Genomic DNA, 72,089 nt, shown 5'->3' with positions numbered 1-72,089 from the left:
TTATACTATAGGTAGCTTTAAAATATTAATTACTAGGAATATGTAGAAACTAGAAAGTATTTATGCTATGTTGCTTAGAAAGAAGAAAAAACTTATTTGAACATGGACAAACACCAAAAGGTGATTTATAGAAGTTAAATTAGGATTGTCGCTGTTCTTTTTCAATTTTGTATTTAGTGTTTGATACTAACATTTTTGCAATTTTAAATGAGGAAGCAGTGATGTCTTGTCCATTGTTCAGTTCTCTTGCTGATTTCTGACTGCCAAAGGCATCAGCTCTGTCTTAAACATTAGTAAATAATTTGTGTCATTCTCTGCAGACTCTGACACATAGCACAGTGACTGGACTCTACTGACAGCTGAAAGACTGCCTTTCAAATTGAACAGTGATGGACGTGACAAATAGGCTGAGAAAATTGAGATCCTCCCATCTACTCCTCACCTCTAACTGTGTTAAATTGCAATCAAGTTGACTAAAAAGAAATCATATTGAACCTGACAGCATGTGAGGAAATGCAAGAATAAAGAATTTCTGAGGCTTTGACCAGTGAAATAGTTGCTAATTTTCTAATGATGTTTGCCTCAAGAAGTGTTAATTTAATTTGGTTCTTTATCATAGTTCAGAAAGTGATGGTTCCCCTTTCTGACGCTATGTCTAAATTCTAGTTTGGATAATTAAAGTAATGATGAAAAGGGGGAGATAAATTGGAACATATTTGAACAATGTAAAAAAAAAATGGATGAGCATTTTATTGAAGAAAGACTGAGATAACCAAATGTATTTTATCCTGATGATACATGAAAGGGAAGCGATCTTGAGACACAGGTGATGCTCCTGCAAGTCAGTGAGATGTTGAAGAACAAGGCATTTGGGGACCCTTCCTGGGAGGGCAACAGAGAGGGATTCAAGAGGTAGTGAAGACAGCTAGAGAAGGGCTTCCTTGGCTGTGCTAAGAAACAAAATTTTTATCCTAAAAGCATAAGGAGACTTTGAAAGACTTCTAAAAAGAAAATACTATTATTTTTTGTTTGTTTGTTTTTCCCAAAAGAGAAAGAAAAAAATACTATGGGCTACATCCATAAAGCTTCTTCTACAGATATATGGGAGGTATCGGAGTTGTAAAATATGGCATAAAACTTCAAGAACTACATGAAGCAGAAAGGGCAATAAAATTTTTAAGTAAAATATTGGCTTTGGTGTCTTGTGATGTTATTATAGCCTTCTTATTTCATGGTTCCCTAAAGCTACACTGTGTAGTGAATATTTGCACCCTCAAATTCATAGGTGGTTTTCATGCTACTTATGTAAAGAAATTTATTGAATGATTTTTTCCTTCGAATAGCATCATTTGTTTCACAAGAATTATAGCAATTGAAACTTGTTTTGAGACACATCTTACACTAATGTTGGAGATGTCCTCCAAGTTCCTTGAGTATATTCTAAGTTCCCTTAAGTGCAGTTCAAAATAGGACTGATAAAAGAGAACAGACAGGGAGACAAGAGTCCACCTTGAGAATCTGCCTCTAACTAACTGTTCAACCTAAATGTTTGTCAGACCAAAATCAGGACAAGTCATCTAACAGTGGGCCATGGTTTTCTAATTACGTTGTCAGACAATTGGGGTCATGTGGCCACTGTCTATTATATTTGCAGATGCTGAGGAGGTAGACCAGATGTCTTCTGAGTAGGATGCCAGTTAGCAAATAAAAATACAGATCATTTAGTTAAATAGATTTTCTGATACATCTCAAATATTATGTGGGAAATACTTGTATGAAAACAAAATTTGTTGTCTGTCTGAACCTCAAATTTAACTGGACACCCTTCCTTTGATCTATTAGCTTTGCAAGCTCTGAAGACTCTAAGAAAACCATGATACGATAAGCCAATGGACAAAGCACTCCCAGGGCTGATTAGTGACCCAACCTCAAGTGAAGTCAAATTTCAAGGCAAAGGGAAGCTACTGCCTCCTTGATGATAAGTTATTACTTAGACATTATTCCCTGACCCCACTCCACCAGAATATAATTAGAGGCCAAGCCCTAATCTGAGTTCTTGGTGCTGGGTTCCTCACAGTCTTCAGGTGAGAAGACCTGGACTGTCTGCAGGAATCCCAAACCTCTGGACACCTGTCCTGCTCAGAACATAAGCACAGTCACCATGACACTTTTAATCCTGACCACTGAGGCCATCTAGACAATCTTTAAATCATCGAGCTTCATCTACAGCTTCATGGTTTTGTGACTTGGCTTCCAGGTTCTAATCTAACATCTCTCCTTCCTTTCTCTCTATTCTCTCTCTCCTTCTTTTTCTCTCTGCCCTTTTCTCAGTCTTGACCCAGGACTATCCATCTCTGACCTGTCCTGACATGTAATCTAATTCATCAGATTTTCCAATCTTGTCTAGAATCCAGGGAGGCATCACTGGCTGAAATGCGGAGCGGTGTGGGGGTGGAGGGGGGTGGCTTGCTTTCTAACCCCTCTGCCAGGCCAATGGCCCTGCCTGTGCTCTGGAGCTATTACCCTCTGGGCAATCTTCTTATTTCCCTTCCTGAACCCCAGAGATGAGCATAATTCCTGTATGTGCTAACAATCAATGAGAAAGACAAGAGGGTCAAATATCCAAAACATGGAATCAGGAAAGATGCAGAGAAGTGAGAGTGGGAATCTAATTCCGAATGCAACTTTGAATGAAATTTTAAACCATTAAAAAGAAATCAGCAAGCCAACCTTAGGCATTCTGATAGCTGCAAATTGCATTTACCTTCAGAGCTTTAGGTGAAAATTTGAAAGCCTAAGTCTTTACTCTGTATTCATGCATATAAAACCTTCACAATCCCACTAGAAAACAAAACAATTTCACAAAGTAATTTGGACACTTAAAGAAAGAATTGTAAACATCAGGGTTTAAAAAGTTGAAAACTGTATGTCCACTGAAACAAAAAGAATTTCTAATTTGTGTAAGGGACCCTAGGGGCTGAACATAAGCCACTGGCAAGGACTCAGGGAAGTTGAATTTTCAGTCCTTTAAACTGTAAGTTACTGTCTAGAACAATGTGAAGGGGATTTTAGTTTATAGGACATCATGCATGTCATGGCCATGGCTCTCTGTTTCTGACACAGTTGGTATCCTGTTTCAATTCTATAATTTATAAGGTTTTATTTGGGGGCAGCCAGATACCATTTTCAAATACAAGACTATCTTCTATTTATAGGATATCAGGTAGCTCTGGTTAGGAGATAAAACTTTTAAAATTAAAATGTGATTTTTGGGGAAAGTAAGAGTTAAATGATACACAGATTCTCAGGTATGGGTTTTATGCCAGATATGGTCTCTTGGCCCCTCTTTCAGCCTTTGGCTTTTTCCCCATATTGCAATATTCCTCTTCATCTTTTTAACTCACCTCATTCCTATTCAACCTTTAGAGTAACCATGAGTCCCTATTCACAGTGACTGTGGCTTAGTCCATTGAAAAAGTCCTCTCTAAACTTTTATTATATCTGAATTCCTGGAAAAGGGATTTTTTAATAACAATGAACACTGTTCTACTGTTCTTTCTGCATGTACTGAATTTTTCCAATAGTCATGTATGGATGTGAGAGTTGGTCCATAAAAGAAGGCTGAGTGCCAAAGAACTGATGCTTTTGAATTGTGGTACTGGTCAAGACTCTTGAGAGTACCTTGGACTGCAAGGAGATTAAACCAATCAATCCTCAAGGAAATCAACCCTGAATATTCATTGGAAAGACTTGATGCTGAAGCTGCAACACTTTGGCCATCTGATGTGAAGAGGTGACTCACTGGAAAAGACTCTGATGCTGAGAAAGATTGAAGGCCAAAGAAGAAGTGGGTCACAGTAGATGAGATGGTTAGATAGTATCTCTAACTAAATGAACATGAGTTTGAACAAACTCTGGGAGATAGTAGAGGACAGAGGGCTCCAGTCCGTGGGGTCACAACAAATTGAACACAACTTAACAACTGAAAAACAGCAACAAAAATGTTATTAGTGTGTGTGCCTTAATGTCCCACCCACCATAGAGAGGCCTTTGTAAGCCCTCAGAGCTTTAGTTATCAGAGAACCATCCATACAAGAGTGAGTTCAACGGTCCTCTGCTTGTCATTCATTACATGGCACTTCACCAGTTCTCATAAGTAATACAAAGATAAATAAACCCAGTTTCTAAACTAGTAGGCATTTTTATTCAAAAATACTTAAAGAAATGAAATAAATATAAATTTTAAAAACATAACAGTAAGGATAAAAGGGATACAAGAACAATCATTGTTTCCTAGCTGAAGAGACAATGGCATTCCAAGCATGAGGTCTGGGAAGAGCAAAGACAAGATATTAAATGGGGCTGGAAGGCCAACCACAGGGGACTGTCAAAAGAGAAGAGCAACTTCTGTTAGCTTAACAGCCAAACACTTCTACAAGAGCATCTTTTCTGTTCTGCTTCTAGGACTGGAGACAGCTCCTGTCCACAGCTCACGCCTATCAAGGATGACTTGAATTAAATGCTCTGTAATAAAGAAAGTTTTAATCAGGCAGCCGAGAGGAGCTACCCCACGTCCAAGGAGCAGTTGCTGCATGGGCACAGGAGGGCCAGGAGGAGCTACTCCACATTCAAGGTCAGGAGGGGCGGTCGAGAGGAAATACCCTTTGTCCAAGGTAAGGAGCAGTGGCTGTGCTTTGCTGGAGCAGCTCTGAAGAGATACCACATGTCCAAGGTAAGAGAAACCCAAGTAAGACGGTAGGTGTTGCGAGAGGGCATTAGAGGGCAGACACACTGAAACTATAATCACAGAAAACTAGCCAATCTGATCACATGGCCCACAGCCTTATCTAACTCAATGAAGCTAAGCCATGACATGTGGGGTCACCCAAGACGGATGGTTACGGTGGAGAGGTCTGACAAAATGTGGTCCACTGGAGAAGGGAATGGAAAACCACTTCAGTATTCTTGCCTTGAGAATCCCATGAGCAGTATGAAAAGGCAAAAAGATAGAACACTGAAAGATGAACTCCTCAGGTCAGTAGGTGCCCAATATGCTACTGGAGATCAGTGGAGAAATAACTCCAGAAAGAATGATGGGATGGAGCCAAAGCAAAAACAATACCCAGCTGTGGATGTGACTGATGCTAGAAGCAAGGCCTGAAGCTGTAAAGAGCAATATTGCATAGGAACCTGAAATGTTAGGTCCATGAATCAAGGCAAATTGGAAGTGGCCAAACAGGAGATGGCAAGAGTGAATGAGGACATTCTAGGAATCAGCGAACTAAGATGGACTGGAATGGGTGAATTTAACTCAGATGACCATTATATCTATTACTGTGGGCAGGAATCCCTTAGATGAAATGGAGTAGTCATCATGGTCAACAAAAGAGTCCGAAATGCAGTACTTGGATGCAATCTCAAAAATGACAGAATGATCTCTGTTCGTTTCCAAGGGAAACCACTCAGCATCACGGTAATCCAAGTCTATGCCCCGACCAGTAACGCTGAAGAAGCTGAACTTGAACAGTTCTATGAAGACCTACAAGACCTTTTAGAACTAACACCCAAAAAAGATGTCCTTTTCATTATAGGGGACTGGAATGTAAAAGTAGGAAGTCAGGAAACACCTGGCGTAACAGGCAAGTTTGGCCTTGGAGTACAGAATGAAGCAGGCCAAAGGCTAATACAGTTTTGCCAAGAGAACGCACTGGTCATAGCAAACACCCTCTTCCAACAACACAAGAGAAGACTCTACACATGGACATCACCAGATGGTCAACACCGAAATCAGATTGATAATATTCTTTGCAGCCAAAGATGGAGAAGCTCTATACAGTCAGCAAAAACAAGACTGGAAGCAGACTGTGGCTCAGATCATGAACTCCTTATTGCCAAATTCAGACTTAAATTGTAGAAAGTAGGGAAAACCACTAGACCATTCAGGTATGACCTAAATCAAATCCCTTATGATTATACAGTAGAAGTGACAAATAGATTTAAGGGACTAGATCTGATAGACACAGTGCCTGATGAACTATGGACAGAGGTTCGTGACATTGTATAGGAGACAGGGATCAAGACCATCCCCATGGAAAATAAATGCAAAAAAGAAAAATGGCTGTCTGAGGAGGCCTTAAAAATAGCTGGGAAAAGAAGAGAAGTGAAAAGCAAAGGAGAAAAGGAAAGATATTCCCATCTGAATGCAGAGTTCCAAAGAATAGCAAGGAGAGATAAGAAAGCCTTCCTCAGCAATCAATGCAAAGAAATAGAGGAAAACAACAGAATGGGAAAGACTAGAGATCTCTTCAAGAAAATTAGAGATACCAAGGGAACATTTCATGCAAAGATGGGCTCGATAAAGGACAGAAATGGTATGGACCTAACAGAAGCAGAAGATATTAAGAACAGGTGGCAAGAATATGCAAAAGAGCTGTACAAAAAAGATCTTCATGACCCAGATAATCACAATGGTGTGATCACTCACCTAGAGCCAGACATCCTGGAATGTGAAGCCAAGTGGGCCTTAGAAAGCATCACTATGAACAAAGGTAGTGGAAGTGACGGAATTCCAGTTGAGCTATTTCAAATCCTGAAAGATGATGCTGTGAAAGTGCTGCACTCAATATGCCAGCAAATCTGAAAAACTCAGCAGTGGCCACAGGACTGGAAAAGGTAAGTTTTCATTCCAATCCCAAAGAAAGGCAATGCCAAAGAATGCTCAAACTACCGCACGATTGCACTCATCTCACATGCTTATAAAATAATACTCAAAATTCTCCAAACCAGGCTTCAGCAATACGTGAACTGTGAACTTCCAGATGTTCAAGCTGGTTTTAGAAAAGGCAGAGGAGCCAGAGATCAAATTGCCAACATCCGCTGGATCATCAAAAAAGCAAGAGAGTTCCAGAAAGACATCTATTTCTGCTTTCTTGACTATGCCAAAGCCTTTGACTGTGTGGATCACAATAAACTGTGGAAAATTCTGAAAGAGATGGGAATACCAGACCATCTGACCTGTCTCTTGAGAAACCTGTATGCAGGTCAGGAAGCAACAGTTAGAACTGGACATGGAACAACTGCTGCTGCTAAGTCGCTTCAGTCGTGTCCGACTCAGTGCTACCCCATAGACGGCAGCCCACCAGGCTCCCCCGTCCCAGGCAAGAACACTGGAGTGGGTTGCCATTTTCTTCTCCAATCCAAATAGGAAAAGGAGTACATCAAGGCTGTATATTGTCACCTGCTTATTTAACTTCTATGCAGAGTACATCATGAGAAACGCTGGGCTGGAGGAAGCACAGCTGGAATCAAGATTGCCAGAAGAAATATCAATAACCTCAGATATGCAGATAACACCACCCTTATGGCAGAAAGTGAAGAAGAACTAAAGAGCCTCTTGATGAAAGTGAAAGAGGAGAGTGAAAAAGTTGGCTTAAAGCTCAACATTCAGAAAACTAAGATCATGGCATCCAGTCCCATTACTTCATGGCAGATAGATGGGGAAACAGTGGCAACAGTGGCTGACTTTATTTTTCTGGGCTCCAAAGTCACTCCAGATGGTGATTGCAGCCATGAAATTAAAAAATGCTTACTCCTTGGAAGGAAGGTTATGACCAACCTAGATAGCATATTTGAAAGCAGAGACATTACTTTGCCAACACAGGTCCATCTAGTCAAGGCTATGGTTTTTCCAGTGGTCACGTATGGATGTGAGGGTTGGATGGTGAAGAAAGCTGAGCGCCGAAGAATTGATGCTTTTGAACTGTGATGTTGGAGAAGACTCTTGAGAGTCCCTTGGACTGCAAGATCCAACCAGTCCATTCTAAAGGAGATCAGTCCTGGGTATTCATTGGAAGGACTGATGTTGAAGCTGAAACTCCAATACTTTGGCCACCTCATGCGAAGTGTTGACTCATTGGAAAAGACCTTGATGCTGGGAAGGATTGGGGGCAGGAGGAGAAGGGGACGACAGAGGATGAGATGACTGGATGGCCTCACCGACTCGATGAGCATGGGCTTGGGTAGACTCCAGGGGTTGGTGATGGACAGGGAGGCCTGGCATTCTGTGATTTATTGGATTGCAAAGAGTCAGATATGACTGAGCGACTGAACTGAACTGAACTGAATAAAGAAAGTGGTTTCACACAGATTACATCACTGAAAGGAGCCAGTGCAGGTATAATTGTGCCCATTCAATATTTGAAGGAGCTGAAAGTTAGAAGAGGCTCAGCAGTGTAGCTTGGAAATAGTGGAGGCAAGGCTAGAGCCCAGGACTCATGTCCTCTGATGAATGGACAGCAGAAAGTGTCCCAGACTTCAGTTATCCACAGAATTATGTGCAATTTTTCCTTACAGAAAATAAAAGCCAGCATCTATGATCTTACCCAGGACTCACTGAGACAGTATCTCTGAGTGGAAGCCCTGAGATCTAATATCTTACGCTCCACAGATAATTCAGATGTGCAACAAGGCTGAAGACCATGAACCAGTTGGAAAGACAGCCAGATGGCAGAGGCCTCAATCTCTGATGGTGCCTCTTCTTCTTTTTTTTTAAATTTTGACTGTACTGGGTCTTCATTGCAGTAAGCAGTTTTTCTAGTTGTACTGTCTAGCTTTAGTTACCCCATGGAATGTGGGATCTTAGGTTCCCCACCTAGGACTGAACCTGTGTCCCCTGCATTAGAAGGTGGATCTTCACCACTGACACCCTGAAAGTCCCTCTGATGGTACTTCTGGTCAGTACATGAGAATCCCCTGAATTCAGTGATTTTGAGAAGTCTATTGTTTTAAATCTTTGTCATTTTTCATTTAGTTATCCTGCCAAATACACTTTGATCAGCATAGCTCTACGCTCTGATGAGTTTTCTTCTTTCTACATTAAGAAATATGGAAAAAATTGAGAAGGCAAAAATACTTCATGTACAATATCCTCATTATGTACATTCTTAAATGTTGTCCAAACACCTCACAATACCAAACTGCATTTTATTCCTTAGTTCTCAATCTCTAAGGGATTGTACCATAAACCAAGTGTGGACAGTTTCCATTTCAAGCTCACTCTGATAAAAATGTGAAAAGGAAACTCTTCCAACACTCTCCAAAAATAATGTTTACTTCCTTCTGGTAAATACCAAACATTTTATGATGTATTTCAATATTTTGTTTTAACTGCATGCTTTAATAATCTTAGTAAAGCGGAGTGGCAGAAAACAACTTAGATGGGAACATGCACATTTTTAATTTTTCCCTTTTTATAAGAATCTGTCATTTTCTATAAAGTAATGTATTTGCATTATTTTTTTTTCTTTAAGAGCACATACACACACACAAGCATGTAACATAACAGAAACTTTTTGTGTGCCATTTTCAGGATTTAAGACCCCTGGGGTAATCAATGGAAAAACTTCAGAGCAGCCTTTGCATGCCCAAGTGTGAACAGACCCCACCCCTTACCCCCAACTCCTCCAGCAAAGCCCACTCCCTCTTTTTGGTGAATTGCTGGGAGTACCGTGCACATTCAGGTGACATAAAGTATATTCACTGAGTGTGTGATTAGTCTGATGCAAGTCTGCAGGCTTGCCAAACCACAGACAGAACAGGAATGACAACATTCAAAATGAAAGCTATCAGACTAACGAGGCTGTCCTCAAGTAGCTCTGGCTCTACACTGGACTATGAGGAGTTGTTTTGCTATTTTCATTTCATGCATTATGAGGAAGTGATGGAGGGTGTTCATCACCAAACAACTATTTTCGGCACCAATTAAAGTTCCTGCCAGTAAATCCAAGCCAGCCTCTCCTCTGTCACTGCTGCCCTTGGAATCCTTGGTAAATGGGGTGGAGTGGGAAGAACTTTCACAGTGGCAGTAACTGGAAATCTATTCTCTACCCCATTTTTAAGGAGATGGATCATTGAAGAGACAAGAAAAAACACAAAATTATTTTGAAAAGAATGTTGCTTTTCCAGCTGAATTAAAGTTGCCATGATACTCAGTTCTCTGGCACCTCCCCAAAGGATGCCCCTTACCACTGATTTGTTTTCTCAAGTAGGATTTTACTCTAGATTAGAAATCCCAGATTTATTCACTTATGGTTTAAAATACATCTTCTCAATGTGAGAACAAGCTTCCCAAAGAGAGAACAGTTGATTGATCGAACCCTTTCCAGAAAGTCTAATTTCAGAATGACTTTAAATCTCTGAATATGGCTAAGCCCCATTCCTGAGAATCAAGCTTAACTTAATTCCTTTTTTAAATTTTATGTGAACCATTTTTGAAGTCTATTGAATTTGTTACAATATTGCTTCTGTTTTATGTTTAGGTTTTTTGGCCATGAGGCCTATGGGATCTTAGCTCCCCAACCAGGGATTGAACCCACACCACCTGCATTGGAGTCTTAACCACTGGATCACCAGTGGTTCAAACAAAGCTGAAAGAAAATATTTTTTAGAAGGGCACATAATATATGGTCCACATGAGGATTCTGAAGCTTCTTAGTGAGAGTAATTGTTAGAAAAGGAACTAAGAGGCGGGTTTGGAAGGATGGAAGGACAGCCACTTACTTTCTAAGATGTGGTTTAGCACAGACTGTGGATTATCACAGTTGATAACAGAATTGCATGTGGGAGGAAGAGGATATAACAAATTGAAACCCTACCTCCCCAACTCAGACTGGGGGTTTCTCGATTCAGATTCTGTAACTTTCTGGCTTCTTCCTTGATGAAACCCCAAATTCTTCCTCTGGCCCCAGAAGTACAAAGCCTATTTTATCCCACTGTTCATACATTACAAGGAGAAAAGCAAGGAGACCTTGTTCTGCAAATCATTTCTGGCACCTTATTTTGTTCTATTCTAAAGTAATAAGTTCACAACAGCCATGGAACAAGACCTCATCTTAGCTGGGCAGGAAATAAAAAAGAATGGAGATGAGATTCACACAAGTTAATGAAAGTCACTCCAAGTGACTGTGCTGAAAGAGCACAGGCTATAGAATCAGATGAACCAGAATATTAATCTGACCGGACTCCTTACTTGTTGTATAATATGACTAAATGTATTCTCTGAGTCTCCACTTCTTCAGCTGTAAAATAATAATACCATCTGCTGCATGATGTCATCACTATAATTACTGTGCATGCAGCCCCCAGCGGATACTGGGTTTTGCAAGGTGTTCTGTAAGCATGTTTGTCCTCTTCCCCTAGTTCAGATGACTGTATTTCTATGAAGAAGAAAATATGTGTGTAACTTCAACATATAACACATGCATGTGAAACACAATGCTGTGTCAGGCAAATGTTTTCTAGGATTCTACATGTACTTATACCGTCAATGGCATTTGGTAGCTACCTCACATATCTGCAAAAACAGGCTTAGGATGTAATTTATTTGCTTCATACTATCAACATGTTTCTTTCTCTTTTTAAACAGATTTTATTTTTTAGAGTAGTTTTAGGTTCACAGCAAATTGAGAAAGTATAATGGTTTCCCACACATAGGTACAGACTCCCCCATTATGAATATCCCCCACTAGAGTGGTACGTTTATTTTTTTTCTTTATTTTTTTTAAATTAGTTTATTTCTATTTTTTAACTTTACAATATTGTATTTGATTTGCCATGCATTGCCATGAATCCACCATGTGAAACGAATCACCAGTCCAGGTTCAATGCATGATACAGGGCGCTCGGGGCTGGTGCGCCAGGATGACCTGGAAGGATGGGAGTGATACGTTTATTACAGTTGATAGACTTACATTGGAATGTAATAACCACCCACAGTCTACAGTTTACATTAAGGTTCACTCTTGTACATTCTGTGAGTTTGGACAGATGTATAATGACACATACCTAGCATTATGGTATCGTACAGAGTAGTTTCACTCCCCTAAAAATCCTCTGAGATCCTCCTATTCATTCTTCCCTCCTCCATACCCCTGAAAATCACTGATCTTGCTATTGTCTCCAAAGTTTTGCCTTTTCCAGAATGTCATAGAGTTCAAATCATATAGTATGTAGCCTTTTCAGATGGGTTTCTTCAAGTAGTAATGGGCATTTAAGTTTCCTTTCTTTTCACAGCTTGACAAGTCATTTATTTTTAGTGAATAATATTCCATTATTGGGATATACCACAGTTTACTCATTAACCTACTGAAAAACACCTCGGTTGCTTTCAAGTTTGGGTAGATGTGAACAAATCTGCTGTAGACATCTGTGTGCAGATTTTAGTGTGGATGTGCTGTCAGTTCCTTTTGGTAAGTAACAAGAAGTGTAATTGTTGGATTGTATGGTAAGAGCATTCTTAGTTTGGTGAAAAGCAAACTGTCTTTCAATGTGGCTGTAACATTTTGCATTTCCATCAACAAATTACGAGAGTTCCTGTCACTCCACATTCTTTTCAGCCTTTGGTGTTGTCAGTATTCTGGACTTGGGCCATCCTAAAGGGTAAGATATGCAGTAGTATCTCATTATTTTAATTTGTATTTCCTTGATGATGTATGATGTGGAAGAGCTTTTCATATGCTTGTTTTCCATCCTTAGTAAGGTATCTGTTAAGGTCTTGGTACATTTTTAATCAAGTTGTTTGTTTTCTTTTTAGTGACTTTTTGGACTCCTTTGTATATTTTGGATAGCAGTCCTTTATCAGATGTGTCTTATGCAAATATTTTCTATTCTGTGGTTTGTATTTTTATTTCCTTGACTTTTATTTCTTTTTATATAATATCATCACAGTTTTATTATGTAGATGTAACATAATTTCAAGATATGCTGTAAGTAATCAAGATAACAAAGTTAACTTGTACTGCTAACTAATGTGACACAACATTTGGTCTGTATGTCTAGTATGCATGCATCTGCATGTATATGTCTATGTGCTCAGGCAACTTGTTGACACTGGAAAAATAGTTTTAAAGCAGATGAGCCCCTAACCCTGGAGACACTGACAGTTACTTCTAGAGAAGTAGGGAGGCTGCCTCAGTTTTGAGCTATGTGATTAGCTTTGTTATGTTTCCTGTACGCCTCACTGATGCAAACATGTTAAATACTAGTGGCATTTTAATGATGTAGGGGCATTAAATTAAGTTCTGATTTCAAGGTTTGTGTGAGGGGGAGAAGCTTACCATACCTACAACAAACAATGCTCTGACACTAGCTGGGTGTCCGACAATTCAACTCAGTTCTGACTTTATCGACTTACAGCATCAAATTCCACAAGGACTCATTCCTACAAAACCGCCTTCCATTGCAAGCCCAAGATATTATGCTTTTTTTTTTTTTTTTAAAGTCCTCTTACTGGATCACAAGTAGGTTCCTCAGGGACAAAAAAAGGCCCATCAAGGAGACCTCCACTCCCTCCAATGCCAGCTGGGCCCCAAGAATTCACACTGGGAGGGACATTTCTGCTGACTCAGCCACCTGGCTCCTCGACCCTTGCTCCTGCAGGGGAAAAGGACAAGGGAGAATGTGTTCCAACTCACCCCTCTTCACCTGAGCCCTTAGGGGCCAAAGCCACCCCAAAACCCCACTACTGAGAAGCAGCAACCCCGGGTTGTTATCTCTGCTTTTAACCTACTGGTGCCAGACTGATGATTCCAAGGACTCCTTCCTTGGACCTGACACTCCAGTCACAAGTCCAGATGGTTATTGACTGGCTATAAATCTCTTCTTTGGGTTCAATTAACTTTAGCTAGAGTAGCCCACAGAACTCAGAGAAACATTGTATTTACTTGATTACCAGTTTATTTTTATTTGGAGAAGACTCTTGAGAGTCTCTTGGACAGCAAGGAGATCCAACCAGTCGATCCTAAAGGAAATCAGTCCTGAATATTGATTGGAAGCACTGATACTGAAGCTTAAACTCCAAAATTTTGGCCACCTGTTGCAAAGAACTGACTCACTAGAAAAGACTTTGATGCTGGGAAAGATTGAAGGTGGGAGGAGAAGGGGACGACAGAGGATGAGATGGTTGGATGGCATCACCGACCCAATGGACACAGGTTTTAGTAAGCTCTGGGAGTTGGTGATGGACCGGAAAGCCTAGTGTGCTGCTGTCCATGAGGTCTCAAAGAGTCAGACACAACTGAGAGACTGAAGTGAACTGATAACTCAGGAACAGCTACTTCAAAGCCACGTATAGGGCAAAGTATGAGGAAACAGGGCCCAGAGCTTTCATACTCTCTATAAGCAAACTGCTCTCCCCAATTCTTCATATGTTTAGCAGACTGGAAGCCCTCAGAACCCTGTGTTTTTGATGTTTTATGGAGGCTTCATTATACAGGCAGGGTTGGTTAAACCACTGGCCTTTGGCAACTGATCCAAACCCTAGCTCCTCTCCTCCCTCTAGAGGTCAGCAGAGAAGACGGGTGTAATGAAAGCTCCAACCTTTTAATCACATAGTTGGCTTCTCTGGTAATCAACCCCCATCCTTAGGTATTTTCCAAAAATCAACTCATAATATAAGACACCTTTATGTTGTCATCACCTATGAAATTCTGAGTTTTAGGAGTTCCGTGACCAAATATTCAGAGACCAGATTTTTTAATATATTTTTTATTATGAATCATAAGATCATAGGCATCTAACTAAGATGTAAGGGATCCAATCAGCTGCTGAATGTTTGGTCCAGGAAATTACATGCAGTTGTTGGAGGTTTAAAAATGCACTATTGTTTAGCATACTATTGACAATAATAACCTGAGGGGTCTCTTTATTTCTACAAACTATCAAAAGTTGTGTTTTACTTCTTTTCTGTAAAAGTACTTTATAATATAAAGTACATCTATCCTTTAATAAAGACAATGAGAATTTTTTTAAAATAAAGATTTTAAGAATGAAACAGGAATAAACAGCTGACTTACTTTGCTTTGAAAATAAAAATCAAAAACTATTGAGGACATGAACTTTGCTCTATAAATGGACATAATGCTGGTAGAAATTTACATCTCCTGCTAGGGTTATGTCAAATCATTTAAGTTATTTTGTATAGTGACTCAGTCTGCATTACTTTTCATCATAATTTCAGAAACACATGAATATTTCCATTTTTAGTAATTAACAAAATTCATTCTTCAAATCCTTATGTTCACTTCACATAGCATGGAATGTATTCACAATTATTCAGACCATGCAACTGTTAAATTTTAGCCAAAGAAAATAGACATTCATGATATTTCCATACTCACTTTAAAATAAGCAATCTCTTTAGGACTTCATACAGGATAGCACAGTGTGGACATTTAGTAGAAAATGTTGCTTGGAGAGAGGAATTAGTCAGACCATGTTATAACAACTAACACTTAACAAACAGGCCACTCTTCTAATCAAAAACCCCATAACCAGGTATCTTCATTCAGTAATGAACAGATTCTGCTCCACTTTGAATTCTAAGTTGCTAATTTATTCAGAAAGTCTTTAAAATTTGTTTTTGCTCCTGAAGACAACACTTTTTCTGCATAGATATTACAAAGAAGGCAGTGCTGATAGGGACTCTCTAAATTTTCTTACCAAAGGCCATAGGATGATTTCAGGTATATGCTGTATAAGTTCTCTATTGCTATTACCACAAACTCGTGACTTTAAAGAACACAAATGTATTCTCTCATACTTCTGAAGGTCAGAAATCTAAAATGATTCTCAATGAGTTAAAATCAAAGTGCCTTCATGGTTGCAGTTTTTTCTGAAGGATCTGGGGAGAAAAATCTATTTTCTTGCTTTTTTCTGCTTCTGTAGGCTGCTTGCACTCCTGAAACTGAGTAGAATTCTGCCATTTCCCGTGAAGTACAAAGGCCCCTCCATGTTCTCAGCCTCTTGTTTGTAGAAAAGCTGAAGTCTCTCAGGCCTCCCTGAGTCACAAAGAGGAAGCTCACGCAGCTAATGATTAGGACAAGAGATTCACAGAATCTTTCAGTGTTTGATGCACATTCTTGAGTTGTTTGGCAGATACTGTAACTACCTCCTGAGGGAAAAAGCTAACTGATGACGACCAGACTGCAGCCATGATGTTAGTTGCTCCATCTTGAGCATTACTGCATCCATGCCTAGCACAATTCTAAGAACTGGCCTTAAGACAAGAGAATTAACACTACTGCTTTTAGTAATCTGTATTTTTGTGGGCATCGAAATAACTGTGGTTTGCTCTGGCCAGATACATAATCAGGCAACTAAAATTGTCCACAAAGAGAAGCTATGGATCCATGTCAGCATCTTCCACTCTGAGAATATAGTGCCCTGAGTCAACATGAAGAAGTTACAGAGGACAAATATTCACCCATAATCCCATAGAAATAGAATGATGTCTGACAGTGGGAACTTTTAAGCAGCTTTTTGCAAGAAAGAACTCTCTGCCGGAATCCCCTTTTGTCTTGCCACTTAAGCAAAGCCATATTTTAACTAATCTTTGGCCCAAGCACACTTTTCAAATCTTTTGATCACACAATATTTTAACTAACCTGTTGCCAAAGAACCTGTTTGTTCTTTCCATAGATCAAGGAAATAGAAATGAAGAATAAATAATTAACAGAAAACTAGGGCTTTTTTCTTGCTTGCCCTTCAGTAACCTTGTGCACAAACTATATGAACAAGAGAACATCTAAAGACAGGTTACAAGGAGTCAAGAGGCCTGTGTGCAGTGTAATATAGCTACAAATCTGACTCCCTACAAATCTGACTCCCTGTTTAACTGATATTGCTTCTTCTTTGTCCCTTTAAAGACTTTCATGGCTGAACAGAACATTTGGAGTTGCTTCTGGGACATGAGTTTGCCTTCTCCCCAGGTTGCTGGCCTCAGATTAAGGCAATCTTTCTGTTTCTACCAGCACTTGTCTCACTTTTGAGCAGCAAGCACCTGAACATGAATCCAGTAGCATTCCTAGGCCCAAAGCCTTCCTCCCTCCTCAAAGTCAGCAGATATCTTTAAATATCTCTCTGACTCTGTTCTTCCTGCCTCCCTCTTATATGGACTCTGCTATTACACTGAGCCATTCAGAGGATAATCTCCCAATGTCAAGATCTTTAGTTTAATCACATCTGCAAATTCCCCTTTGCCATGTAGGAAACAGTTACAGGTTCTGGGGACTGGGTTATGGACATCTTTATAGAACCATTATTCTGCCTACAATACATGCTATGAGGAAAATAACAGTATATTGCTGTCCAAACGTTATCAATTTAAAAAGCTTTGCTAAACAGACACAAAGAAAGACTAATTTATTGTACTTTGTGTGTGTGTGTTTGTGTGTGTTAATTGCTCAGTTGTGTCTGACTGTTTGCAACCCCACGGACTGTAGCCTGCCAGGCTTCTATGTCCATGGAATTCTCCAGGCAAGAATACTGGAGTGGGTAGCCATTCTCCTCCAGGGGATCTTCAAACCCAGGGATCAGACCCAGGTCTCCTGCTTTGCAGGCAGATTCTTTACAGTCTGAGCCACCAGGGAAGCCCTTATTGTACTTTAGTCGGTTATCAATAAGTATTCTCCTTTTCACTCAAGGAAAGCTTTCTGTTCTTTACCAACTTATTGTTTTAGGTTTCTAAATATCTCCTCTCCTAGGAACTACTTCACTTAATCTGGTTAACATTTGAAAAGTTGAAAATAAGATTCAAAAAATGGTATTGATTAACCTATTTGCAGGACAGGGACAGAGATGCAGAAGTAGAGAATGGACTTGAGAACACAGTGGGGGAAGAAGGCAGGGTGAATTCAGAGAGTAACATCAACATATATATACTACCATGTGTAAAATAGATAGCTAGTGGGAAACTGCTGTATAGAAGGAACAGGGAGCTCAGCTCTGTGATGACCTAGAAGGGTGGGACAGGGTGTGGGAGGGAGGTTCAGAAGGTTGGGATAATAGCTGATTCACATTGTAGTATACCAGAAACTAACACAACATTGTAAAACAATTATCCTCCAATTAAAAAATCCTATGATAAACCACAATGGAAAGGAATATATATATATATATAAAACACTGAATCACCTTGCTGTTTAACAGGAATTAACAACATTGTAAATCAACTATGCTTCAAGAAAAACAAAACTAAAACAACAACAAAAAAAGAAATGAGATTCAAATATTTTTGAAACTCAAGAACCCAAAAGGAATCCCTTCAAGAAATTACATTAAAAAAAGACAGCTCTTTGTATAGTTTCACCTAGTTATTAAGCTTCTTTTTTCTTAAAGAGTTGAGTTGGGGTTCATATAAAATCTTCTTGCATTTAATCATTCAGATAGCCAGAAAAAAGCAGTCCAATTTATGTTTCTGATTAGAATAAATTTCATGTCATAGTTTTTATTTTTGGTAAATTTGCCATCATGAAAGGATCGAAGGAGTCATTTTGATAAAAGAACAACCCCCACCCCAGGGGGACAAAGGATTTTATATGTTTCTTCCTTCTTTAAGACAAGTAATTCCAGATGAGATTTGATTGATGAGATGAAGTTTATGCATCTGGGCCTCATTCTTGATAGCATTTAAAATTAAAACTCTCATTAGTGCTGTCAAGCTTGAGATTCTTTGGTTTTTCAAATGAAACAATATTTGCATGATTTTGTAAAACACCCCGATTACCATACACAATTGAATTCAACTCAATTCTAAACCATACAAAAAGAAGATCAAATAACCTGTATTTAAATATTTGTATTCTGTTTTGTCACAAAAAAGGAACTCATCTTAACACCAGAGGTCCTGCCCACAACTAGAAACTCCGTGTGTGAAGGCCTGGATGTTTGCAAGCAGTTTATGTGTGGTCATCATTTTCTTGGGAGAATTTGAAAGAACAGACCTGGTTGTGAAATAAGTGAGTTACCCCCTGCACATCCTCAAGCTACTTCTTGGGTTCCTGGTGTTTTTTTTTTTTATAAATTTATTTATTTTAGTTGGGGGCTAATTACTTTACAATATTGTAAGTTTTTGCCATACATTGACATGAATCAGCCATGGGTTTACATGTGTTCCCCTTCCTGGACCCCCCACCCACCTCCCTCCCCATCCCATCCCTCTGGGTCATCCCATTGCCCCGGCCCTGAGCCCTTGTCTCATGCATCGAACATGGAATGGTGTTCTGTTTCACATATGATAATATACATGTTTCAATGCTGTTCTCCCAGAACGTCCCACCCTCACCTTCTCCTGGTTTTTATGGCCAGTTCCAGAATAGGCACTGATCAGCAGCAGGTCTAGTTTCACAGCAGATGAGCACTCACTGTCTTAAGTTAAAACACAATATTTCATTTGGGAAAAAGCTGCAAATACTGGGGCATGTGAGCACTGGACCTTGTGGCTCCTGATGAAAGGAAAGGGTCCCAGGACATGAGCAGGTAGAGCTGACCATCTCCCCCTGGAGCTTGAGGGTGGGAACCTGGATCGGTGGGCATGGGGATTAAAGCAATAGGGTGCTGATGAGAAATGGGGCAGCATGTGGCTGAAGGGCTTTGGGGTTCTGAAATACTTCATCCAGCCTTCATCCTTGGCTTGGAGTGAGAAAAGTCTGGTACAGTACCCCTACTGAGAAAAGATGCATATTTTCAACTTTCAGAGAACAGATTAGACAAATTCAACAATAATGGAGCACCCTGTCATTGGTACTTCCAAAGTGGGCTGCAATTTTCAGAAGTGAACGAATGAATTACTGCTCCATCAGACAGAGTTTACAAATCCAAGAAACCATATGCAGCATCCTGACCATACATTCCTCTTAGGCAAATCACAGAACTGGACCTTGTGGCTTCTGATGAGAGAAGGGTCCCAGGATATGGGCAGCTGGAGCTGGCATGCTGTCCCATTTCTCATTAGCACCCTATTGCTGTAGTCCCCATGCCCACCCATCCAGGTTCCCACCCTTAAGCTCACGGATGCTCCAGGGGGAGATGGCCAGTTCCAGCTGCCCATGTCCTGGGTCCCTTCTCTTTCATCAGGAGCCACAAGGTTCAGTGCTACATGCCCCAGTATTTTTCCAGCTCTTCAGCATATTAATAAAACAAAACCATTTTACTACAGACTGTCCATTCTAGATTGATAAAACAGAAGACTGAATGTATAAGCACCATTCTTTTTACACGAGGTTTTTAAAAATCATGGAGATACCACTATGTGTCAATTATTATATGAATACATTCAAATATGTTACCTCATTTCCAAAGAAGTGTGATTTAGACACCATGAAACTTAAGGTTATAAACTCAGGAAAAAGCAATCTGCATTATCATGTCTCCAACAAAAATCACAATCCAATTAGGAGGTTATTATGAAAACACTGTGCTAAAGACTTTTCTATCCAGCATCTCTGTCCTATTGCTATTTCCTGAAGTCTCCATAGACTCACAGGCAGAGTTGGCCCCTCTTCCATGGCTTGTCCCTGGTTCTCACAGTTTCTGCCTCCTCATGGTGTAGCACCCTAGGTACTCTCACTCTCTGCAAAGCCCACAAAGCCAGGCTTCTCTCTCATTACCTAGAGCAGTGCCTGGAACCTAGAAAGTTTTTATCAGATATTCCTGAATAAATAAATTACAAGATTCTCTCCAGCGTGCTTGGAATATTTGCCTGAGTCCTCCTGGGAAAAAGAATGCTATTAAGGCCAGCATTATATTACATTCACTCAACAATCAATTCTCTCTGAATCTGCATGGGGGATTTGCACACAGTAAACACTGGATGAACAATATTTGAATTTAGCAAATAAAGGGATTGCTGTGTGGGTATAAAGATTATTTTAAAGTCAAAGTATTTGGACAGAAAGAAACCTTATCTGAACTTCCTTTATCTGACTAAAGCAGAGCCTCCTGAAAATACAGCTGCCATGAATGCCCCCCCACCCACCCCCCGCCCCCACACACCCCTCAGGGAGTTTCCTGAGAATTCAGCTGTTATAGAGACAAATTGCCTGTTTCCATTAGTATAAAGAAGCTCACAGAATCTTCCATGCTATCCCACAGAAGCCTTAAAATTCTTCTTGTTAAATCTGTATATAAATCTTTGTTTCTGGCTATTTAAGGAGTTACTCATTACTGAGAAACTCCTGGTTGCCCCTTTGAATGATTTTTTTTGTTGTAATTTTGTTTATCATCTGTTAATTCAAAAGTCCTCAATGACTAGAGCATAAGATTATAAAGGGAAAAATTTCCTCCCAACACCATTACAACCATGATGATCTGTTCTTTGATACCAGAAATCTTGCTTTCAACGGCTGGTTTCTAGACCACACTATTAGTTCAATTGTTTCATTGCTAACTGATATCTGATATTTGCCACAAGGATATTAAATGTTATAGATCATCTGCAAGATAGTTTAGCAGAAAATTAAATTCATTGCAGGGATTTTCCTGGTGGTCCAGTGTTTAAGATTCAGCCTGCCAATGTAGGGGGCACGAGTTCCATCCCTGATTTGGGAAGATCCCACATGCCTCAGGGCAACTAAGCCTGCTTGTGGCAACTACTGAGCCCATAAACCTAGAGCCCTTGCCACACAACAATAGAAGCCAATGCAATGAGAAGCCTGCATACCACAACTAGAGAGTAATCCTGTTCACTACAACTAGAGAAACCCTGTGTGCATCAAGGAAGACCCAGTGAGTCCAAAAATAAGTAAACGATTTTTTTTAATTCATTGTATGAAGCAGAATCGGTCATCAATATATTTTCTCAACTGGACAATGATAGTACTCAACCATTTCCAACCTCAGCATACTTTGAAAATCAAAATTTCACGTTGCATCTGTGATTATTACAATCTTTCCTTGCGCATCTTCTGAACAGGGTTCCTGAATGCTCTGTCTCATCTGTAGTTTTGGCCCAGTCAGGGCACACTCCCTTTTTGGATGGTACTGTGGGATTGAACACCATGTGGTATCTTTCCAATCTCTGAAGTCCATTCAGCTATTCTCTCAGTCAGCGTGTCAGGTCATATCCACTGGGCTCCAGTTAGGCAGCAAGGCTAAGGCAGTCAGTATGAGAAAGAGAGGAAAAGGGCTGGATTCCATCAAATGCTTTCCTCTCCAACACTGAATTTCAGAAACAGATGAGGCTGGATAAAGACTAATAAAGATTCTTTGCTTGATCGAACTTTGATCAAGCTTCAGAATGTTCTCCTCGGCCTACCTGTACACTTTTAGCAAGAACTCTGCTGAATTAGTCTAGTTCCCAATCCTCCTTAGTTAGTCATCCTTGATATCTGATCAGGAGGATTTGGGGTGACCCATCCAAATAAGATTCCTGATGAAGATATTAGAGAGGGTTATCATAACCCTGGCTAAAAGCCACTTCTTAAATTATGTGTTTGAATGCATAACTGATTGTAGCAACCTAAATACCGCAATTATTGATTTTGCCAAATTTATTTGCACTTTTCAGAAGTATCACATGAACTACTTTAGCATTGACATAACATAAAGAGTTTACACTGTTTTTGTGTAAAAGTAGCTATGGTGTTATAGTGGTAAAAAACTTGCCTGACAATGCAGGAGACATAAGAGACACTGGTTCTATCCCTGGGCCAAGAAGATTCCCTGGAGAAGAGCATGGCAACACACTCCAATACTCTTGCTTGGAGAATCCTATGGACAAAGAAGCCTGACAGGCTACAATCCATGGCATTGCAAAGAGTGGGACACAACTAAAGTGACTCAGCACTATGTATCCAGGTATGGTGTTAGGCTTTTTTATTTTTTAATTTTTTTTCTTTAGCTCATATGTATACTAGAAAATAGTACTTTTTACTTATTAAGTGATAACTGAATGTGAATTGTATTGTTAAATCGACTTCATTCATATATTTTTTTCTCTAAATTGCACAAAACACACAAAAATGAGACCAGCAGGAAATACTGAGAATTTGAGTAACTTAAATATTCCAGAGAGGTTCCAATTTGCCCTTACAGGATGTGTGGTCCAAAAGCATATGCCTCCTCTCCCAAAGTAAGCTGCCATACCCTTGGACCTACTCACCATTCTCATTTTTGTTTCCAATGATTATTATTTTCTAAAAGCATTTTCTTTTTTAAGATTTTCCTTGATATGGACAATTTTTAAAGACTTTATTGAATTTGTTACAATATTACTTTTGCTTTATGTTTTGTTTTATTGACCGGGAAGCATGTGGGATCTTAGCTCCCTGTGTCTATGTGTTCAGTCACTCTGTCATGTCCAACTCTCGACAGCCCCGTGGACTACTGCCCACCAGGCTCCTGTGTTCATGGAATTTTCCAGGCAAGGATATTGGAGCAGGTTTCCATTTCCTTCTCCAGGGCATCTTTCCCACCCAAGGATCAAACCTGCATCTCTTGGCTCTCCTGCATTGATAGGTAGATTTTTTACAACTAGTGCCACCTGTTGTTACTGTTTAGTTGCTCAGTCATGTCTGACTCTTTGTGACCCCATGGACTGCAGCATGCCAGGCTTCCCTTTTCTTCACTATCTCCCAGAGTTTGTTCAAAGTCATGTCCATTGAGTCAGTGATGCCATCCAACCATCTCATCCTCTGTTGTCCCCTTCTCCTCTTGCCTTCAATCTTTCCCAGCAACAGGGTCCTTTCCAATGAGTCAGCTCTTCGCATCAGGTGGCCAAAGTATTGGAGCTACAGCCTCAGCATCAGTCCTTCCAATGAATATTCAGGGTTGATTTCCTTTAAGACTGACTGGTTTGAGCTCCTTGCAATCCAAGGGACTCTCAAGAGTCTTCTCCAGCACCAGTTTGAAAGTATCTATTCTTCTACACTCAGATTTCTTTATGGTCCAGCTCTCACATTCATACATGACTACTGGAAAAACCATAGTTTTGACTATACAGATATTTATCATCAAAGTGATGTCTCTACTTTTTAATACATTGTCTAGGTTTGTCATAGCTTTTCTTCCAAGGAGCAAGTGTCTTTTAATTTCATGGCAGCAGTCACTGTCCTCAGGGATTTTGGAGTCCAAGAAAATAAAATCTCTCACTGTTTCTATTGTTTCACCATCTATTTGCCATGAAGTGATGGGACCAGATGCCAAAAATCTTAGTTTTTTGAATCAAGAGCACCACCTGGGAAGCCCATATTTACAGATAATGCCTCATACGGAAATTGAAACTACAACCTTGGTGTTAGCTCTGAGCTTTAACCAACATAGCTAACCAGCCATACCTGTGCTAACCAGCCACTTTGGGGATCGAAACTACACCCACTGCATTGGAAGACACGTTTCTACCACTGGACCATTCAGTAAGTTTCTCTACTGATTAATTTTTAAAGCTATAACTGCAAATATACATCTGCGCCCTCTGCATGCATTTCTAAAATCCTATTCAAGTGAATATTTTTTTGAAGCCTACTAAATTCCAGGCATTCTGTTAAGTGTTTAAAGAATAAAACAATGAAAAACAAAGGGAAATAAATAATTCCTACTACAAAGAGTTCAGAGTAAATAGAATGAGGCTAGACTGACAAAGAGCTGGCTTCCAGAGACATTATGATGGTACAAAGCAGAAAAGAAGCAAGTAGAGCAAGCAGCTATATCACAAAGGAATTGGAGCTGGGGAGCTGGGAACTGATCGGAGGTGTGTAAAAAAATCCTCATTTCTCAGGTTTAAAGATTGTTTAGTTTTGGGGTCAACAAAGACACAGAGAAAAGCCCTTCCAGATAAGGGGTCAGTGAGCCCATAGATAAAAAGGTGTGGGGCCTCCAGCATCCTGAAGACCTTAGCCTGGTTAAGGACTTAAACATTATTGCTTAGCTCCAAGAAACCCAAAGTGTTTTGGAAATGGGTATATTATGGTCACTTTGAATCCTCCTAGGATTCCACTGTATTTTAAGTGCCACTCTAAGCTTAATGTTGGTTAGAATTTGAGTAACTAAACATTATTATTTATTCAGTATTTTATCTCCTGTGTGCCAGTACAAAAAACAATCCAAGTTATTGCTTTGAGTGTGTTTAGTAGCCTGTGTTAATTTGTTCTGAAATGCTCTGGTGCTCAGAGCAGAGTGAACAGCAATTTGATGAACTTGCTTTACAAATAATAGTCCATGGGTGTATTTCATCATCATATTGCAAGATTAAGATGATTACTCTGAAGATTGGGAGATAAAACAACTTTCATTTGAAGCAAATGCTTCTCTTCCATTCGGAGCAAATGATTATTCATTTTCAATCTTCAGTACTGAGCTGTGATGAAAATTTGGAGCCTTTAAAGAGAGTCTTATTTCATTTTTTTTGAAGAGAAACCAAAGATAGACAGCAAAGGCATTTTCTGTCTGTGTCTTCATGGTGGTCCTAAGCGTATTATCCCTTTTAAATACCACTGTTGCAAAACAGATAATTAATTTTCATTAAAATAAACATTCCATTTGGAATATAAAGCATAATAGATAATATCAGCAATTAGTTTTATTGATAGAAATTATACAACCCAGGCAAGGAGATTCAGTAGCACAGTCTACACTGGTTCCAAAAAAAAAAAAAAAGCCTGTGCCAAAATTGCAAGAGTGAAAGTGAATAATTGAGACATGCATGAACAATTAAAATGATCCTTCCATACAAACTTACAGTGTTTTAATTCAAAGAATTTGAATTTTGTTTTGTTTGTTTTAAAATGATGTAGTTATAAATATTTTATGCAGAACACTGACCTACTTCAGTTGAGCTAAATGCAGGGAAGTGACTTCAACTAGGAAACTTTTTTATGCTTAACTTAGCTATAGCATGCATGTAGATGAAGAGAAAAATGGCCACATTTACATTTATTCATATTGATTTGTAACTTTCCTATTTACTGTTATAATATCTTCCCTTCAAACTCATAGAAGAGTGTGAAAACAGCAAGAAAATACACATATAATTAAATCAAAGCAAGATGTCCAGTTCAGTGCACAGCAGTAAGGCAAATAAATCAGCTTTTGGCTGTATATTCATCAGGCCCATGGGAATTCAGTTTATAGAATTTTCTATTTATAAGGAACCCAAGTCTTCTATGCAGAAAAATGGCATCCAACTCCAGTATTCTTGCCTTGGAAATCCCATGGACAGAGGAGCCTGGTGGGCTATGGTCCATATGGCTGCAAAGAGTCAGTCATGAGTGAGCATGCATGCACGCCAGGTCCTCTACAAGATGAAGATATGTTTGGCTCCACAAGTCCTTACAGTACAGACCAAAAATAGAAATTGAAGACGAGGTTACAGCAAGACTTTCATTCCCATAACCATCAGATGAAGGAAAAGAGAAGTCTAACTTGGATTTTTACCTTTGTTAATAGGTTAACTCTCCCATCATTCTATGCTTCATAAAAAAGAAACAATTTTTAGTGCTTTGCTGTTAATATATGCCAATGTCAGCACACACCAAAAAAAAAATAATATAGAGAATGAGGGAGTCAAAAGTGTATTTGGTCACAAATGAACCAATTTAGGGAGGCCACAATCAGCAACTATCAAAGTAGCATAATAGTTCCCTATGGTATTCCACATTCTTTGCCTGTAAAGACACTCTCTACTTTACACAAGCGCAGAACCATGCAAAAATAGCGAAGGATTAAATTGGTTAATAGCAGAGAAAATTGAGATGGTGCTCTGCAGAATCATTTCCTCCTTTGTAATTTTATGCCCAGTGGCTGGTTCATGGTTAGCCCAAATGCATAATAATTCCCTTCTCTCTTTATGTGTCTTCCACCATTTTCTTATTTGAAATAGATCACATGGTTTAATTCACTTTTGCAGGTAAGTACCATGCTACTATCTGCAATGGGCTGCTCTGTGTGCATGCATCTAAGTTGCTTCAGTCATATCCGACCGACTCTTTGTGACCCCGTGGACTGTAGCCCACCAGGCTCCTCTGTCCATGGGATTCTCCAGGAAAGAATACTGGATTGGATCGCCCTGCCCTCCTTCAGGAAATCTTCCTGATCCAGGGATCAAACCCACATCTCCTGTGGTTCCTGCATTGCAGGCAGATTCTTTACCACTGGACCATCAGGAAGCCCAAGTGAGCTGCCCTAGTGTACTTTAAAACTAACCACTGGGAATGGGGTCACTCTATACACCTTCGCTTCACTCAAAGTACACCAAGACTGTTCTCACATCAAAAACTGAAACTCCAAAGGAGTAACATCAGAAACATGGCTGAATAAGATGTCCCTTGTGGTATCTCCTACTCAACAATAACAGTTTAGCATCATTTCACCAACAAAAGTGCTTTTTTGGGAGCTGTAGTACCCAACACCATACAAGAGACCATGGAAGAATCTTGCCTATACATTCACCAGGTAATAGGCACACAGATCTTAGCCCTGGCTGTGGATCCTTCAGTGGTCCAAGGGCAGACTGTAGTCTCTCTCAGTCACAGTCCAGGAGCCCTGTAGAACAGTGTCTTTGACAATTATCTTGGATGAGCAACATTTTATAGGAGTCCAGGTTTCCAATGGAAAAGTTCCAGCACACTATTAGAGCAATATATGAGTACTGATGCACTGGAGAGGGTAAGACAGTTTTACTTTACTGACATCAGCCCGCACAAAGTGGCATGATTCTGTGACTAGTGAGAATTTCTTGGCATGTGATTTTGTTATGTGGAGGAAGTAAGAATGTGTCAGTGACTGCCCAGCTCCCCAACTATGTGAGATGATGCCAAAGAAGCAAAAAGTCTCAATTCTCTCTTCTTCTATCCAGAGTACTGAGTTGCAAGGTGTGTGACTCCGAATTAGGACAAGGCTGAGAGAGTGGGGCGTAGGACCCTGGTAGGGCATCACAGGGATGTGGACCCAACTAACTGCATCACAGATTCTATCAAGAGGTTCATGTATGAATTGCTTGGGATCCTTTTTCCATAGATACGCCCATCTGCCTCTCGGGCAGTGTCACAGCACCACATGCTTCATCCACACACCCTTTCACTATGTGGATGGATCTCTGTGTGTTCTCCTGACAGTAGAAAGAATGAGATTTGGCAAATAGCTAGTGACCTTCTATAGTAAGCTAGCCTGAATGAGCTTTAGTGCCATCATTCAAAAAGCAAAGGGGAGGCTGCCAGCTCTCAGCCTGGTGCATTGTAGAATCAAGAAAAAGCATATAAGCCTGATAATTCTGCCACAAGAGGGAGCAAAGGCATGAAGCAAGTATATTCATAGAAGTCCTGAGAAAGTCTCAGAATCACTGAGAGGGAAGATGGTAGATATTTCTTTCCAGAAGTCAGTTACTAAAGACTGATTGAAATGAGTGCTATTGTAAATGCAAAGACAGCAGTGCAGGACTTTGAGGAAATTTTTCAAAAAAAAAAAAAAAAACAACAACAAGGCAACATGACATCAACAAAAGATTGCGGTAATTGTCCAGTAACCAACCACAAAGACATGCAGGTATGTGAATTACCCAATTGTTGTCGTTCAGTCCCTAAGTCAGGTCTGACTCTGTAAGAGCCCATAGACTGTAGCACATCAGTCTCCTCTGTCCTCCACTGTCTTCTAGAGTTTGCTCAAATTCATGTCTATTGAATTAGTGATGCTATCTGGCCGTCTCATCCTCTGTTGCCTCCTTCTCCTTTTGCCTTCAATATTTCCCAGCATTAGGTCTTTTCCAATGAGTCAGCTATTCACATCAGGTGGCTAAAGTATTGGAACTTAAGCTTTAGCATCAGTCTTTCCAATGAATATTCAGGGTTGGTTTCCTTTAGGATTGACTGGTTTGAACTCCTTGCAGTCCAAGGGACTTTTAAGAGTCTTCTCCAGCACCACAGCACCATCAATTCTTCAGTGCTCAGCCTTCTTTATGGTCCAACTCTCACATCCATGTATGACTACTGGAAAAACCATACTGGACTATATGAATCTTTGTTGCCAAAGTGATTACTCTGCTTTTTAATACACTGTCTAGGTTTGTCATAGCTTTCCTTCCAATAAGCAACCGTCATTTAATTTCATAACTGCAATTACTATCCTCAGTCCTTTTGGAGCCCAAGAAAATAAAATCTGTGTATTACTCAATAGAGAATTCAAAATATTAATAGCTGCTTTAAGGAAGCTCAATGAGCTATAAGAAAACAGAGAAAGAAAATTCAATAAAATCAGGAACAAAGTAAATGAGCAAAATGAAAAGTTTAACAGAGATATAAACAGAAATTCTAGAGCTAAAGAATGCTATATCTTCCCAGGTGGCACAGTAGTAAAGAATCTCCCTGCCAATGCAGCAGACGCAGGAGATGCAGGTTCAATCCCTGTGTCGGGAAGATCCCCTGGGGAAGGAAATGGCAACCTACTCCTGTATGCCTGCCTGGAAAGTTCCATGGACAGAGGAGCGTGGCAGGCTACAGTCTATGAGGTTGCAAAGGTTTGGACACTACTAAGCAGTTGAGAGCAAGGAATACTATAAATAAAATAAAATGCAAAAAAGAACCTCAAAATCTTAAATGGATCAAGAAAAAGAAAGGAGTAGTATTGATTTAGAAGATAGGAACTCTGAAATTATCCAATGAGAAGAAAACCAAGGGAAAACAGTAAAAAAGAGAGAAGGAAGCTTATGTGAACTAATGGCATATCATCAAAAGAAAAACAATCTGAAAATTATTGGTGAACCAAAGGAAAAGAGATGGAGCAGGAGACAGAAAACTTATTTAGATAAATAATGGCTGAAAGCTTCCCAAATATAGAAACAGATTTGTAAATCCTAGTTCATGAAGTCATAGTTCGCCAAACAAACTCAACTTAAAAAAGATCTTCTCCAAGACACTTTGTAACAAAACTCTCTTTTTCAAAGACAAAAACTAAAGCTTAAGAGCCACAATAGAAAACCTTTTAACTTACAAGAAAACCTGATTAGACTATATGCCAATTTATTAGCAGAAACCATACAAGCCACGAGACTGTGATGATCTATTCAAAGTAAATGGAAATAAAAGAAATACAAACCAAAAATATTCTATCTAACAAAGTTGCTCTTCAGAAATGAAGAAGAGATAAATAATTTTCCAGATAAATAGAAGCTGAGACAGTTCATCAGCAGAACACCTCCCTTACAAGAAATGCCAAAATGAGTTCTTCAGGCTGAAAAAATAGGATGCCAATTAGTGACATGAACACATCTGAAAATATAAAGCACAAGGGAAAAATAAGTTCATAGTCAAATTCAGATTACTCTAATACTGTAATATGATGGAGTGTTTACTACAAAGATTAAAGGACAAAAGTATTTTTTAAAAATACTATAGCTATGATTTGCTAAAGCACAACAGTAGAAATATGAGGCAATCTGTTACATCAAAATGAAAAAAGGCGAGGGAGTACAAAGAGCTTTTTGTATGCAATCAAGGTCAGGTTGTTATCAACATAAAATAAATTTTTGCATCTATAAAATATTTTATATAAGCCTCAGGATAACCACAAAGCAAAAACCTATAGAAGATACACAAACAATAAAATCATAAAGATGTCACTGGGCTTCCGAGGTGGCACTAGTGGTAAAGAACCTATTTGCCAATGCAGGAGACACAAGAGACATGGGTTCAATCCTTGGGTTGGGAAGATCTCCTAGAGGGCATGGCAACCCACTCTAGTATTCGTGTGTGGAAAATTCTATGGACAGAGGAGCCTGATGGGCTACAGTCCAAAGGGTTGCAGAGTTGACTGAACTCTGAACATGACTGAAGTGACTTAGCATGCACACATGCAAAGACACCACCAAAAACTCATAGAACCAATCAGTGAATTCACTAATGTTGCAAGATACAAAATCAGCATACAAAAATCTGTTACATTTCTATACACTAACAATGAAATGTCCCAGGGAACTATGAAAAACAATTCCATTCACAACAGCATACAAAACAATATAATACTTATGAATAAATTTAACAAAGGAGATGAAAGATCTGACACTAAAAACTACAAGGTTCTGATGAAAAAAAATTGAAGGAAATACAAAGAAATGGAAAGATATTTCATGGTTATGGATCCAGAGAATTAATATTGTGAAAATGTCCATATTACTCAAAGCCATCTATAGATTACATGATATCCCTATCAAAATTCCAATGGTATTTTTCAAAGAATCCTACTATTTGTATGCAATCACAAAAGTTCCCAACTAGCCAAAGCAGTCCTGACAAATAATAAAGCTGAAAATCACATTTCTAATTTCAAACTACATTATAGTGATAGTAATCAAAACATAAAAATATACATGTAGACCAATGGTACAGAATGCAGAGCACAGAAATAAGTTCTTGCCTATACCATCAACTAATATTTGACAAGGGAGCCAAGAATGGGGAATACATAGTCTCTTCAACAAATGGTGTTGGGAAAGCTAGATAATCATAGAAATAAAACTGAACCCCTATTTTACACTTCCCTGGTAGTTCAGTTCGTAAAGGAGACCCAGGTTCAATTCCTGGGCTGGGAAGATACCCTGGAGAAGGGATAGGCTACCCACTCTAGTAAGGCTTCCCTGCTGGCTTAGACAGTAAAGAATCTGTCCACAATGGGGAAACCTGGGTTTGATTCCTGGGTTCGGAAGATCCCCTGGAGAAGGGGATGCCAATCCACTCCAGTGTTCCCGCCTGGAGAATTCCCATGGACAGAGGAGCCTGGCAGACTACAGTCCATGGTGTCACAAAGAGTTGGACATGATTGAGTTCTAGCACAGCACATCTTACACCACTCACAAAAAATAATTCTAAATGGATTAAACGTTTGAACATAAGACCTGAAACAATAAAACTCCTAGAGGAAAACTTTGGTTAAAAGCTCCTTGATTTTCATCTTGGCAACATAAGCTGCAACAGCATACATCTGTGCACACCAAATGCACAAGCAGCAAGAGAAAAAATAAAAAAGTTTTCAAATTAAAAAAAACTTCTGAGCAGCAAAAGAAACAATAAAATGAAAAGACAGCCTACTGAATGGGTGAAAATATTTGCAAACCATATATCTGATAAAGGATTAATGTCAACAATATATAAGGAACTGATATAACACAACAGCTATTAATAAAACAATCCAATTAAAAAATGGGCAGAAAACCTGAATACATATTTTTCCAAAGAGGACATATAAATGGCCAATAGGTACATGAAAATATGCTCAGCATCATTAATCAAAATGCAAATCAAAACCTAAATGAGATATTACTTCACACCTGTTTAGAATAGCTACCACCAAAAAGAGATATCAAGTGTTGGTGGAAATGTAGAAAAAAGGGAACCCTTATGCACTGTTGATTGGAATGTAAATAGGTACAGCCATTATGATAAACAGAATGGAGCTTTCTCAAAAAAAATAATGATCATATGATACAATAATCTCACTTCTGAGAATATGTCCAAAGGAATACAATTCAGATCTTTACATCATATCCATACTTCTATGTTTATTGCAGCATTATTCACAGCAACTAAGATATGCTCATCATAGATGAATGGATGAGAATAGACTCTTATTCAGCCATAGAAAGAAGGAAATCCTGCCAGTTGCAACAGCATAGATGGATTTGAGGGCATTATCCTAAGTGAAATAGACAAAGACATTACTATATGATATCACTTATAGTAAAAGAGAAAGTGTTAGTCACTCAGTCATGTATAATTCTTTGTGATCCCATGGACTATATCCTGCCAGGCTCCTCTGTCCATGGAATTCTCCAGACAAGAATACTGGAATGGGTAGCCATTCCTTTCTCTAGGGGATCTTCCCAATCCAGGGATTGAACCTGGGTCTCCTGCATTACAGGCAGATTCTTTACCATCTGAGCCACCAGGGAAGTACCTGGTGGCTCAGATATCATTTATATGTGAACTCTAAAAGACCTCACCTAATAGAAATAGTGGTATAATGGTTGCCATGGGTTGGAGAGGGGGAAATAGGGAAATATCAAAGAACACAAACTTTCAATTATAGATGACTGTTTTTGTATCTTATCTGCAGCACTGTGATTATAGTTAACAATACTGTATATGTGTAGAAGTTGGTAAGAGAGTAGACTTTTAAAAAGTATATCAAGTCATCACATTGTATAAACTTACACAGAACTGCATGTTTATTACATCTCAATAAAACTGGGGGGATATCATTAAGCTGCTGTGAAGAGAAATAAAGAAAAAATCCTCATTTCCATAGGGCATGGTCTTTTAGGTTTGTCCCTCTTTGGAGGTCTGGTTCATGTCTGTTCTGGGATGTCTCATAGAGTTCAATAAATCTGATAGGATAAAAGAGCCCTAGATTTTGCCCCCAAGCTACATGGCCATTGCCCTGGAAAAGCCAAACACAAGATGGATCAAGTGAATTCAAAGACACCCTCCTTCAAAGGAGGTACCTCCACTCTCACTGTGACTGAGGTTCAATATAAATTGTTGAAATCAAAAGCCTATTTGATTATATATCATGTCTATCTCCTTGCCCAGTGTCCTCATCTGAGTATACATCACCTACATTTTTCTGGGACATAACTAGACAGTAGTTTAATATCAAGATTATAATCTTGGTAATCATTATCCCAATTAATAAGCATGGCTCTATCTCTCTTACCCCTTACCTATATCACTACCACATTGAATGTGAATGGATTAAACAATCCAGTCAAGTGTGTAAATCGTCAAATTGAATTTTCTCTAAAAATTCAATTATATGTTACTTACAGAAACACCATCTAGATTCAACAAATAGGTGAAAAGTTAAAGGATAAAAGCAGAAATAGTATGAAAACATGAATCCAAGAAGATCTGGAGTGTTTACACTAATACCAGATTTTAAGACAAAAATTGTTACAAGAGCAAGGAGGGATGTTTTATAATGATAAGAGATCAGTCCATCAAAAGATGTAACAATTATAATTATATGCTTCTAACAACAGAGTCCCAAAATAGATGAAAAAAAGCTAACAGAAAATGTGACAAAAACTTTTTGGATGACAGCAAAAACTGAGGAAGACTATCTGTTGTAGTCTCGGATATGTAAAAGAGCATTATTTACTTGTGCTTCTTCTGTGAGGTTGTTTTGTAAGGATACAAATTTTAAAATAATTTGTTCAAATATACAAGAAAAAAGGAAATAAGAATAAAAGAGGAGTGTGAGAGGAGCATTTTGTTTCCCAAAATCTTCCCAAGTTTTGAAATAGCTTACAAAATGTTTAATGTGTTCTGTCACAGTCAACACAGTACTTTTTCTCAGCCTCTTTCCAACTCCTATTGCACCCCATCACATTTAGATCTAAAAATAACTTCATAAATGATTTGTTACAGATTGCAGTTTCCGAGGATGATTGCAAAACTATGTCCCATTCCATATATTCTCCTGGAAACATGCTAACTCTTCATCAAGAAGTGGACTCCAATGTCCTTTCACTTCAAGCCCAAAACATTGCTGTGTGATTTCCAAGACTAGATCAGAAACAGAGGTATTACTTACTTCGTGGTTGGTAGGACACTCCAACAAGAGCCATGTAAATAGTTCTCCTGCCTAGAGGCCACTATGTTGTGAAGGTGCACAATGAGACTCAAGGCCAATGCCACCAGATCTAGCCCTTTCCAAACTTATAACCGCAGAAACCATGCAAGACAACTACATCATTATTATTTAAAGCCACAACAGCTGTGAAGTTTTGGGGTAATTTCTTTTTTTTTTTTTTACATGGCGATAGATAACAAGAACAAATTTTGGTATATGAAAGTGGGTCATTGCTGTGACAAAAAACTAAACCTTTGAGAAAGGAAGGCAGACAGATGCTAGAAGAGCCTTGAGGAGATGGATGTTGCAACCTAATAAGCCTCCATGAAACTGTCAGTAAGGGCTTGAAGGAAAGTAAAGAAAATATTTCTGGAAGCTGGAAGAAAAGAGATTCTCATTCTATACTAGCAGAGAATTTGACAAAACTGTTAACTGAGGTAGCAAGGATGATATAGGAAATATATTTTACAAACTTAGTCATCTAGCTAAGCAAATTCCTAGACAGAATAATTAAAGTGTAGTCTTTTTTATCCTTTCTGCCAAGGATAAAATGAGACAGAGGAGATATAAACTAAAGAACAATTATTTAATTCTGAATGGAATTTAGAGGAAATTTAAGAGACTAAAAACAGATTTTTTTTTTCTTCTCTCAGAAATCAAAGAAATTTCAAAATAAAAGTAAGCCCTAGAGACAGAAGAAGAAGGTGGAGGAGTAAGATGGGGAGATCGCCAACCTCCCCCCAAATACATTAAAAACTCATCAAGATGTGGAACTCCTACAAAGCAACCTCAAGGAGACAGCAGAAGACCCCAGGCCTTCAAGGGGACAGGCTAAGCTCCCTGAAATGAGGTAGCAGAGAGGAGGGAGACATCAAAAGGGAAAAGATGGAAAACTTCTGGGCAGGAGCTTGTTCCCTAAGGGAGGGAGGGAGCCCTGAAACAGGAGTTCCCGTGCACAGGGAAACTCCTTCACAGGCGGGCCCAAAGGGGAGCTGCGAAGTCTTGGAAAACCAGGCAAAGCAGGGAATTGGAGGGCAGTAAGCAGAGAAAACTGCACCTCTCAGTCCATTAACAGCTCATGGACTGTGGCCCCAAACAGACTGCGGGCTCCCAGAACCGAGAATGGTGCGGCATCCAAACCCTGCCAGCGCACACAGCCTTTGCAGTACAGAGGGCGGGCCCAGGTAGCCGAGTGTGACACGGCAGACAAACACAGCCGGCGCAAAGGGCAGGACAAGGGTGCCCATAGAGGGGAGGCATAGAAACTTGGGCAGCGGACACAACACTCCCTGCACAGCCAAAAGAAGAACAAATAACCCCTGCGACCAACAGTGCAGGCAGTGAGCCGAAACAAGTCCACACTAGCCCCACGACGCAGAGGCCAGTCAGGGGAGCTGAAACAAGGGCGCACAAGCCCCTCGACGCAGAGGGTGAGCTTAGGAGGCTGAGGGAAGCTCACACAAGTCTAAAGCATCCGGGAAAAGAAGGACAAGAAACCCCCAAAGTCAGCAGAAGGAAGGAGATCATAAAAATCAGAGCAGAAATAACTGAAAAAGAAATGAAGAAAACAATAACAAAGATTAATAAAACTAAAAGCTGGTTCTTTGAGAAGATAAACAAAACTGACAAACCACTAGCCAGACTCATCAAGAAAAAAAGGGAGAAAAATCAAATCAATAAAATTAGAAATGAAAAAGGAGAGGTTACAACAGACAACACAGAAATACAAAGGATCATAAGAAAATATTATGAGCAACTATATGCTAATAAAATGGACAACCTAGAGGAAATGGATACTTAGAAAAGATCAGCCTCCCAAGACTGAACCAGGAAGAAACAGTGATAAAAGTGATAAAGTGATAAAGAATTCACTTGCAAAATATACAAGCACCTTATACAATTCAATACCAGAAAAGCAAACAACCCAATCAAATGTGGGAAAGGGACCTGAAGAGACACTTCTCCAAAAAAGACATACAGATGGCTAACAAGCTCATGAAAGATGCTCAACATCACTCATTATTGGAGAAATGCAAAGCAAAACCACAATGAGATACCACCTCACAACAGTCAGAATGGCCATCATCAAAAAGTCTACAAATAATAAATGCTGGAGAGGGTGTGGATAACAGGGAACACTCTTGCATTGCTGGTGGGACTGTTAACTGATATAGCCACTATGGAAAATGGTATGGAGACTCCTTAAAAAGCTAGGAACAAAACCACCATATGACCCAGAAATCCCACTCCTAGGCATATACCCTGAGGAAATCAAAACTGAAAAAGGCACATGTATCCTATTGTTCATTGCAGCACTATTTATAATACCTAGAATGTGGAAGCAACCTAGATGTCCATTGACAGATGACTGGATAAGCTGTGGTACATATACACAATGTAATACTACTCAGCCATAAAACAGAACACATTTGAATCTGTTCTAATGAGGTGGATGAAACTAGAGCCCATTATACAGAGTGAAGTAAGTCAGAAATAAAAATACAAATATTGTATATATATATATATATATATATATATATATATATACACACAATCTGAAGAGATGGCACTGATGAATTTATTTTCAGGGTAGCAATGGAGAAACAGACATAGCAAACAGACCTATGGTCCATGTGGGAGGAGAGGAGGGAGAAGGGGAGATGAGATGTATGGAGAGAGTAACATAGAAATTTACAATACCATGTGTAAAATAGATAGCCAATGGGAATTTGCTGTATGACTCAGGGAACTCAAACAGGGACTCTGTGACAGTCTGAAGGGTGGGATGGGGATAGAGATGGGAGGGAAGTCTTGGAGGGAGGGGACATGGGTGTACGTACCTATGACTGATTCTTGTTGATGTATGACAGAAAACCACACAATTCTGTAAAGCAATTATCCTTCAATTAAAAACTTCAAAGAGAAAAAAAGCCTTTAGCCAATGATCAAATCTATAGTGGAACAATTAAATACTTCATTAAGACCTCACTAAAATATAATGCAGTGATTCATAGATGCTTTCAGACAGACAGTAGGCTCCCCTAAGAACTTTAAGGGTAAACTACACAGATTCTGTTCATTAAACAGTGGAGCTTCTAAACTTGAAGGACATTGACATTCAGTAAAAAGCTCAATTAGGAAAAGGCTTATCTCAAAGAGATTTATGCTATGGCTCAAATATGATTTATGAACCCAAATATGATTCGTAAACAATCCACAAAGTTTTTAAGAGAATTGTTTTGGAGGAAGCACTGCTATCTTGGACTCCAGGGGACAGAGACAATGAAATAGGAAAAAAGATTTCTGGACTCAAACTTTTTTTTTTTTTTTGGCAATCTTCTTAAGCATCAGTTGCTTTATTTGTAAATGGAGAAAATAAAATCTGTTTCATAGATGTATTATGATAATGATGTAAAACAACACACACAAAAAAACTTTTTCAGGAAAAACAAATGAAATTAACTTATTCAAGCACACAGAGACAGAGAACCTCAATCATTCAGTATGACCTAATGTCAACTATATAATATTTCCTGTACTATTTATTTATTTATTTTTTACTTTACAATATTGCAGTAGTTTTTGCCATACATTGACATGAATCAGCCATGGGTCCACACGTGCTCCCCATCCTGGACCCCCCTCCCACCACCCTCCCCATCCCATCCTTCCGGGTCATCCCATTGTCCCAGCCCTGAGCATTTGTCTCATGCATCGAACATGGAATGGTGTTCTGTTTCACATATGATAATATACATGTTTCAGTGCTATTTTCCCAGAACGTCCCACCCTCACCTTCTCCCTCAGAGTCCATAAGACTGTTCAATGCATCTGTGTCTCTTATTCTTTCTTGCACATAGGGTTATTGTTACCATTTTTCAAATTCCATATATATGCATTAGTATACTGTATTGGTGTTTTTCTTTCTGGCTTACTTCACTCTGTATTATGGGCTCCAGTTTCATCCATCTCAATAGAACTGCTTCAAATGTATTTTTTTAATGGCTGAGTAATATTCCATTGTGTATATGTACCACAGCTTCCTTATCCATTCGTCTGCTGATGGACATCTAGGTTGCTTCCATGTCCTGGCTATTGTAAACAGTGCTGCAATAAACATTGGGGTACATTGTCTCTTTCAATTCTGGTTTCCCAGCAGTGGGATTGCTGGGTCATATGGCAGTTCTATTCCCAGTTTTTTAAGGAATCTCCACACTGTTCTCCATAGTGGCTGTACTCGTTTGCATTCCCACCAACAGTGTAAGAGGGTTCCCTTTTCTCTACACCCTCTCCAGCATTTATTGCTTGTAGACTTTTGGATAGCAGCCATTCTGACTGGTGTGAAATGGTACCTCATTGTGGTTTTGATTTGCATTTTTCTAATAACGAGTGATGTTGAGCATCTTTTCATGTGTTTGTTAGCCATCTGTATGTCTTCTTTGGAGAAATGTCTGTTTAGTTCTTTGGCCCATTTTTTGATTGGGTCGTTTATTTTTCTGGAATTCAGCTGTAGGAGTTGCTTGTATATTTTTGAGATTAATTGTTTGTCTGTTGCTTCGTTTGCTATTATTTTCTCCCATTCTGAAGGCTGTCTTTTCACCTTGCTTATAGTTTCCTTTGTTGTGCAAAAGCTTTTAATTTTAATTAGGTCCCATTTGTTTATTTTTGCTTTTATTTCCAATATTCTGGGAGGTGGGTCATGGAGGATCCTGCTGTGATTTATGTCGGAGAGTGTTTTGCCTATGTTTTCCTCTAGGAGTTTTATAGTTTCTGGTCTTACATTTAGATCTTTAATCCATCTTGAGTTTATTTTGGTGTATGGTGTTAGGGAGTGTTCTAGTTTCATTCTTTTACAAGTGATTGACCAGTTTTCCCAGCACCACTTGTTAAAGAGATTGTCTTTTCTCCATTGTATATTCTTGCCTCCTTTGTCGAAGATAAGGTGTCCATAGGTGCGTGGGTTTATCTCTGGGCTTTCTATTTTGTTCCATTGATCTATATTTCTATCTTTGTGCCAGTACCATACTGTCTTGATGACTGTGGCTTTGCAGTAGAGCCTGAAGTCAGGCAGGTTGATTCCTCCAGTTCCATTCTTCTTTCTCAAGATTGCTTTGGCTATTCGAGGTTTCTTATATTTCCATACAAATTGTGAAATGATTTGTTCTAGTTCTGTGAAAAATACCATTGGTAGCTTGATAGGGATTGCATTGAATCTATAGATTGCTTTGGGTAGTATACTCATTTTCACTATATTAATTCTTCCAATCCATGAACACGGTATATATCTCCATCTGTTTGTATCCTCTTTGATTTCTTTCAGCAGTGTTTTATAGTTTTCTATATATAAGTCATTTGTTTCTTTAGGTAGATATATTCCTAAGTATTTTATTGTTTTTGTTGCAATGGTGAATGGTATTGTTTCCTTAATTTCTCTTTCTGTTTTCTCATTATTGGAGTATAGGAATGCAAGGGATTTCTGTGTGTTAATTTTATATCCTGCAACTTTACTATATTCACTGATTAGCTCTAGTAATTTTCTGGTAGAATCTTCAGGGTTTTCTATGTAGAGGATCATGTCATCTGCAAACAGTGAGAGTTTTACTTCTTCTTTTCCTATCTGTATTCCTTTTATTTCTTTTTCCGCTCTGATTGCTGTGGCCAAAACTTCCAAAACTATGTTGAATAGTAGTGGCGAAAGTGGGCATCCTTGCCTTGTTCCTGACTTTAGGGGAAATGCTTTCAATTTTTCACCACTGAGAATAATGTTTGCTGTGGGTTTGTCATATATAGCTTTTATTATGTTGAGGTATGTTCCTTCTATTCCTGCTTTCTGGAGGGTTTTTATCACAAATGGATGCTGAATTTTGTCAAAGGCTTTTTCTGCATCTATTGAGATAATCATATGTTTTTATCTTTCAATTTGTTAATGTGGTGTATTACATTGACTGATTTGCGGATGTTAAAGAAACCTTGCATTCCTGGGATAAAGCCCACTTGGTCATGATGTATGATCTTTTTAATATGATGTTGGATTCTGTTTGCTAGAATTTTATTAAGGATTTTTGCATCTATGTTCATCAGTGATATTGGCCTGTAGTTTTCTTTTTTTGTGACATCTTTGTCTGGTTTTGAAATTAGGGTGATGGTGGCCTCATAGAATGAGTTTGGAATTTTACCATCTTCTGCAATTTTCTGGAAGAGTTTGAGTAGGATAGGTGTTAGCTCTTCTCTAAATTTTTGGTAGAATTCTGCTGTGAAGCCGTCTGGTCCTGGGCTTTTGTTTGCTGGAAGATTTCTGATTACAGTTTCGATTTCCGTGCTTGTGATGGGTCTGTTAAGATCTTCTATTTCTTCCTGGTTCAGTTTTGGATAGTTATACTTTTCTAAGAATTTGTCCATTTCTTCCAAGTTGTCCATTTTATTGGCATATAGCTGTTGGTAGTAGTCTCTTATGATCCTTTGTATTTCTGTGGAGTCTGTTGTGATCTCTCCATTTTCATTTCTAATTTTGTTGATCTGATTCTTCTCCCTTTGTTTCTTGATGAGTCTGGCTAATGGCTTGTCAATTTTGTTTATCTTCTCAAAAAACCAGCTTTTAGTTTTGTTGATTTTTGCTATGGTCTCTTTTGTTTCTTTTGCATTTATTTCTGCCCTAATTTTTAAGATTTCTTTCCTTCTACTGACCCTGGGGTTCTTCATTTCTTCCTTCTCTAGTTGCTTTAGGTGTAGAGTTAGTTGATTTTTTTGATTTTTTTCTTGTTTCTTGAGGTACGCCTGTATTGCTATGAACCTTCCCCTTAGCATTGCTTTTACAGTGTCCCATAGGTTTTGGGTTGTTGTGTTTTCATTTTCATTCGTTTCTATGCATAATTTGATTTCTTTTTTGATTTCTTCTGTGATTTGTTGGTTATTCAGAAGCGTGTTGTTTAGCCTCCATATGTTGGAATTTTTAATAGTATTTTTCCTGTAATTGAGGTCTAATCTTACTGCATTGTGGTCAGAGAAGATGGCTGGGATGATTTCAATTTTTCGGAATTTACCAAGGCTAGATTTATGGCCCAGGATGTGATCTATCCTGGAGAAAGTTCCGTGTGCACTTGAGAAAAAGGTGAAATTGGTTGTTTTGGGGTGGAAAGTCCTGTAAATATCAATTAAATCTAATTTGTCTATTGTATCATTTAAAGTTTGTGTTTCCTTGTTAATTTTCTGTTTAGTTGATCTATCTATATGTGTGAGTGGAGTATTAAAGTCTCCCACTATTACTGTATTATTGTTAATTTCCCCTTTCATAGTTGTTAGTATTTGCCTTATATATTGTGGTGCTCCTATGTTGGGTGCATATATATTTATAATTGTTACATCTTCTTCTTGGATTCACCCTTTGATCATTATGTAGTGTCCTTCTTTGTCCCTTTTCACAGCCTTTATTTTAAAGTCTATTTTATCTGAACTGAGTATTGCGACTCCTGCTTTCTTTTGGTCTCCGTTTGCATGAAATATGTTTTTCCATCCCTTCACTTTCAGTCTGTATGTGTCCCTAGCTTTGAGGTGGGTCTCTTGTAGATAGCATATATAGGGGTCTTGTTTTTGTATCCATTCAGCAAGCCTTTGTCTTTTGGTTGGGGCATTCAACCCATTTACATTTAAGGTAATTATCGATAAGTATGATCCCATTGCCATTTACTTTGTTGTTTTGAGTTCATGTTTAAACATCCTTTCTGTGTTTCCTGTTTAGAGAAGATCCTTTAGCATTTGTTGAAGAGCTGGTTTGGTGGTGCTGAATTCCCTCAGCTCTTGCTTGTCTGTAAAGCTTTTGAATTTTCCTTCATATCTGAATGAGATCCTTGCTGGGTACAGTAATCTGAGTTGTAGATTATTCTCTTTCATTACTTTAAGTATGTCCTGCCATTCCCTTCTAGCCTGAAGAGTTTCTATTGAAAAATCAGCTGTTATCCTTATGGGGATCCCCTTGTGTGTTATTTGTTGTTTTTCCCTTGCTGCTTTTAATATTTGTTCTTTGTGTTTGATCTTTGTTAATTTGATTAATATGTGTCTTGGGGTGTTTTGCCTTGGGTTTATCCTGTTTGGGACTCTCTGGGTTTCTTGGACTTCTGTGACTATTTCCTTCCTCATTTTAGGGAAATTTTCAACTATTATCTCCTCGAGTATTTTTTCATGGCCTTTCCTTTTATCTTCTTCTTCTGAGACTCCTATGATTCAAATGTTGGGGCGTTTCATATTGTCCCAGAGGTCCTTGAGGTTTTCCTCATTTCTTTTGATTCTTTTTTCCTCTCTGCTTCATTTATTTCCACCATTCTATCTTCTACCTCACTTATCCTATCTTCTGCCTCCGTTATTCTACTGTTGGTTCCCTCCAGAGTGTCTTTTATCTCCTTTATTTCATTATTCATTCTATATTGACTCCTTTTTATTTCTTCTAGGTCCTTGATAAACATTTCTTGCATCTTCTCAATCCTTGTCTCCAGGCTATTTATCTGTAACTCCATTTTGCTTTCAAGATTTTGGATCATTTTTATTATCATTATTCTAAATTCTTTTTCAGATAGATTCCCTATCTCCTCCTCTTTTGTTTGGTTTGGTGGGCATTACTCATTTTCCTTTACTTGCTGAGTATTTCTCTGCCTTTTCATCTTGTTTAGATTGCTGTGTTAGGCGTGGCCTTTCTGTATTCTGGTAGTTTGAAGTTCCTCTTTATTGTGGAGGTTCCTCACTGTGGGTGGGGTTGGACGGGTGGCTTGTCAAGGTTTCCTGGATGAGGGAGCTTGTGTCGGTGTTCTGGTGGGTGGAGCTGGATTTCTTCTCTCTAGAATGCAATGGAATGTCCAGTATTGAGTTTTGAGATGTCTATGGATTTGGTGTGCCTCTGGGCAGCCTGTATATTGATGCTCAGGGCTATATTCCTGCGTTGTTGGAGAATTTGTGTGGTATGTCTTGCTCTGGAACTTATTGGCTCTTGGGTGGAGCTTGGTTTCAGTGTATATGTGGAGGCTATTGGATGGTCTCTTATTAATTAATGTTTCCCCTGGCTTTCAGTCTTATTCTTGCAGTAGCCTCAAGACTTCTCCATCCATACAGCATCAATAATAAAACTTTTAGGTTAATGGTGAAAAGATTCTCCACAGTGAGGGATACCCAGAGAGGTTCACTGAGTTACATGGAAAGGTGAAGAGGGGGAGGGGGGGTTGAGGTGACCAGGAGGAGAAGAGGGGGACTCAAACGTGGAGAGAGCAGTCTAGCCAGTAAGCATTTCCCTCTGTGCTCTCCACAGTCTGGAACCCTCAGAGCGGTTCACAGAGATACAAAGAGAGGGGGGAGGAAGGTAATAGAGGTGAGCATGAGTAGAAAGGGAGGAATCAAGAGGGGAAAGAGAGATCTGGGCAATATTCTGTTCCCAAAGTGTTCTCCGGTACCCAGAACACCCTCAGAGATTCACAGAATTGGGTTGAGAAGAGGAGGAGGAGGGTGGGAGATAGAGGTTCCCTGGGGGAGAAGAAAGAGCGTCAATAGGGGGAGAGAGTAATCCAGCTAGTAATCACACTCCTGAGTAAAAATGGGTACTAAAGATTGGATTCTTAAATGTACAAAATTGATATCAAATATGTAAAACAAAGATTAAAAATCTAGAGTAGAGGTTAGACTCTTATAAAACATACAATATAAAAAAAAGAAAGCAGTGTAAAAAGAAAAAAAAACAGTAAAACAGTAAAAAAAGAAACAGTAAAAAAAAAACTAAAACAGGAAAGAAACAGTAAAAAAAAAAAAAGAAAACACAAAAGGTATAAGATATATGTATGCAGTTTGCTTTAAAAATAGGGTTTTTTTTTTTTGGCAAGGTAATAGTGGGTTATGAAAATGAAAATTAAGGGTGTAATAGAGGACTTAAAGAAAAAAGAAAGAAAAAAAATTAAAAAAAAAAAACAATGATAATAGTAAAAATAGATATCCTGTACTTTCTCTGGAGCTGTTGTGAGCAGTGCGGGGTCTGTTCAGTTTCAGATAGATCATTGTTCCTGCTTATACTTTTCAAGATCTATAGGCCCCTTTCAATGCAGTCGGTATTAACTACAGGGATTTTAATCTGTTGGCCTGTCACTTCCAACGCGCTTCCCTCTGTTTATTTGGCTTCTGTTTGGAGGTCTCTTCAGTATCTAATTTCCTCCCTGCCACAAAGGGGCGGAGGTGGTCTCTTTAGGTTCACTTGTTCAGTCGTGCTGTGGGGAGGGAGGAACACTGCAAACCTATATCACTGGCGTGTGTGTGGAGAACTCGCAGTGTCTCGGCCGCACTGGGTTCGCCCCCGCTCACGGCGTGTGTGCTTTCCCCGTCTACCCTGCTCAGGCTTCAGGTTACTCGGCCGGGGAGTGGGCCCTGAGATGCGTTCACTTCCCGGGTCTAAGCCGCTCAGGTTCAGGTTCCCGGGTACTCCACAAAGGCGCAGACTCGGTTGTGCCCGCGGTTTGTGCCGTTCCCGGTCGGAGCTGCTCAGGCGGCCAGGAGTTCGGCGAACGCACTCTCCCCTGTTGGGGCGGTGCGGCTTATCACCTCCCTGGTCCCCGCCTCGGTTTACGGGCGCGCCCGGCTCTGGTGTGCTTTGTGTCGGTTCTGGGGAGCTGGTCTCTGGCTGCGACCCTCCCGGCGGCTGTCGACCCTCTGGGGTCTCAGGCAGTCTTTGCTTAGAAACTGGGAGCCTGTTTGCAGATTGGTAGGGGGTGCCCTCTCTGGGGCCGAGTTTGCCCCTTTCCGGCTCTGGCTGGCCCCGCCGGCCTGCTGTGTCCGGCGGGGGGATGGGGCGGTCCGCAGCCGGCTAGCTCTCCTCTGGTATCGCTCAGTCCTTTGTTCTGTGAGCGGGCCAGCAGTGCCTTAGATTTGGGCTTTTCGCGGGATAGTTCTCTCTCTCTGGCTGTCCCACAGTTTAGGTTACTATCTCACGTTAGCTCCCTCAGATTGCCCTCAGGGCGTGCAGGCCCAGTCCTTACCCTAAGCAGTGCCGCCCGCTCCTCTCCGTTCAGCCCCCACTTGCTGGTGGCAGATGCGAGCGTCTGGGGTTCTTTGCTGGGAGTTGCCTTTAGGCACATAATCTGTGGGTTTTATTTATTTTTTCTCCCAGTTATGTTGCCCTCCGAGATTCGAAATCTTCCCCCAAACCCGCCAGTGAGAGGGTTTCCTGGGCTTGGAAATTTATCCTCTTTTACGACTCCCTCCCCGGGTCGGGTCTCCATCCCTAACTCTTGTCTCTCTTTTTATCTTTTATAATTTCTCCTACCTGCTTTCGAAGATAATGCGCTGTCTTTCTGGATGCCTGACGTCCTCTGCCAGCGTTCAGAAGTAGTTTTGTGAAGTTTGCTCAGCGTTCAGATGTTCTTTCTATAAATTTGTGGAGGAGAGAGTGGTCTCCCCGTCCTATTCCTCCGCCATCTTAGCCCCCTCCCCCCTGGACTCAAACTTTTATAACCAGGAAGCAGGCTGAGAAAACTTTCGGGTTGCAAATATGGTCCCCTTTCTATAGAAAAGGAAAGAGGACTCGGAGGGTGGTGCCCAGTGGCCAGGATGCAGGGCCAAGAGCCACAGGAAATAACTCCCAGAGAGTAGGATTGAGCCTTAATCAACAAACTTGAAAAATGTTCTTAGGTGGATTTTAGAAATGGCAACCCATTCCAGTATTCTTGCCTTGATAATTCTATGGACAGAGGAGCTTGGCAGGCTACAGTCCCTGGAGTCACAAGAGTCGGACACGACTTAATGACTAAACCACCACCAATGATGGTTGTAAGTCTCCCGTCCATTCCCTGTTTTGAACAGGAATACCTATAGTGATTAGCCTATTCCTATCTCAAGATCATCTATAGGATGTGGGGGGATGGCACATAACTTGCCTCATTGATTCACAAATCAAGTTGCACCTGAAGAACCACACTTGAAAAGATTCAGCTGTACATGGACTTGTTATAGATTTGCAACATCTTAAGAGTGATGTCATGAGGGGATAAAACTTTGAGGGACTATTCTTAAGTGAAGGTGAATGTGTTTTGTATGTGAGAAGTGTAAGAATTGGGGCCTAAAGACTGCAGATTTTACTTGCCAGAGATGGCTGAAACAATATCCTTCATATCATGTACTCTTCTAGAACCCCACCATTTCCCCATCAAGGTAAAGCCTGATAACTTTCCTCTAGAATCTGGATGAGTCTGTGTCTCTTTATTGAATCACAGGAGGCTGCACTGCATGAATTCCAAGGCTACAACTTCCAAGGCAACTTTCATCAGACTCACTGGAACACTCATTCTGAAAGCTGGAGCTACCATGTAAAGCAAGGAGTCAAACTGCCACATGGATACTGAGGAAGCCACACCTAGACAGTGTGGAGAGAGTACAAGGAGATGCTCTGAGACTGCATGAAGAGACTGACCTGGTGCCCAGCCAGCCCCAGCTAATCCAGCCCTGCAGATTCCCTTCCACAGGTTTCTTACTGCAAATACAGGAAAGATCCACACCTGAAGTGCTCAACCAATCCCTCACCAAATTTTTGACCCAAAGAAACCATGAAAGATGGTAAAATACCTGCTGTTGTTTCAAGTCTCAGAAAGATTTGCAATGCAGTGACAGATGAGTGGACCATGACTGAGAGGGCTCTCAGCATCTCCCTACACTGCCTCAGACTCTATCTGCAGCTTCACTCATCTTTTCTGCACTGACCTCCAACACACAGCCCTTCCAAGTGAAGCTCAGAGGGTTTTTCCTTCCAAATCTTCCTTGATAGTTCCTTGATTTGACCATTCCAAAGACTTTTTCAAACTGATCTTGTAACATTTATTAATGTAACAATGTCTTGCAAGCATACTGTGCATACCTTAATTGCATGCTCTGTAAGGGTGAGCGCTTTTGCTCCCCATCTGTGGTACTGACCCAGGTCTGGCTTAATCTGCAGAGTCAGAGTTGTTTTCTTTAAACGTTTTCCATTTTTAAAACTAAAAGTAATTTTGCATCCTGTTCCCACAAAGCTGGAGTTTTTAATTGCTGGCTCTACTCAATCAATTGATCACTTAGGAAGGAAATAAACAATATTTCTGGGTATAGATTAAATGTTTTTACCACATTCACTATATTTTGCATACCTTTAATAAGAAATAAGCCAGAGTATAGAATTATAAAGCCAAAATTTTGTCGAGATTTTTAAAAATTGCTGTTAGTATAAAATGGGAAAACAATGATGTTTGAAAAACTATAAACCTTATGAGAAAGAAACTATCAGAAAAATGTTATGTTCATGAATGTCATCCTCAGAATACTTGGAATGGTCAGAAATTTGAGTTTTTCATCCTCAGAATCCCGTTTATGTAAGATGTGCGTACAAAATAAATGGCAACATAACAGTAATCTACAAGAAAACAAAGCATCACTCATATTCCCAGTCAGCAGAACTGTTAATATGTATTTCAACATTTTATTATCATGATGCCAGCTTATAACAATAAAAATAGATAATCAACTGACCTTGATTATCTTCATGTGCAACTGATTATACATGTAGCGACTCACTGGTTTTTACTTTTTGTTTATAACAAGCAGACTTTAAAATTTTTTAGTATCTCTGAGACAATAAATGATAAAGAAATACATTTACCTTAGTAAAAGAAATCACTCAAAAAAATTAATAAAGCAAATCTTGATTTTACAAATATTGGAATTAACTTAATAACTAATTCTTTCATAACTGGAAGTATCAAGATTAACTGAGGGAAAAATGGATTTGACATAACAAGATACAGGAACTTAATGAGCTTAAGACATAAACTGTTAGATAATTTTAACTACAATGAAAATATGATTCAAATGGAAACTGTAACTTTCCGTTAGAGCTCATCAATAATCAATGTTAAAGTTTATAAGTGTCTATCTCATATATTGCATTTCTATTTTTTATTAGAGTTGATCATATAATTTTGTAAAGCCAATACATAGATTTGTCTCCTGCATCTGCAGGTGCTCATACCATCTGGGAAACCTTTTTCATACAAATGAAACCCTTAATCTAAGGACTTTAGAGCTAAGCTGAGATCATTATTTTCAGAAGGGCAGAGACCAAGTGTTCACTTTGTATTTGAAGTTTAATCGTTAATTTGGGAAAACTCGTCTCCTAGTCCCTACATTTTCTGCCTTTTCCATTAAAAACAGAATAGTTTGGAAAAAAATAGGAGTGTAAGTTATATATTTTAATTAACTAGGTGATGTTACATAACCTTATAGACCTTAGCTTTATGGAATAAAGTCTATGAAAATAACAACAACCCAACACTGTGAATATTCCAGTCAGCAAAACAGCCAGGATTTCACATTCTCTTCCTGTGGGGTCTGCAAAATTATGCTCACTCTCTTGTAATGATATCATGGAATATTTGCAACATTCAATTTGCAAAATTAATTTATCCATTAATTTATCCTCCAGACAGACATTCTACACTGGGAAATTATTGATGATTAATTTATCAAGTTTTTCAAACCCCCAGCCCCAGTTCTTTCATCTAATATACTCACATGCTCACTCAATCCATCAGAATTCACAAACATATGAAGACAGAGAACTCAGCCACCAGTGAGAAACCATGACTAGGAGCTAAAACCTCATTAGGGATATTTATGATGTTTTGTAAAGTTTATGCCCATATTACTTGGGATACTGCATCTCAATTTTGCATTTTAAAATTAAAAGAACAGAGTCTCCATCATTCACTGGTGTTGCAAAAAACCTTCCTGCCCTGTTGAGAGAGCTAGATTAATGTTCTGTTCTTAAAGATTCTCAGGGGAAAGAAAAATGATACTTCACAAATTTTAAATTCTAAGTGCTATTTATAGAAAATAAATGTATATAAATTCCTGCTTGTTTATAAGTACGGTAAACTAAACTCTAAACTTTTGCACTTATGCTCGTTCTTTTGTTCTCCGAGAGCCCCTAACCCCCTTGGGTAACCTATACTTGATTGATAGATCTTTCACTGGATCTGATCTGTGTTCATTCTCTTCCTATAAACTCCAGGCTCTGTATTCTGTAGAAGTTATTCTTTACAACAACCTTTTATATACAGCTATCAATTCACTTCTCAGATTCTGGTAAAGTATTACACTGAACCTAATTGTATTCATAAATATTCATTTGCATTCAAGTATTACATCTCTTTCTTCCTCCACTTTTATTCTGCTCCTAGATGCAGGCTTGGTTAACCATGTAAGTCAGTTATCAGCTTGCTAATATCATCAGGCTGCCCATCTTTCAGTCTATCTGCCAGTCTCTCAGTCTGACTCTTGATGAAGGTGAAAGAGGAGAGTGAAAAATCTGGCTTAAAACAACAGCATTCAAAAAGCTAAAATCATGACATCCAGTCCCATCACTTCATAGCAAATAAATGGGGCAAAAAAAAGTAGAAACAGGGACAGACTTTATTTTCTTGGGCTCCAAAATCACTGCAGACAGTGATGGCAGCCATGAAATTAAGACTTGCTTTTTGGAAGAAAAGTTATGACAAACCTAGACAGTGTATTAAAAAACAGAGACATCAGTTTACTGACAAAAGTCCATCTAGTCAAAGCTATGGTTGTTGTACAGATGTGAGAGTTGTACCATAAAGAAGGCTGGGTGCCGAAGAATTGATGCTTTCAACTGTGGTGCTGGGTAAGACTCTTGAGAGATCCTTGGACAGTAAGGAGATCAAACTGGCCAACCCTAAAGGCACTTGATCTTGAATATTCATTGGAAGGACTGATGCTGAAGCTGAAACTCCAATACTTTGGCCACCTGATGCAAAGATCAGACTCATTGGAAAAAACCCTGATGCTGGGAAAGATTGAAGGCAGCAGGAGAAAGGAATGACAGAGGATGAGGTGGTTGTATAGCATCGTTGACTAAATGGACATGAGTTTGAGCAAACTCTGAGCGATAGTGAAGGACAGTGAAGCCTGGCGTGCTGCAGTCCATGAGGGTCACAAAGAGTTGGACTTGACTTAGCAACTGAACAATAGTCTGACCAGTTATCTATCTTATTCATTTTCTATCTCTGTTCTATTCCTCCCAACCAGAGCAACAAATTCATATTATAAATGTTCTCAAATATGAATGTATCTCTGTTAAGTAGGTTATTTTTGTGTATGATTGTTGAATTTGCATAGATATTCACTGCAATTATTGTTTCCTTCTACTTTTTACTTCCACCTTATATAGCCTTTTTCAACACTGTACCTTTAAGCTTTATCCTATGGCTAAGGTTCTAGCTTTCTGTTTCCAGCTGCTACATGACATTCCACCACATCCATCCGTCACACTTTATTTACCTAACCCTCTCGTGACAGGTACACAGATGATCCTAGATTCCCCACTACCATATGCCCCACCACTTGCACATCATCTGTGGACTAGTCCCCTTGCAGATCTACTTTTTACTGTACCCTCCTCCCAGAAATGGGATTTGAGAGCCAATCGGCACACAGAACTTAACCTTAGCTTGTCTTCCAGAACGCTGCAGAGTTTCCATACCCACCAGCAGTACATTGAATTCACATCTCAGCCACCCTTGCCAGCATTTGCTCTTTTTCAACTTTTTTCATCTTTATAAATTTAGTAAGCCCTGAAATCACAGGGTCATAGTCCTGTCTGATTATACCTTATCTAAAAAAAAGTTGAAGGGACGCAGCTTGGAGTTCTTTGTGTGGGTAAAATAGAGTTCCATGTACCATAGGTATTCCCTGGAGGAGAGCATGGCAACCCACTCCAGTATTTTTTGCCTGGAGCATCCCATGGACAGAGGAGCCTGGCGGGCTACAGTCCATAGGGTTGCGAAGAGTCAGACATGACTGAAGTGACTTAGCATGAAATGCAAGATGACTTATAATATACTGAAGACTTTAGAACCTGCACGCCTGTCCAAAAAAATGGACAAACTTGCCTATAAAAGGTTTGAATCACATTCAATCTGTAGCCCTATCTGATCTCCACTGGATCCTAATCTGTTTTATGTCAATTTAGTTTAACCTGTGTGGGTCCCAGGCAAGTCACCCACCACTCTGAGGCTTAGTCTCATCGTTCTTAAAATGGAATCATATTCTAGATTAAGACTGAATTAATAAATGTAAAGCAAGTAGCCTGGCTCCTAACTGTGGCCTCTGGCTGGCCAATATTCTGATTTCCTGGCTGAGAGCATTCCCAGGACACGGAGATTTTACTGCCAAATCCAGGACAGCCCTAGGAAGATCAGAGCAGTCAGTCATCTCCAGTGGCAGATATCCAGATGCCCTGCTGAGACCTTCTCAAGAAAGTTGGCTTATTGAGGGTCCACCTTAGCTTTGAGCTGAAGTTGCACTCTTCTTGCTTCAGGAAGGAATTGATAGCCAAGGTTGTGGTTTTCTTCAGCAAAGCAGGGATAGCAAGGCCTAGATATTTTCAACATACAGGGACTTATCTAGCTGGGAAGCTGTGCTCCGGAGGCCATTGTTAGTTAGGGAGACAATTTATCAATAGTGAGTCATGGCCTAATGGCTCTCCCTGCCCAGTTCTTTCTTTCTCTTTTAAGTGTTACCATCTGAACTTCTAACTCCGTCTCAATATCAGCTTCCCAGATAACTAGCCTGCAATACTTTGTCATATGGCAGGCTCAGTCAATGTAAGCTGTTATTTTCTAATTATTTTGTTGTTTTAAACATGAGAGGATGTAGAATTCATTGATCATCTGTTATGCATACACACATTCTCACTCACCCACACCCACCCACACCCAACACACACACACACACACACACACACCCAGCTGTGTGCTAGATCCTGAAACAGTTATGGTTGAGGCAGATATGAATACTGTGTTGAGAAGTTTCAAGAAATTCTTTTCAGTAGCTTCTTTTTTTATCATTGTTGTGGCCACTGTTGATGTTGCTATTTGTTTATTATTTTCCCTTAGCAAATCCTACTATAGATTTCATGTGCCCAAAATTAACAATTGCCTGTCTCTAGTTAGTTCAGGACAAAACTGACCTGATGCTTATATTAAACACTGGCCCAAAGAGAGACATGACATAGACACTGAAGAGTGTATAAGGTTGCAAAAGCAGAAAACCTGCAAGGGTAAAGACGTTATTTATGGCTTCATCCTTTTATCCACATCTCTTTAATAAATTGCCATTTCCTGTGGTAGTGTACATCAAGAACATCTCATAGGCTAAAGGAGTGTTTGAGGGTAAAAGGAGGTCAATAGGGTGCCGATGAGAGCCATCCTGAAAATGAGTACAAACCTCAGATACCAAGACAGAGGTCACATCCTCAAGGGAAAATGCCTTCACCCTTCTTCAGTCTTAATGTTTCCATTTGTCTTTATCACAGTTATTTAAAGATTCTCCAGTGCAGCCTTCCTTCTGGGGTCAGAATCCCTCCAACACCCTCCTACACTGGATGTCCACCTCTACTCAGATGCTGTCAGGGCTCTTTTTTCATGTGGAAATTTCTAAATATTAGAATATATTACTTGAACCAAAATCAATCTTCCTGCCAGGTCATCCATAGTCCTATATCCATGCCTGGAGCAATAATGAGGAATCTGATCATTCCTCACCTACTTTTGAGCACCACAGAGAGCTGAAGTAATCAGTCGTATTCTCCCATGTCTTATCTAAGAGTGATAATGATTCCCCTAGCGTACCTCCAGGTGACATCGTTCTGGACCTCTCATATCATTTTACTATATGAACAGATATTAAAACATGGCACACAGACTGGAATGCAATGCTTGCAGTGGACCCATTAATGCAACTTATCATTGCACAGATTGGTTTCATGTTGTTAAAATACCTGATTACACTGTTAACTGCCTTTGGGCTGAAGGCCAATAAACATCCCTCAGATATCCCTTTACGGGAATTGTGTTGAAGAGGGTCCTTCTTTCCAGCATCGCGACTAAGCGTGTGGGCCAGGGCAAACAAATAATGAAATAGCCATACTACACTTCTCTGCTACAACAATAACAATTTGGATCTCAAAATAATAAGAGAGATCAGAAAAAAAGAGCATGTACTCTATATTTTCATTTATACAAAATTCTAGAAAATTCAAACTAACCTTAGAGGGATAGAAAACATTTGTGATTTCTGGGGGATGCAGGGTTGGGAGGTAGCCATCAGGAAGAGAAATGAGGAGACTTTGGAGATTGATGGATATGTTTATTATCTTGACTCTGGTGATGACTTCACAGGTGTATGCACGTGTCAAAATGCATCAAAGAGTATGCCTAAAATATGTCCTGCACTCTATGTCAATTATACTTTGATAAAGCTGTTTTGGAAAGGCATTAGAGCGCAAAGTAATACATGACTAAGGATGAAAATAAATGAGACAAACAACAGGTGCAATAGGAGTGTCATGGGGAAAATTAATGTGATGTAGTTAGGGAGGGCTCCTTAGAGGTGGTACAGCTTGCAGTGGACCTTGAAGCAGGAAGGATGTGGTCAGGAAGAAGAGAGGAGTAAAGGTATTTTACTTTAAATAAGTTGAAGACATGTTCAGTTTGGAGGGAAAATCATGACGCTGGCCTCTGGAAGTTGGGGAAGAGTGTGAAACTGGTTGGAGAAGGTGGTGGGTCCTCAGATGTCAGGTTGAGAATTCTATAATTTGGGATAAGAAGAGAAGAGTAGAGAGAGAACATTTGTGGGCCACATCATGGTGGAAAACGAAGCAGTTCAGGTGTCTCGGTGGAAAGAGTGGTGAGTCATAGCAGTAAAGTTGAGGGTCACGGTATCTGGAAAATAAAATTCTAAGCAATGCTTTTGCATAATGTGCTAATACAGAATTTAGAGAATACATAATGTGTGCCATTGTGAATGATCTGTATTAAGTTAAATAAAGAAGAGTCACCTGAAATATGTAGGAATTTTAGAATTGAATATAAGTTCATTTAATCAGACACTTCTCTGCATATGGCATGTATTCAGCCTGGAAGGGTGGTTCCAGTGATTAGTTCTTTAGAGAAATGGACCTGAGTTGTAACTGACCCACCAAACAACACCATGCACCAGTTGCAGTCACCCCTGTTCATGTCCCTGTTTGTCTCTATTTCCCTGTAGCATAAGTGGAAAAATATGATGAAATATTTCTTAAGTATGATACATAGAACTGTAAACCATCATGAAATCTTCTATAAATATAAGCATTTTTTTGTTATATGATTTAATATTTGGCTAATTGTAATCATCCTATGTGTATAAGCCAAAGTACAAAAACACAAAAATTTTATCTTCACCAAAAGAAGACTCACGTATGCTAGAATTTTCCTCTCATTAAGTAAAAATTGCTTTGGATACAAAATGGTTGAATGATCCTACTTATGTATAGAAAATAAAGGATAGCACAAAAATCCAAAGGAGATTGTGGAAGAAAAGAAATATTCAGGAAATCTGGAAATAATGACGACTGTGGAAAATTCTTAGAGAATTTGGAACCGTAAGTGTTCTGCTTACCAAAACAAGAGCTTCATATCTGTAACAAGAACCAGCTTTGACTCAACCAGAAATATTTGTCAAGTGTTTATGAATGAACCATGCCTTCCCTGCTTCCTCAATAAGGAAATGGGAAAGTGACCCTTACATCTACCAATCATTTCTTTTCTTCCCAAGCAATGTCACTGTGATCTCCTTGATTCTGTCCTACATAAAAATCCTAATAATTTCCTACAGAAGTCCTCAATGAATTTATTTGTAGTCTCAAAAACATGTATTTTTATTGACATCTGTTGCACAAATAAGAATAAAGAAAGAAAAATATCTAGTAACTGAAATATAATTGTCTCCAGATTTCAAATGGCCTCAGAGATCTTGGAAATACTGAGATTTTAGCTGAATTATAACTACCCAATTAATCTCTGTAAGCCTGTTATCCACTGTTCAATATCTTAACATTCACTTTTCTGATTACAAAAATGAAAAAAAGACTCTAATAAAAGGTATTTTTGTTTGTATCTCAATAAAGCCATTTTGCTGCTGGGTTTGAGTTTTACGTGGAGCTAAACAGTCTTAAATGTTGATGCTTGTTATTACTTTACATGTTGGTAGCACTTTATATTTGTCCAATCGACCCTGATTTCATAACATTTTAACAGCTATTTCTAACTGTGGCTCAGTTGAGACGTGAGGGTTTTTCAGTCACTCTATAAGACTGTGAGGCTAATTTGCACATGAGACAATTTGTAAGTATTCTGATCAAAAAGGATATGTTTTTTCTAACCAGCTAAATAGGAAATTTCTAGACTTTTTGGCAATTACATGAAACAACCCTGATAACAGTGGATGAAGCTGAATTGCCTTCTTTCTGGTGCAGTAACTGGCGCAGAGCAGCTCAGCAAATGTGGGTGCTTTCTATTTCTTAATTCCAATCATGTCTGATTTTTTTACAGAGTGGATGTTTGCATTGCTTTTCTTTGCCAACTAAAGCAGTAATTAAGATATTTGAATTAGATACTGTACAGATCCTCTGATTTGCAGATTTTTATTCTATTAAAACTTTATCTAAGGGTAATTGTTAATTAGGTTCCAGAAGTGTTTAACATTCCCTCAATTTTAACATTCAGATCTACACCAAAAAACCATATTTACATATCTACTTTAAAATATTTTTGACATTATTTCTCTTTATTTTTTTTTAAATTTGGTATTAAATTGTTGTTTCTTTTTAATTTAATTTCACTGGCTTCAGGGAAAAGATAGCAGAAAACAGCTGTCAAGGGAATCTGTTACTCTAAATGTACCAATGGCTAACTGAGGCCTCTAGCATCTCTCTTTAAAACTGTTTTTTTTCTTTATATTTATTTGGCTGCATCCGGTCTTAGTTGCAGTGTGGGTTCTCTAGTCGTGGCCCATGGGCTTAGTTGCCCTGGGCATGGGGGATCTTCCCAGACCAGGGATAGAATCCAAGTCTCATGAATTAAAAGGCAAATTCTTAACCACTGGACTACCACAGATGTCCTTCTAACATCTCTTATAAGGCACAAATTACTGAGTAAAATTAAAATTTACACTGAAAATTATCTTTAAAGAAAGGGAACAAATAAAAAGGGAACAAATTAAAATTGCAGACTTTATTCAAGGAGAAGCCTAAAAGTACCAGGTATTATAGAATTACAATGCATAAAACTCTGTCCTTCTTTGAAGTAGCACATGACCTGGTCGTATGGGTCAGTGGCTGGATGCCCCTGCATACAGGGCTCAGGTCTCTGTGGAGTGTTTGTTTACCTTATTTCTGAATTTTATGCACTGCTGTTTCTAGATCTACTAAACTTCTCTAAAGGGATACCAGGAAGTTTGGGATATAAAAGGCAAGGTATTTAATGAAATTTAATTGAATTAAAAAAAAATAAACAAGAATAACATCAGCAACATGGTAGACTAGAAAGTCTCATTCCACCCCACCCCCGCCCGCCATGGAGACACACCCTTAAAAGTAATATAGAGGACTATCTACCTTTGAGATAATTGCACAACCAGTTAAGAGATAGCAGCACCCCAGGTAAGGACAAAGCCAAGAAGGAAAGGGTGAGTAAGAAAATTCTTTGTATTTGACTTCTGTAGTTTCTCCTCCTTACCACTGCACCCTGGTCTAATTCCCAACTCCTGGCTGCTCCTCCATGAGGGAAAAAGGAGGATGGGGCATGTGTTGGAAGTTCTGGCTTCCCCAGGGACTGGTCTGGATGACTCAGGGCACTAACGGGAATGGCAGGTTAAGGGCCAGTGAGAACAAAGGCAGCACGTGGCATGTTACAGAACCAAAGAGCTTTGAAAGTGAAAGTCGAACAGTTATGCCAACTCTTTGGGACCCCATGGACTATATACAGTCCAAGAAATTCTCTAGGCTTAAATACTGGAGTGGGTAGCCTTTTCCTTCTCCAGGGGATCTTCCCAACCCAGGGATCAAACCCAGGGCTCCTGTGTTGCAGGTGGATTCTTTACCAGCTGAGCTACAAGGGAAGCCCAAGAATACTGACTGGAATGGGTAGCCTATCCCTTCTCCAGCAGATCTTCCCGATCCAGGAATCAAACTGGGGTCTCACGCATTGCAGGTGGATTCTATCAACTGATCTTTCAGGGAAGCCCTCCAAAGAGCATTATACTTAGCAAAATAAACCAGCCTCATAATTGAGTAGGATCCCATGGCAGCTTCCAGGGCCAGACCCCTCCCCCATATCCTCTGCTTTAGCTCCTCCCTGAAATACCTAAATAATAATCTCTAGTGAGTATTTCCTGAGTTTTTCCAGATGCTAAAACTACCACCAAATGGAGGAAATCAACTCTCTGATGGTCATGAACACATGGCCTCCAGATTTCTTAAGGATTGATAATGTTAGCCCCTGTGACACCGTCCTGTTACCTCACCATTAATCAATCAGAGAATTGTGCACAAGTTGGAGACTTGCCTTGTGACCCCCTCTTCCCTCATCTGGCTTTAAAAATGCTTTGCTGAAACTCTTTGGGGAGTTTGGGGCATTTTGAGCAGAAGTCACCCATTCTCCTTACTCAGCCCAGCAATAAACCTTTCTTTGCTCCAGTCTATGATGATTAGGTTTGTTTGGCCACACTGTGCATTGGGAACATGAATTTGCATTGGGTAAAAATACCACTTACATGAAGAATCTAAAGTATCCAAACTCATAGAAAAAAATTGGTTGCCAGGCCTGGGGGAAGGAAGTGGAAAGTTGCTTTTTGTTAACTATAGAGATTCAGTTTTCCAAGACAAAGAATTCTAGAGATATGTTGCAGTACAATTTAAATATAGTTAACAGCAGTGAACTGTATACTTAAAATTGGCTAAGATAGCAAATTTAATGTTATGTATTTTTTTACCACAATTAAAAATCCCTGGTAGCTCAGATGGTAAGGATTGTGCCTGCAGTGCGGGAGACCTGGATTAGATCCCTGGGTCAGGAAGATCCCCTGGAGGAGGACATGGCAACCCAATCCAGTGATCTTGCCTGGAGAATCCCTGTGGACAGAGGAGCCTGGTGGGCTATAGCCTATGGGGTCGAAAGCAGTCAGACACAACTGAGCAACTAAGCACAAACACCTATTATAATATAATTTGTATATAAATATAAGTATATAATTATATAAAATATAACATGAATATATAATTTATATATATTATATTAAAATAAAATACAATAATATATATATTTGGAGAAAAAAGGCCACCTAAATGAATTGATAACTCAATGGTTGTATTTTTAAGTAAGACCTTTTGGTTTCTGGTAAAAACAAAAAAGAAATCTGATGGCAATATTTTAAGCTTAAGAAAAAAGTCACCTGATGCTCTGTTAAAAATAAAAAACTCAAGCCCCAGAGTCACAACTACTGAAGCCCACATGTCTAGGGAGCCCTTGCTCCCCAACAAGAGAAGGAAGCCACTGCAATGAAAAGCCCAAACACTGCAACAAAGAATAACCCCTGCTTGCTGCAACTAGAGAAAACCCATGCTCAGCAGTGAAGACCCAACACCCCTCAAAATAAACAAATACATATTAAAAATGATCTACCCCCAAAGAGATCTTTGACTCAAGGTGACACATTCTTTTATTGTATACTTGGTTCTCTAGGTTGGAACAGTTTGACATTGTGCATCCCATCTTTTCTCATCAGCAAACTGTCCCAGTTATCAATAAATACTGCAGCCAGGGGTTAGGGGTGGGGTGGAGAGGGAGAAGGGGGACTGAGTGTTTAATGAGGACAGAGATGCAGTTTAGGAAAGTGAAAAATTCAGGAGACAGATGGTGAGTCCTGCACACCAATGTGAATGTACTTGCTGCCATTGAACTGTACAGTTGAATATGGTTAAAATAGTATGTTTTATATTATGTGACTTTTACCATGATAAAAAAAAAAAATAATAAAGTACTGCTAAGCTTCCCCAGTACAAGGAGGCTCTTCGCAGCTCTATTTCTCCAAGTCTCAAGGGCATCTATAATTCTTCAGTCTTTATTCCTAGATTTGGAGGAAGGAATCAAATTCAGATTCAATTATGCTGATTTAGCCCTAAATCTTTGAGGTTTTCCCAAAGAGTCACCCTCGAGGAAGACTAAGCTGATGTCTGCCTGTGTCTGACATTCCATCACACATATTCACATACACTTGGCTCAAAACCTTAAGAGCCCATGTTCTTGCCCATGAACTCCTGAGATTCTAGTTCATGAATAGAAAGATCTTGAATTGATCTGTGCACAGGAAGAAAAAGATGGTTTATTTTAACAAACTGTCAGATGGGATTATGGATGTCCTTCAGGCAAGGGTTACCTTCTGGAAAACCCAAGCTCTAGTATGTGAACTAACTGAGTGTTAGTTGCTCAGTCATGTCCAACTCTTTGTGACCCAATGGACTAGAGCTCACTGGGCTCCTCTATCAATAGAATTCTACAGGCAAGCATACTGGAGTGGGTTGTCATTTCCTTCTCCAGGGGTTGTACTGACCCAGGGATAGAACCTGGGCCTCCCACATTACAGGCAGATTCTTTACTGTCTGAGCCACAGTAGAGCCCAAATTTTTAAATAACCCATGGGGGTCTCAAAATCATTAGTGGGAGGCCAAAAACATGCTGTCTTCCCAAGGGGAGTCTCTCTGAGCTATTCCAGATGTCTGTTTGAAAAACTAGGATAAGCTTTGAAGTGTCCACCAAAAAAAAAAAAAAAAGCACAACCTAATAGTTGAGAATTATGTTTTATTTGGTGGATTTTCTGAAGAATTCAAGCCATGGCTGCAGCCTTTTGGGTAGTTCTGAGAGACTGCTGCAAAGAGGCAGGAGAAGAGTCAGGATGTAGATGGGTTTTTGCATTCAAGTCCAGGTAGTGGAAACATCAAAAAGTTAAAGAAATGAAAGAAAACCAGATATGGTGAGTTAATGATGAGTTAATGAATTGAGTACTTTTCCTTTCTGGGTATGGGAAGATGCAAGAGCAAGAGCGTGGGCTCATTGATACCATTTCTTTGATATGCACCTTAGCTGTCTAGAGCCAGTATCCTGTTTTCTCCATGTTGAATACCCCCAGGGCTCATCGTGTAGTGGCTCCTTGGCTGCAACATCCTTTGTTTACTGACATTGCAGGCAACGTTTTTAACTCACAGGAGTTATCCCATTTTAAAAGGTAAGTTAGAAAGTCGTTCTTGAATTTCCCCGATATGAAAAATAGGAAGACATTTATGCCAGATAAAACATCTAAATGTAAAGAACTCATTCTGTTCTTTCATTTATCATTTACACTTTGGACATTGATAAAGAGAAGTTATGATATTTAAGAAATTATTGGTTTGGGGTCTTCAGTGTTATATTTTCTGCCTATCTTATAGGCTTTGGGATAAGTGCTTTAAAATTCTTCAGTTCTATTTCTTGTCAAATATTTTCCTAGTTGAGTGGGTTGACATGTGACTCATTCCTTGTCAATTGTAGAAATGAGACAATCCTCCTCCTCATTATTTCTGCACCAGGTGTAGCTGAGGAAACCCGTGGAGAAATGGAAAGACACATATTCACATGGGCCATTGGAGACACGCTGGATACAATGCAAATCAAATGGGGCATTTTGACATCTTAGAGAGAGTGTAAACTCGGGTTCTATCGAGATGCCTGTGCACTCCCTCCTGTTACTGATGTCTGAGGGTGCTTTGCATTATAGAGTGGACACAAAATGCTGGCTCAGGGCCAAATTGAGCCCAAAGACAGAGGCCTCTGGAGGTCTCACCAAGACTGGTGTCAACTTAAAAAAATGCACAACATGAGAGTTGCAAGTTAAATTTTATTTGGGGGCAAAATGAGGACTGCAGCCCAGGAGACAGCACCTCAGATAGCACTGAGAAATGGGGGGGAGGTCAATATATACGTGATTTTGGTGAAGAGAGAGTACGTGAAATCAACCACTATTTTTTTGCAGAAGGTTTTCTGCTAGTCACAGAGAGCAGCTGTCACTGTGAAGGATTTTAGTGCTTTTCTAGATATGAGGAGATACAAGAAATGGTCTTACAAAATCAGCTCCTGAAAATATCTATCTAAAGACCTGTTCTGCCCGTTTTCTAGAGCACGTGCATTCATGCTAAGTCAGTTCAGTCGTGTCTGACTCTTTGCAACCCCATGAGCTATAGCCCACTATGGGATTCTCCAGGCAAGAATGCTGGAGTGGGTTGTCATGCCCTCCTCCAGGGGATCTTCCTGACCCAAGAATCAAATACATATCTCTCATATCTCCTGCACTGGCAAGTGGGTTCTTTACCACTAGCGCCACCTGGGAAGCTGCTTTCCAGAGCACAGAATGCTTCATTTCTCATCTCCACCCTGAACTCCATTCAGTGGTGTGTTGAAAATCAGCAGCTGCAGCATCACATGATATAATCCTTGTAGAGGTACTTGGCAAGTGCCAGTTTGTAGTTGACACTGGATATAAATCATCAATGCCACTCCTACAACAAACCTTGCTGAGAAATTGCTGCTGGGGCCCTGGTTTCACAGCAGCACCATGCATCAGTGTTCCTCCTGCCCTGACAGGATGTGGGCCTTGCAGATGCTTTAGCAAGGGCTTATGCCAAGTCCAGTTCTTCTGGACTGAAACCTCATAGCAATATCCAGTCTCTTTGTAATTTGCACAGTGTGTCTTCCAGCCTTCGTGACGATCTGCCACCTGAGCCTACCTGAGCTGCTTCATGGGTCTCCCTCCTCTAGTCTTGCCCCTGCTCTCCATCTCATTCTTACTGCTGCCACGTGAATAGTTCTAAAGATGTCTGGTTCTCCTGGGAACTTTCCATAACGTCCCATTGCCTACAAAGTGAAGACCAAATTTCCCAGCAAGGCCTCAAGGCTCTGAGTTCCCACACAAGGCTACATTCAGGGGAGAAGGAAATGGCAACCCACTCCAGCATTCTTGCCTGGAAAATCCCATGGACAGAGGAGCCCGGTGGGCTACAGTCCATGGGGTCACAAAGAGTTAGATATGACACACACGCCACATTCAGGACATCTGCTTCTCCCTGCTCCCTAAAAATGTCCTTGTCCTCCATCTCTCTGTACCTACAAACTTGGTTTCATAAGCTGGAAGGACTACAGCCAGAGCAGCTCCATGGTCCCCATGTGCAAAAGAGCCTGCATTTGGTTTAATGTTCTGTTGCTATTTTGAAATTCTTGACACTTTTCAAAAAAGAGTCTTGCATTTTTGTCATGCATTAAAACAGCAGTCCTCCTAACTTAGCCCCTCATCCCATATAGGCCTAAGGTTTAGTTCAACCACCTTTGTGAATTTCCTCTTCTCTACCCCGATGCTCATGAAACCTTTTCCATGTACAGACACACCTTGTAGTATGGTGTCTTTCTCTTGGGTAGTATATCACTGGCCTTCAGAAATGATGTGTTGGACTTCCCTGGTAGTACAGTGGATGAGAATCCACCCACCAATGCAGGGGACACAGATTCGATCCCAGGTCCAGGAAGATTCCACATGCTGAGGAACAACTAAGCCCGTGCCTCACAACTACTAAACCGGCATGCCTAGAACCCATGATGCACAACAAGAGAAGTCATCACAGTAAGTCCTTGCCCCGCAACAAAGAGCAGTCCCCACTTGCTGCAACTAGAGAAAGCCCGTGCACAGCAACAAAGATGCAACACAACCAGAAATAAGTAAATAAATACATAAATGTTTTAAAAAGCAAAGAAACAACCAAAATATGTATTAATTGAACAAATGAGTAATTTTTGCCCTGCTTAGCTGAAAAGGGAACAAGTATCTCTAAAAGTACTTAAAAGATTTTAAAATATTCAATCAGAGATAACCAAACAATTTCTCTCAACAGAATGCTTAGATAAATATAGAATATAAACATAAATATCAAACAGTTCTTATAAGGCATAGATTTTTACTAAATATTAAAGAAACATGGAAATTGAAAAAATGATTAGGTCCATTACTCAGGAAACTAAGATTTTTGTTTTTTGATCCCTTATTTGAAACTTTGTTTTCCCTCTAGCTTAAATAGAGGTAATTCACATTGATTTCCCCAGGTTTCAAGTAAGCTCTCTTTAAACTCATTTATAGCCCAGAATCTTTAAGGCTTTTTTTTTTTTTTCTTGGCTGTGCAACCTGGGAATCTTAGTTCCCTGCCCAGGGATGGAATCTGTGCCCCCTGCGGGGAGAGCATGGAGTCTTAACCACTGGATTACCAAGGAAGTCCCATGGACATTTTGGCCTCAAAAGTGATTCTGAGAGTCTAGCTTTTTTCAGCTGCTCCACTGTCCTCATGGTTCATTCTGGACCATTTGCTCTGCTTAGGTGATGGTTAGGATAATGGGAATAGTGCCTGGCTTTCCTGGGCAGTGAAAGTAGAAGGGACAAGCATTGATGACATGGTGATAACATGTCTAGGCAACGTGTTTTGTTTAGCTGGACAGTATTAAAAAATCATGTGATTTTGAAGAAAATCCAAGATGCTAAATTTCTTAAAAAGAGTGGCTGGTCTGTAGCATATCTAGGTCTGGAAAAGTGTGGTTTTTGGGAAGGGCATGTGTTTAATGGTTTGTGGAGCCTCATGAGGAGCTTCCTAGGTGGCTCAGCTGGTAAAGAATTCCCCTGCAGTTCAGGAGACGCCGGTTTGATTCCTGGGTCAAGAAGATCCCCTGGAGAAGGGATAAGCTACCCACTCCAGTATTCTTGGGCTTCCCCAGTAGCTCAGATGGTTAAAGAATCTGCCTGCAATGTGGGAGACCTGAGTCCGATCCCTGGGTTGGGAAGATCCCCTGGAGGAGAGCATGGTAACCCACTCCAGTATTCTTGCCTAGAGAATCTCCATGGACAGAGGAGTCTAGCAGGCTATACAGTCCATGGGGTTCCAAAGAGTCGGACATGACTGAGCAACAAAGCACAGCACCGTACAGAGCCTCATGGACCCTCTTTGTCTCATGCCAGTTACCATTGACAGTCATCTTTGCATTCCCCAGAAATATTTCTCTAAGCCAATATCTTTAAAAGACAGGAATTACAGAGAGGACTGTGCTGTGACTCCAGATTTAAATGCCAAGAATACTCTAGCAGGTGAAATATGTGCCACTACCAACTCTGAGATGCTGGTTTTCCTGCTAGCTAACACCTAGATCTGTTTGAGCAGCAGCTTGTTTTAGTACAAATTCTTAAAGCAAAGCAAATGAAACAAATCACCTTTCTCCTTTCCCTTAGCATGCTAAGTTCCCTTAGCATCCCTTAGGATAAGAGAATCATAATCCCATGACATTTTGAAACAGGTATGAAGTCATTCTCCTGAAATGGTCATTAAATTAGCTAGTGGTAGAGAATGTGGTGAACTTACTTTGTTCCTCCATTAGTGATTGTTATACAAGGACAATTTTAGAATGCAAAATGACTTATCAAAAATACTGGAAATCTTTTTGTGGGGGAGGGAGTCAGAAAACAATTGACTAAAATATGACGGTATAATTAGTCCTATCTTCATCTATGGAATATTTTAGATATGGTATTAAATATAATGGAGCAGCTTCTTTTCTTTCTTCTTCACACTGAATTCTCAAATTGTTGGGCTATTCTGAAAATACATTATTTCAGTGAAAGGTAGGTCTCCTTTTAAATTGTTAGTCATTAGAAAGGAAGTTGCAGTGGAATAATCAAAGATGAGTAACCAAAAAAATGGGAATTTCATTATCAAATGGACTGCATGTGTCCAGCTGTGGTGTGGCATGAAAAAGAGCTCTGAGATTTGGGTGAAGATGGAAATTTTTTTCCTGGTATGATCACCAGTCAGCAGAGTGGACTTGGGAAAGTTGCTCATCCATTTCTGACACATGTTTTCCATCTAAAAATGAGACAATAGAATAGACTCCATGAGGTCACTGAGCAAATTAAATGAGACAATAAATGTGAAAATGCTTTGTAAAATATAAAGTCTTACTGAAATGAAAGTATACCAGAATATGTGTAGAATAATCTATCTTTAAAATGGAGTTTCTCAAAACTCATCACACCAGGACTTTGTGCAGATTCTGGTACCCACATCAACCATCCTTGCCAAGCCTGTGTGATTAGAATGACCTTTATATGATGAAAAAGCCTGCCCTCGCTGCCCTTACTGACAGTAAAAACTGTGAACTTTAAGAATGAATTGGTCTCAATTTGGTCCAGTATGATTGATTTAATTCCTAAATTAAGTAAACCCTCTGAGAGCTGGTATTGAGCCAAGCACAATGATAAGCACACAAAAAAAGTGTTCAAGTACCTATAATTGATTGATTGCTTATGGTTATAGGACCACACAAAAAAGGTTGCCTTCAATTGACCTACTGAGGTAACCTTATTTCTTTCTTTTCATGATAAAAAAATCAACCTTCATCTACCATCATCTGCCTTTGTAGGGAAAGGTCATATGATTTGAAAGCATGAAGACTTATAAAGATGGTGGTCAGAGCCTAGCTCTCCAGCAAGAATCTGGTGCTTTTGTTGGAGGAGAAATTCTGAGATGGAGCTTGTTCTTCGGAAGAGTGGACTGTCCTGTAGGCTAGAGTGGTTGATGTCTAGATGGACCAATGATGCAGTGCCCTGCCAGGGGTGTTCACCTGAGAGCATATGTAACGGGCACTGTCAAAGACTCTCTCCAATTACTGACATGTCATGCTTAACCCAGCAAGATTTTCTTACCCTTTTCTGGCAATTCCAGAAGATTCCCTGATTCGTCTGAGCCACAGGGAATCCCTGGTGGCTTAGACGGTAAAGCGTCTGATTGCAATGGAGGAGACTCGGGTTCGATCCTTGGGTCGGGAAGATCCCCTGGAGAAGGAAACGGCAACCCACTCCAGTACTCTTGCCTAGAAAATTCCATGGATGGAGGAGCCTGGTGGGCTACAGTCCATGGGGTCACAAAGAGTCAGACACAACTGAGTGACTTCACTTTCTTTCTGGCAATTCCAAGGCTTCCTTAGAAATTGGGGCACAACTTCTTGACACTTTCTTTGTCCCAGAGAATCCATGGCAAGGGATAGTAGATGATCCCTTCCTTCTTGAAAATATTGGGGATTCTGTATCAGCCAAGATGTCATTACCCAATCACTGGCACCAGAATGATGAAAAGTACTAATATGTGAATCACGTGCCCTTCCTTGCCACTCAGATGGGTTCAGAGGGAAGAGACATTTTCCCTAAAAAAAAAAAAAATCAGGCAATGGTAGCCACAAAAATCGGGAGTGGTTGCTCTTTATCTGTATTAGTGATTATCCACAACCGTGCTGTTAAGACTCTCCCACCCACATGTCAGTGACACTCTTGAATTTTGCCCACTGCTGGAAGATTTAAATGTTTGAATGCCATATTCTACCTTAAAAACATCTCAAAGAGGTTGTTTGCCGGGTATGTGTAACACTAAGACCTAAGGAAAGGGGTTTTTCCACTAGATGCTGGAGTTATTTCCAGCAATAAGAATAAAAGGAAAATGGAAGAAGGTAGGTAAGCAGTTTTCATGGAAATCTTAATAAGGAATCACAGATAGATAGAGTAATAAGGTAGATTACACAGGCTGACCACCATTTATTTTAATAAACACCAAAGTCAAACTCTATTGACCTGTCTTGAAATTTCCTTCCAATGTGTAGTTTTTATTATTCCCTTTTCATCCATCTAGAGTGCCTACTGATTAAACTCCTTAAGATGAAAAACTTTGGTTGGCCTCTTTGGTGAACCAGGTAGGAAAAGAGAAGATAGAAAGCCAGAGCTCTATTCTGACTTTAACTTTTTAGAGAAAAGATTATCAGGGCAAAATGGAAAGTGACAGCTGGGAAGAGATGACAGGCCAAAAGAGGGATTCTCAGTAAGCCTTGAAAAAGAAGGCTAATGAATTGGGGGTGGAGCGGTACCTGAGGGCCCTGCCTATTACTAGGAGTGAAATAATTTGTCCTCCATAGTTATGCAAATTCTATAGCCTGTTAAAACAACAATGATAATATTCTTTCTTAAGATAGCTGATTGATGTATTGTTTCCAGAATCTTATCTGAAGTGATAACTAAAACATCTTTAAAAACTGCTTTTTATTGCCATTTAACAGACATTCTAAGTAAAAACAGTGCTTTTTCTAAGCAAACACAATTTCAAGGGATATTGACCAACCAGGTTTCTATCCCACAGGGTCTCCATGTAGCATTTCTTAAACTGCCAATTTTTTGAGGATTCAAGAGTTCTCATTATATTATTAAAATAAAATGATACTCCAAGGTTCAGTGGCTGACACAGATGATCTCTTCTATTCCTTTCAGCTCTAAATGTCTATAACTATTTACTTCACCCTAGAAAACTGGCAACCTTAGCATTTGAAGCCTGGATGTGTAAACTTGCTTCTTCTCAGACTTTTTATAATAAAATATATGCAATAAAATTTAGCATCTTAATTTTTAAATGTACAATTCAGTGGTATCAACTGCATTCACAACATTGTACAACCACCACCACTGTTCACTACCAGAATTTTTTCATCCTCCCAAACAGAAGCTCTGCAATCATTAATCAATAGCTCCCTATTTTCCACTCCTCATAATCTCTTTTGGTCTCTATTCTACTTTTTGTCTCTATGAATGTGACTATTCTAGGTACCTCATAGAGATAGAATCTACAATTTTTCCTTTTGTGTCTAGTTTATTCCACATAGCATAATGTTTCTAAGGTTCATTCATATTGTAGCACGTATCAGAATTTCATTTTTTTTAAGACTGAATAATACTCTATTGTATGTGTATACTACATTTGCTTACTCATTTATCCATTGATGAATATTGAGTTGTTTCCACTCTTTGGCTATTGCGAATAATGTTGCTCAGAACATTGGTATACAAGTATCTGTTTGAGTCCTTGGTTTCAGTTATTCTGGATACATACCCAGAAATGAAATTGTTGGATTTGTAAAATGAAATATCTCCTGCCATATCAATAAACAAGAAATGTCACATCCATCAACAATTTCAGGCCTTCAAATGTGAATGACGTCTCCCTAAATGGAACACAACACCTGTGATCCAGCAGATACCACCACTACCCTCCACTGTGATTGCTGAGGAGTTGAGGTTTAGATGCAAGGAGCATGCATCTACCCCATCTGGCATTCATTAAGGTGAACTAGGGAACAGGATTTGGTCCTAGAGAACTGAGGTGCATATGAAAGGAATACATTCAGTTAGCCTAGAGTCTTGCATCTTCCCATACGTAGAACACTAAATTCCTTAACTTGATATCTGATTTTCCTTACCTCACAGTAATCTTTGATGTTCAGACTGCTTGCTCCCTTTGTTACAAACTTGTATGTAGCCTGAGTCCCCCCTCTCTCCTCTTTGAGGCAGTTTTCTCAGAGCTACTGAGACGCTGACTCCCACACTCCGTGTCCTAAACGTTCCTACCAAGTAAAACAACTCTCTGTTTACAGGTTGTGACTAATTTTTTTTTTTTAGTTGTTAGATTATATGGCAAGCCTATGTTTAAACTCTCTGGGAAACCATCAAACTCTATTCCACAGGGGCTGTGTCATTTTACATTCCTATCAGCACTGCATAAGTTTTCCAACTTTTGCACGTTTTCACCAATACTTGCCAGTTTTGTTTTTTTTTGTTTGTTTGCCTGCTTGTTTGTTTTGGATAATAGCCATCCTAATAGCATTCCTGAGTGTGAAGTGACATTTCATTGCGGTTTTGATTTGCATCCTAATGACTAGTGAATTTGAGCATCTTTTCATGTCAGTTCAGTTCAGTTCAGTTCAGTCACTCAGCTGTGTCCAACTCTTTCTGACCCCATCAATTGCAGCACGCCAGGCCTCCCTGTCCATCACCAACTCCCGGAGTTTACCCAAACCCATGTCCATCGAGTCGGTGATGCCATCCAACCATCTCATCTGCTGTCGTCCCCTTCTCCTCCTGCTCTCAATCCTTCCCAGCATTAAGGTCTTTTCCAATGACTCAACTCTTCACATCAGGTGGCCAAAGTATTGGAGTTTCAGCTTCAACATCAGACTTTCCAATGAACACCCAGGACGGATCTCCTTTAGGATGGACTGGTTGGATCTCCTTGCAGTCCAAGGGACTCTCAAGAGTCTTCTCCAACACCACAGTTCAAAAGCATCAATTCTTCGGCTTTCTTCACTGTCCAACTCTCACATCCATACATGACCACTGGAAAAACCATAGCCTTGACTAGATGGACCTTTGTTGGCAAAGTAATGTCTCTGCTTTGAAATATGCTATCTAGGTTGGCCATAACCTTCCTTCCGAGGAGTAAGCGTCTTTTAATTTCATGGCTGCAATCACCATCAGCAGTGATTTTGGAGCCCAAAAAAATAAAGTCTGACACTGTTTCCACTGTTTCCCCATCTACTTCCCATGAAGTGATGGGACCAGATGCCATGATCTTAGTTTTCTGAACGTTGAGCTTTAAGCCAACTTTTACACTCTCCTCTTTTACTTTAATCAAGAGGCTCTTTAGTTCTTCTTCACTTTCTGCCATAAGAGTGGTGTCATCTGCTTATCTGAAGTTATTGATATTTCTCCCGGCAATCTTGATTCCAACTTGTGTTTCTTCCAGCCCAGCGTTTCTCATGATGTACTCTGAATAGAAATTAAACAAGCAGGGTGACAATATACAGCCTTGACGTACTCCTTTTCCTATTTGGAACCAGTCTGTTGCTCCATGTCCTGTTCTAACTGTTGCTTCCTGACCTGCATACAGGTTTCTCAAGAGACAGGTCAGATGGTCTGGTATTCCCATCTCTTTCAGAATTTTCCACAGTTTATTGTGATCCACACAGTCAAAGGCTTTGGCATAGTCAATAAAGCAGAAATAGATGTTTTTCTGGAACTCTCTTGCTTTTTCAATCATCCAGCAGATGTTGGCAATTTGATCTCAGGTTCCTCTGCCTTTTCTAAAACCATCTTGAACATCTGGAAGTTCATGGTTCCCATATTGCTGAAGCCTGGCTTGGAGAATTTTGAGCATTACTTTACTAGCATGGGAGATGAGCGCAATTGTGTGGTAGTTTGAGCTTTCTTTGGCATTGCCTTTCTTTGGGATTGGAATGAAAACTGACCTTTTCCAGTCCTGTGGCCACTGCTGAGTTTTCGAAATTTGCTGGCATATCGAGTGCAGCACTTTCACAGCATCATCTTTGAGAATTTGAAATAGCTCAACTGGAATTCCATCACCTCCACTAGCTTTGTTCATAGTGATGCTTTCTAAGGCCCACTTGACTTCACATTCCAGGATGTCTGGCTCTAGGTGAATGATCACACCATCATGATTATCTGGGTTGTGAAGATCTTTTTTGTACAGTTCTTCTGTGTATTCTTGCCACCTCATCTTAATATCTTCTGCTTCTGTTAGGTCCATACCATTTCCGTCCTTTATTGAGCCCATCTTTGCATGAAATGTTCCCTGGGTATCTCTAATTTTCTTGAAGAGATCTCTAGTCTTTCCCATTCTGTTGTTTTCCTCTATTTCTTTGCATTGATCGCTGAAGAAGGCTTTCTTAATCTCTCCTTGCTATTCTTTGGAACTCTGCATTCAGATGGGAATATCTTTCCTTTTTTCCTTTGCTTTTCGCTTCTCTGCTTTTCCCAGCTATTTGTAAGGCCTCCTCAGACAGCCATTTTGCTTTTTTTGCATTTCTTTTCATGTACTATTGGCCTTTTGTTTATCTTCTTTGGAGGAACACCTATTTTTCAAATGGGTTTATTGTTTAGGGTTTTTTTTTGTTGTTGTTATTGAGATGTAGCAGTTCTTTATATATTATGGATATTAACTTATTAGGTATATGTTTTACAAGTATTTTCTTCAACTCTGTATGATGCATTTTACATTCTTCATAGTGTCCTCTGATGTACACAAGTTTGTCTGCCAAGAGTTTTAGATTTTAATCTCTTACATTTAGATGTAAATGTAAGATTTGATCCATTTGAGTTAATTTTTATATACAGTGTAAGATAAAGGTCCAACTGTATTCTTTTGCAAATGAGTATCCAATTTCACAGCATCAGAGTACAATCTTTTCCACCAAACAGTATCACTGGTGGAAAAGATGGTTCTTTCCCCATTAAATTCATGTGGAATTCATCAGAACAATCTCGGAAAGGAAGAACAAAGTTGGAAGACACACTTCCTGATTTTAAAATTTAATATAAAGCTACCATAATCAAAACAGTGTGGCCCTGACATAAAAACAGATATATAGTCCATTGAAAGAGAACAGAAATAAATCCTCAAATTATTTTCAATAAGAATTCCAGTTGTTTTTATGTCAAGATGCATTTATATAACCATTGTGATTCTGACAGAGCTTGAAAGTTTCCTGCAGACAGTCTTGGGATAGTTGCAGCTCCATCTCTGCTGAAACCTACAACTTCCAAACAGGTACTCTACACTCATGCCCTTATAGTAGGCCAGGCTCCTCACCAGTATAAAAGACAGTAGCAACAGTCAAGGCAGACAATAGGGGTACAAGTTTAGACCAGGGGTCAGAAAACTATGGCTCATGGGCCCAATGTGATCCACAGCTTATTTGTAAAGAAAATGATATTGGAACATACCCATTGTTACTTGTTTGTGCATTGTCTGTGGTTGCTTTTGTATTAAAACGACAGAGTGGAGTCATCCTGAAAAACCCTGTAAGGTCTGTAAAACTTAAACT

General features: G+C 39.5%; 1 long non-coding RNA gene across 1 annotated transcript; it reads left to right on the top strand.

Annotated features, from left to right (window-relative positions):
- The first annotated feature begins 44,997 nt into the window (after positions 1-44,997).
- LOC145538531 (uncharacterized) lies at positions 44,998-47,920 on the top strand. Its single transcript, XR_014076986.1, has 2 exons — positions 44,998-45,222; positions 46,614-47,920. It is a non-coding gene; the product is annotated as an uncharacterized LOC145538531 (long non-coding RNA).
- The last annotated feature ends 24,169 nt before the right edge of the window (positions 47,921-72,089 follow it).

Source organism: Giraffa tippelskirchi, chromosome 1, assembly GCF_054371585.1.
Source record: "Giraffa tippelskirchi isolate mGirTip1 chromosome 1, T2T-mGirTip1v1.2.pri, whole genome shotgun sequence".
Lineage (NCBI taxonomy): Eukaryota > Metazoa > Chordata > Mammalia > Artiodactyla > Giraffidae > Giraffa > Giraffa tippelskirchi.
Note: the sequence above shows the minus strand (reverse complement) of the source record. Positions and strands in the feature narration are given on the sequence as shown.